The sequence below is a fragment of the Nipponia nippon genome, unplaced genomic scaffold, assembly GCF_047370975.1.
Source record: "Nipponia nippon isolate SJK-2023a ecotype South Korea unplaced genomic scaffold, ASM4737097v1 scaffold_10, whole genome shotgun sequence".
Classification (NCBI taxonomy): domain Eukaryota; kingdom Metazoa; phylum Chordata; class Aves; order Pelecaniformes; family Threskiornithidae; genus Nipponia; species Nipponia nippon.
In genome coordinates, this window is record NW_028262291.1 from 19,662,629 (window position 1) to 19,734,717 (window position 72,089).

Genomic DNA, 72,089 nt, shown 5'->3' on the forward strand with positions numbered 1-72,089 from the left:
GAAGCATACATTTAAAGCTTGAGTGAGGTTATTTAGCAGTTTAGATACTCTCCTTTTACAGCGACATCAACTTTTTTACAAGTCCTGCCAATGTGTAATACAGGTGTGTGCTTCATAGCCTCAACCATAACCCACTGTTACACCAGTTTACTGCAGCATGTACTGCTAATACACTTACTGTTGTTAAACACTATAGGAAGAAAGATTTTACATCAAGGTGTTGTTTTTTTGTTTTTTTTTTTTTTTTTTTTTTTTACAGCAGAGTATTTGTAACATGTGACCAAACACACCAACAAAAAAGCCATAAACAAAGTCACTGGGGGACCAGAGATCTGCAAGGCCAGGTACGACTCAATTGAACACAACTCACCAGTAGTTTGCAGAAAAGAATTTACCATTACACATCAATTGTTGTTCATAACAACCATTGCATGCAAGTATTCTTTACACCTCCATGCCCCCAGACAAAAAAGGACAGTTTGATTACTGTTCTAATCATTTATTTAATCTTAATACGTTCTTCTGATGAATATAGTCTAATATATAGTCTTCTATATGAAAATTCTCCACTTAATTTGACAGAACTTTGTTTTATACAAATAAGACAATCACCATAAATGTTACATACTGGAGTGTAGGTCAAGAATGAACATACGCTACCTGTTTTGCTATTCAGTTATTGTCACATGTCAATGCCTGAAAATACTGCACTTAAAAACAATAACACTGTTTACTGCAGAAATTACTTTGTCTGCTTGACAGGATACATCACTTTGGTAAGTTAACCATCATTCACAAAAAATAATCAAGTGTTTGTCCTTAATTTGTTCACTTTTCTGCTCATGACTTCATTGAGCTGACATTTAACACAAGTGTGAACAGTCATAAGCTTAACACAGTCACCACTGAAAAGACACTCTCCCTTACCCCCCTCCTTCCCACATTTTTAATGCACATTTTAGCACAGCTTGAACCAAAGCTAAGTGAACTAAAGTAGTGCAGTGTCTCAAGGTGTCCTTTAACAGAACATTTTCAGGGGGACAGGTTTTGGAAAAAATGAAATAGCAAAAACAGAGGAGGAGCTTCTAAGACTCCCTTTAGTTCAGCTCATCAGATTTTTAACGTAGCAGCCAACAGCATGGTTAAGATAGCAGGATTAATAAAGAGACACATGGCATCCAAAGGACAAAACATTAAGGTAGTCCATTAGTATTTTGCCAACTGCCCAACCTGACTGCAGGAACTGGTCACGAAGATTTTCAAAGATAATGTTTGTGATCAAAGAGTCTTGATTAGCTACTTGAAAGGCCATAAAGGGTCAATTGTTCAAGAGAACTTTTACAGAAAGACCAGGTCTATAGCCAAGTTTTCAGTCATAACATCAGTAGTTACCAGCCATTTCTGGAAAAACAAAAAAAAACATCTCCCAAAATCCACACACCACAGCCAAACCTTTGTTCCTCATTTTTCATTTGCACTCAAGTACAATCGCTAGCCTTCAACCAAACCAAATTATAATCACCCAGTTCCATCATTTTACTCAAAGCACTAAAGAAAAAAAAAGCAAGGCACACCCAATCATGTAGAAACCTGTTCCCTGCTGTGCACTGGCCAGCATGACAGGAGCCTCATTTAAATCTATTTTCAATGTCATCATTATCACTCAAAACCTTTATGTCATGGGCATACTTGGCTGTATGTGTTGTGAGACACCAGTCCCAGGCTTCCTTTAAAAAACCTTGAGGAAATCTTGATCTGAGGTTCACTTCTCATGTCAGCAGAAGCTGACTTTGTTCATCGTGACCTGTAATTCTCATTGACAACTGCCTGCAGTTTCTAACTGCACTACCTCACCTGCGTTGTTTCAGCAGCCTTTGTTGCATCTCAAGGCCTGAAGAGTGTGAGCCAAAGTTGTGTCCACTTACTTCTGCAGAGAGGCTGCAAAGAATTTGCTGATGTGGAAGAAGTTACAAATGCTTTGGTTGTGAAAACCACTATAAAAGCTGAACATTTTTGGGCCTTCTACTCTCAGTCGCAACACAAGTCTTTTACACCATGTTGGATATTTTTACCACCACTGACAGACATATCAGTTATTCAGCCTCTTGAGTTTTAACATTACCATACACTGGGGAAAAATATTGTTTAAAATTACATTTTCATCTAAAAAGAGTGCATGCCTTACAGCCCTTCAAGGGCCCATTTCTTCCCACTTCTCCTTTTTTACAATACCAGACTCCGCAGTTAGTTATATCACATCATTAGGACTATTACTTGCTAAGTCTGATGGGAAAGAGAAAAAAAAACATGTATTTCAGTTTGACTAACAATTAACAAGCATGTACTCATTCACCAAGTACCAGAGAAGCTCACCTCATTATTTGAGATAAGCAGAAGGATTAAGAATAGCTTTTGTATTCAATCCACTTTCCAAAGATCAGAAAACATTAAGATGTAAAGGATTACAAGATTAATACTTTAAGACTCTGGTCCTGTGGCATTTTTCAAATACAAAGATTGGTGACACTCAACATAAACATTCACTTGAATCAGATTCAAAACACATCTTGGAATCTGCCCTTCCATCCAGTACAAGACTTGTGGCAATGTTCAAATTTACAAAGTTTTGACTCTACATTATCTGACTTAACCTTACTGAGCAGCATTACATTGATTTCTTTCAGCTCAGAGCAGAGTGAGTACCTGTTAAAGGCACTAAAGCAGAATGTTACTAGCCATTTCCAGTTGAAATCCTTGGTTACGACATCTAAATCAATTTCCCTTTCGTAAGTTTAAAAGCCTGACCTCTGCAAAGAAAAAAAAAAGGGGCACAAGACAGCCCTCCTACCCTTTGTGTAACACACTAAAAGCCATTTTTAATGTAAAAAGTCACTTCCCTGTACTGTACATTTTATAGTCTTAATTTCAAAGAAGGGTCAAGTCCTATTAAGGCAGGGAGCTGGTATTGGTTAACATTGCAGTACTCAGACAGTGATGTACAAGACATTTATTTGCAGTATGATGACAGTGATATAAGTGGAAAAACCAAAACTGACATGGTTAATACTAAAACTGCTCTGACAGCAATTCACATAATCTCTGAGATACAGCTTCTTTGCTTGTTCGTAGTGTGAGCCTATACATCTGAAAAAGATGATAAAATATTATTTACTTTTTAAACACAGTTTGGCATTAAATGAATGCATAGTCAACTAGTGAAAACTACCAGTTACCTCTTACTCGTTTTGTTAGATTTGGTAGGAAAAGACCTCAAGTTAAAACATTCAGAGGCAGCCAGCCACTGAGTAATAACAGCTTTTTTCAAACCATAGGCTGGAGTACATCTTCAGACACTTGTTGAGAGTTACCATTGTTCTACTATTTTTAGGCTTTAGCAGCAAGGTGTTGTCTAAAATTTTTCTTTAAAAGGAGTAAAATGTTGTGGAAAAGTCTAAATAGACTCTCTACCACCACTTCTTCAGAAAATAGGAGACTTGCTACCCAAAACTTATTTTTAGTCCTCATTAACTTCGATAAAACCTCTATCAAAATACTAGAGGATAAATATTCTTAACATTATGTATGTTTGCTTATGTTTTCTCTTTTAGCTAATCATTCTTCTATTAAATTTGAAATGGCAAAGGGAATTATACTTAATCTTGTCCAAAGTGCATAAAACAGAAACATTAAGTATTTCTAGCCTTCAAGAGAAGATGAGACTCCATGGACAGTCTGGAATAATACAATGATCTCTTCCAACAGGAAAGAGAATTGCTATGAAGAAGCAGCTTACCAAACTGGGCCAGGACCAGCTGCTACAGTTTCATTTCTTGTTGGAGTCTGCAGTCACAATTAGCTATTGCAATAGTGATTTTACATAAATACCTTAGAGTTTCAGATGTACACAGATATTCAGCTCAAACAAGAATTTGTATTTAAGCTGTAGGTACTTAAACAGATACCTGTGCCTGGAGGTTGGGCTCAAGGCGCAGCAAGCATCCAATCTGAGTAGTTTTTGTATGTATGATACCAGCACCAACAAAGTTAGCAGGATTAGGATCTACCTCCTCAAGTAGGGCTGATCCAAAGCCAATTATCTATGAAAGAAACCCAGAATATTTAGATGTGGGGACAGCAGGACACCAATACCAAGTCTACTCAAGCACAGCCACCAGCAACTAGCAAAACAAGTAGGAGACTAATTTTTATTTGAAGTGTTCAAGACATTATAGAGTTATTCAGTACCAATTTTATTACAACAAATTTTTGAAGTGACAGTGACCCTGATAATGAGCTGTTGCTGGAAAAAAAAAAAAGGTTTCTCTCAAAAACAACTGAGAAATAAGTTAGATTCAACAAGTGTCTCCTGTTTTTGATAAAGCCATTCCTGTCTTAGGCTAGTCACTTCTGTTTTGCCTAAGGCAGCCAGTTCTACAAAAAGTCACTTGTTTTCTTTTCTAACTAGTAACTCTAGTACAAATTAAGGCTTGAAGTATCTTCCAATTCTGTTTTAAGCACTGAATTGGTGTTTTCTTAAATAGCTTCAAGTTCCCAGCTGCTATTGAAGACTATATCTAATTCAAGCCACACTGAGAAACAGTCCATTCAACCCAGCACTGCCAAGGGTCTGTTACACAACACGGACTTACGCTTTAACAGGATGATCCAAATGCCATACAGACCAAGATGAACAAAGTTTGCTTATACCACTATCCTTACACTATGAATTAAAAATACCACACTACCACCCACCTTTGCTTTTGTGATCTCTGCATCCATTGGGTGTTTTGCTTTAAAGATATTCTGTACTTCTTGTTTCGGACTGCAAGATAAGGCAAGATGAATACATGGTATAAGATGTGTATTACATACAGCATTGTTCAATAGCAACCAATTATATCGGAAGAGTTTATAACTCACAAGATTAAGTATGGGATGGGGCACTGCACCAGCTACATTCACAGTATACCCTTTTTCTTCCCTTGGCCCACCACAAGAGCCCCAAGCCCAAGTATAGACAAAGTCTTACTTGCTCAGTTGCTTCCAACGCTGAAAAAAGTCTTGAGAAGACATCTCTGTCGGCTGGAAAAATTTATTCAGTGTGATGGGTAATTTTACTGAAAGATTTTGAAATGTTCCACCATACCTGCATATGGAATTGAAAGAACATGGTGTATGCAGCACAGTGTCAGCAGTCTCTCAAATCAACAAAGCAACTGAGGATGAACACTAAGGTGCAATCGTTTATTATTAAAATCCATCAACTGCAGATAATGTTATTTCTAAGATACGGTTTTAATCCACTGTTAAATAAATTTATTTGCTCTGCTTAGATGGCATGTGAAGAGTGAATTGGTAGAACTTATAATAAGGATCTCTGTTTCAGCGTAGGTTGTTATCCTTCTAGATAGCACCCATCAAAGGAGTGAAAATATATCCCTATGAAAACATACCAGTAAGAACCAGTTTAGACTAGAACAACAGAATGTAGCCCAGAAATCAGGATTTCCCAAAGGCTGATGTTGAGTGGACATAACAAGATTCTATTTTTGGCTGCATGCATTTCCAGTCCAAGTTGTTTGCAGAAATGTTCTTGGTTTCCAGAAGGTAGACGTTACTGCGTATATTCTTAAGCGTATATTTCTTAAGCAAACAGAAAGGCTGCTGTTTTATATGGATAGCGGAAAGAGAAGTTATGAAGACGTTTTATCAGTAGCTGCTTCTTGATTAGTTTTTTTTATTTAAGCCACATTGTTCCAAGTGGATTCCTCACCTCGCCTAGTAGCTTAAAGCTTAGATTAATTTTTCAAGCAAGTCGTCTACCCAAGACAGCTTTATGTGTCCGTATTCTGCACTTCAGTCAGAGGACCAGGACAAATTTAACATCTTTCATCTAATAAATTCACTAGCATTTGAATCCTGTGTTTTACCTGAATTGAATGTTCAGGATTGGAGCTTCCATAAAGTCTGACACGCATTCAATGTTCACAACCTGTTGAACCTGTGCACCTCCATCTACTGTGGGGTCAACAGGTTTTGTCTGAAGATTCAGGCATAAGAAGTAGTTAAGGAAAGTGATCAATGAATTGATAACTTCTAAAAAAATAGCAAATCCTCCAACAAGCTACATGAGGAATCACCATCATGTCCACTCATTCTCTATATGCTACTGAATATTCAAAGTTCAATTCTTGTACAGGAAAAAAAAAAGGTTTCTCTTTTCTCCATACTAATACACCTAGAAGCAATAACCTCCACAATTCTCAGTTATTTAGATATTCTTAAAGAAATGCCCTCAAAAAGGTATGAAGGCACAGATTTCACAATAAAAGCCACTGGACTACCACATTTTGATATGAACATTACAGTAATGCTTTGAGTCAATCAAGCTTGATTACATAGTCTCCCAGATATCCCCAATTTGCAATACACCAAGCATTAAGGACAAACTGTAAATTAAGACCTTATTTGTAGAAGTATCATCATCTTTGCGTACATGTATTCTTCTACCTCCATGTCAAGTCTGAGGTTATCTGCTAATGCAGGACTTGAAGGACACCACATCTATAACCCTGCTACTTCATGACAGTGAAGAAAGCTACAGAGTTATATTACATATTTATTCAGTCTAATTTCTCCTTATTTCAACACTAAAATTTGTGTTTGTAACCAGAGGAGACAATCTTCCATCCCTGCTCAAGACTTTTTCTTTCTACAAGAACCTCAGAAAGTTATCAGCATGCTTTTTCTCATTTCTTCATGTTCAAGGACACCATGCCTTGATCCAACAGCTTTATTATAATTTTGTGTGGCATAAAACACAAAACCCAAGTAAGAACAGATACAAGCTACCACATTTAAGGATATTTGACTGTAGGTCATCTGAGCAGATTACTGTTGGAGTAAAATTCAAGAACTGTGTTGATGTCTTATTGCCATAGAATATGAACATACGTCCTAGAAAGAAAAGAATAAAAGACATCAGAATTTTTAGGTATGTCACATGTAATCATACTGAACTACTCGTACTTCAAGTATCTAACACATTGTCTTTCTACCTTTCTCTAAAACAACTTTTAAAAACATAGCGTAATTTACATGGTTTATCTTACCAAGATATTCACAGTTCAAAAAAAAAAAAAACCAGATTAAAATAAACCATCAGACCTCTCCCACAGTAGCTGTCACACAGTCAGTTAAATCATCAGTGGAAGCCTTTCAGTTTCCGGAGAACATTACTTTTTATGTAAGAAGCTATTACAGTACCAAAAGTGATGCAGAAGGGGAGAAGCAAGCAATCCTAGTGCTGGCCTGTGTTCAATTCCCAGCTCTTTCCTAGATGTTTTCAGTGTCTTGTGCCTTAATGTATTATGATAAACATGTCTGAAAAGTATTGTGTATCATATTATTACAATAAGCTATGGTGTAAGATATAAAAATTGAGGAGAATGGTCCTTTATAATCCTGGCTGTACCAGCCTTACAACTAGGCAGCAAGAGCTGGAGCTTACGGTACCACTTAACACTCCCATTTCATCTCAGCTACCAAAACAACCAAAAAGGTTAAGGAAACAAGAACCTACACAGAAGCCTGGGACACACAAACAGTGAAGATCCTAAGACAGGTTAGGCCTGAAATCGCATTTCCCTTTTAAGCAGCTGAAATAAGTCCTATCTGTAATATCGCACTGGCATTGGGGTTGATAATGCAGACAGCTAACCACTTGGCCTGAAAGATCTTACCCAGGTTCTGTCGAAACTCAGATTTCAATCCAATTTGTAGCAACTGATTTTCAAATAAGACTCCATTATTTTTACATACAAACCTAGGGGAAGAGAGGGAAAACATGTTTTAAATTGAGTCATATTAAACAATATTTAGAACCACAAAATTCAGGGTTTACACAGAGGATGAAGATTGTGGTTAACCTAGAGTGCATCAGTCAGGGAGAGGCCTTTGCAGAAGACTGCAGAGTTAGAAAAGACAATTTTACAACCAAAACCACCACTTGTAGGACACTAAAAGAACTGAAATTTTTATTTGATAGGATGTCTGAGAAACTACGAAGGAAGCCACAATATGCTATATACACACACAGGGTCTCTAAAGGACCAGGCAACAGATTAGGATTTTTCTTATTCATATTCTTGACAACTTCTGAAACTCATTAGGTTGGTGTAGATTTCAAAAGTTTGAAGCTTTGACTGTTTAAACCTGAAAGAAAAAAGAATCCCTTGTTTTATCAGTTCTGTATCACATAAGTCAACTGAGAGCTGTATTTTTTTTTTTTTTCCATTTTGAGAGAGGAAGCCCATTCTGCAGTGATTTCAGTCCTTTCTGTCACCCTTCACTTAAAATTAGAAGAGGTGGTCAGCAAACATCAGCCTTTTGCATACAAGGCACTTAAAACATACTTCCAAATGTCAGTACTTTTGTCAATTTACTTTTATGTTTTTCCTTTATTTATTAAGTTTTGCAACTATTCACATACAACTGGCATTGCCTCATTTTAGAGCAGTGTGTGATAGCACCGACTCATAAAGGCAACTCTAACCTGTGTATTCATGAGCTTGTCATAAAATCCACAGCATCTACAGAGGTGTTTTAGTCAAGTCTGACAGTACATGTTTTCCTAGTTTTGCTGGTATTAAGTTAATGCACAATATAGTTTTGCTTTATAACTATATTCTGGAAGTTGCCCAGCCTTGCAAGGTTTTAGTATTGCTTACTTGTGGAAAAGCTCATCAGCATCATGCACAGTATCAGCTGGTTCCTCAGAAACTACCTCAGATGAAGCCAGGTCAGGGCTAGTTCAGGCAGCACAAAGGAAGAAAGGCAGTAGCGACAGAGATAGGAGTTAGTAAAGACAGCTTAGTGCTTAGTTATTTCTTTTACCTCCTTCCTCAAAAATGGCACTGCTGAGTTAATGCACGAAAAATTTATTAGCTGCCCTAGCTCAGTACACCTAGAAAGGTTTTAGGCATTAGGCAATGTTTTCCCCCACTTCTCTCCCCCACCCCACCCCTCCCTGATTGTTAGGAACCAGCAATTCTTCCTGAAGACAGGAGACAGCTGAAGGGGTTCAGTAGCTTAAATCTGTATCTCAAAGAACAAAGTCCTTTTAGGTGTTTAATTGTGACAGCAAAAGAGTTTTAGTTCAAAACTCTAAATGTAGATGTACATTAACTACTACAAATGTGTGCTTTGAAGCAGAGGCCTCATCAACCTTAGTGGCACTCCTAACTACAGCTGCACAATCAGTTCTTAAAAACACACAAGTATTAAGTGTAGGCAAGAATATACAGGCACACAGAATGACTTACCCAAGTAACAGATTAGAAACAAAATTGACAACAGCACTAAAAAGAGGCAGGAAACGGTAAAAAGCAACTTCTCAGTATCATTAGAGAAGCATTTCATCATCTACAGACAGACCAAGGGGTTGGGCAATGCTACACTTTCTTCTGCAGAAAGAAAAAATCTTTTTTAGGTAACTTTTGCTTGTGAAGCTACTAGTATTGGTTTCTTTTTTCCCCCCTCTTTAAAAAAAAAAACAAAACTAATAAGCTTGTGTAGCTTCTTAAAGCATTGGTATTGTGTAGCATGATTAAATATCACTTATTGCCTTCCAAGAGAAACACAGGATCAAGTCTTAATCACCGCAAACTTGCAACAAGGCATTGCCTAGTATAAAAAATTTTGATGAAAGTCTCAATGATCCAGGCAGATTAGTTTCACTAATTATGTCTTTTATATTAAGATGCATTGCAAATTTGTCATGACATCATTCAATATTTGGTCCTTGACAAAAGTAACATGTTCTTTGGCCAATAAGACAGATTTTTAAAGACATTCTGTGATCTTATACTACTTGCTTCCAAAATTTTAGCCAAATAACATGTGAGTGTAGCCACAGTGGCTTCAATATTAAGGGATTAATAACATATTGCATCTACGCTACAGTTGGTAAAGTAATTAGGAAGATACTTGTATCAAATCCCGTTAAAAAAACACTTCTTGTTTTTTCCCTTTTTCACACTTGTTTGTCAGACAGTAGCAGAACAATTTAAGTATATCTTGAAATTCTGAGAACCAGTATCTCTGGAGAGAATCCATCTTACTGTTCCATTACCAACTTGCCACTGAAGTTGGCAAGACTTCAAGTTGAAGTGGAGAGACACAAGAATACTTTATGGAAATAAGATAAGAATAAATGTATTCATATCAGGCCAGATAACCCCCAAATTCAAGAGGGGTTTATTGAGATGCACAAGCAGCTTAGTTTAACAAAGAAGCAAAACCAGCATGAAAACTAGGCAATACTGTGTGGCTAATATCCTCAGATTGATTACTACAGACTCGGTTTTTCCATGAGCAGAAGTATTCAATAAAGGTAGCGCATCCAGCAGAAAGTTCACCTCTCTTGCTGCACAACTACCACCCAGGAATGCATTCAATAAGCTGGAACAAAACTGAAAGTTATTGTATGTATTTTTTTTTCCTCTAATACTGTTTTAGCAGACAAATTCTTCTTCAGATTCCTTACATGGTGACTTAATTACCTCGCAAAGTTGTCATCGGAACCAGGAGCAAGAGGTGCAACCGCAGAAGCTGAATCTGAAAATACATCCACCAGCAGGCTACCACTAGAGGACGGTGGGGGAGCCGAATTGGTGAGAGGTGCAGCACCCAGACCCAGCAGATCCGCAGATGGAGAAGGAGTAGACTAAGGAAAACAAGACACTTTGGTGTTACACTACAGCAAAACTAAAAACAAAGCTGTCTCTTTTGCATAGACAACTAAGCTATGGCAAAGTGCCTCTCCCCATCCCAAATTAAGCTTTGAATGGATGTAGGAGGCTTCATGAATGCAGTTATCACATTGCATCTCAACTTAAGGTCACTTGTAGATGTGGTTTTCTTTTTTTTTTTTCCTTTTAATTTCCTTTAAAGAGAGTTATGACCATCTAACCATTAAATAAAACAACGTTTTTCCCCCTCTCTTCTCCCCTCTTAGTTTCAAGGGAAATTAAGTACTGTAGGGAATAAAATTCAAATGTGTTGCTTTTCTTTCATGAAGAAGCCAGCAAGAAAGGCAGTGGCTTTTACACAAACCTAAATTAAAACATCACAGGAGCTTTAAAAATTGACTATCAGTTTAGTCCTAGGTTTTTGAAGCTTAGAAAACCTTAGAAACAATGTAAAACCTAACCAGCAAAAAAGCAGAGCCTGTAGCCAGTTGAAGCTGCAAACGCTAAAGGTAGAGGCAAGATCTTTAAAATTTTTTCCCCCCCCTCAAATAGAACAAATCAAGTAGCCAGGACAGAATCATGCAATAGAGGCTGCATATATGTGCCCAAGACACATGCAAAAACAAAGCATAGACTATTAAACAAAATGTTCACGTATTAGACATTAGCAACCTACAATATGCCAGATACACAGAAGATGAGTCATGATATGCATTTGGATTGAGTCTGAAATGTTGTTTTTGTAAGCCAACTCAAGTTATCATATACTCCAAAGACTGAATTTGATGCAGTATAATGAAAAATTCCCTGGCAAACAATTTTAAGAAGCCAATTGGTAAGAACTACTGAAAACATATTCTTGGTATCTAAGCCAGGGTCACACCAAAGCCGCTGATGAAGGTAACATAGCAGAGTTTTACATGACTGCAACCCATACAGCAAAGTTCATAAAGCATAGCAACAATTTTAACTGCCAGTCACCTCAGTCAATTTGGCAACTTTTCTGCTGGAAAGGTATTTCTGTCCATTCAAAGATGTCGCACTTGGAACATCTACTCTTACATACCGCAATGACTAAGAGTTAAAGGATTATGCTTTAACAAACTGGGCAGGAACTGTGCTACAATATTTCCTCCTCTTAGGTAATCTACTACATCTCAAATGTAATTACAAGTTATGGTAGTCATTAAAACCAGAAACAAGTATTACATTATGGGAACAATTCATCATCCCAGCTTTAACTGACAATAAAATGAGAAGTTTCAGCTCAGAAGAAACACAACTTTGGGCCTCATCTACCATAACTGAACTTAAATAGTACTGTCAAATAAACAGTAATAAGATTGTATTGATTTAAGGACATCCATGTTAAGTCAAGCGTTGTCCACGTGTAGTAAAAACAATAACCCAAAACAAGACAGAAGATACCTACCATGTTAGACAGAGCAGAAGAACAGCTGATACTTTAAAATTCAAGTTACTCCTTGTAAATGTTAATTTTAGCATCTCACCTTCACTGCAATTTCACTGACAAGGAAATTCCCATTTCTCAGTTTACAGCAATATTTTTCAGAGTAACAACATAAAAGGGATTTTTTCAGGCTGCAGACAGTTTGTCCCCATTTACGCAAGATTTCCAAAGGAAAACTGCATCCAAGCATGCAGTGGGGGGAAAGCAGCTGTATGTTCCCCTGTTACTTTGCAGCAAACACCCATAGTCTTAAGTTTGAGATAAGGAGTTTTAAATCCCTAAAAAGCCCCTTTACGGAAACCATTCTTTTTTCACTTGCACACCATCTAAATCAGTGAAATAGCAGCTTTTAGACTCACAACAGCACTGGCATTAACAGAGGCAGGTTCAGCGCTTCCATTCATATCAGAGCTCCTCTCCTTTTTGATCTCTTCCAGGTCAGTAACTGTGCCTGGGCCTTTCTTCTTCTTGAGTTTAGCCAAAATAGAAGATTCTCTCTCTGGAAAGGGAGGCATTTCTTCCAGCACTGTAGCCTTATCACAGGAAAAAAAAAATATGTGTATTAGTTAAACTTACAGAAAAAGCCAAACCAGCTTCTGAGTCTTCAAAGAGATATACCCTTATAGACTGCATGATGCAAAAGCAGAAGTAATTATCCACACAGAAAACAACTATGCAGTTTATTGTACAGTGATGGAGTAGACTTGCTTTTAAAAAAAATTATTTAAGACTTTCTGAAGTCATAGAATGCTTTAATAACCTTTAAAGGTCATCTAGTCCAACCCCCCTGCAATGGGCAGGGACATCTTCAACTAGATCAGGTTGATCAGAGCCCCATCCAGCCTGACCTTGAATGCTTCCAGAAATGGGGCATCTACCACCTCTCTGGGCAACCTCTTCCAATGTTTCACCACCCTCATCGTAAAAAATTTCTTCCTTATGTTTAGTCTAAATCTACCCTCCTTTAGTTTAAAACCATTACCCCTTGTCCTATCACAGCAGACCTTGCTAAAAAGACTATCCTCATCTTTCTTGTAAGCCCCCTGTAAGTATGGAAAGGCTGCAATAAGGTGTCCCCTCAGCTTTCTCTTCTCCAGCTTCAACAGCCCCAGCCCTTTCAGCCTGTCCTCATAGGAGAGGTGTTCCATCCCTCTGATCATTTTTGTGGCCCTCCTCTGGACCCACTCCAACAGGTCCATGTCCTTCCTGTACTGAGTACTCCAGAGCTGAACACAGTACTCCAGCTGGGGTCTCACCAGAGCAGAGGGGCAGAATCACCTCCCTCGACCTGCTGGCCACGCTTCTTTTGATGCGGCCCAGGATACAGTTGGCTTTCTGGGCTGCGAGAGCACATTGCCGGCTCAACCGCGCTCCCAAAAAACTTGTTTAAGAGAACAGGAGCATATCACTTCTCTGGTACAGTGTATTTATTAAAAAAAAAAAAAAAGATCATAGCAGACCTAACAGTCCTTAAATCAAGCAGACCTAGACTGAAACCACAGAAGATTACCCAAGGATCTAGTCAGACCTAAGCATTTATTAGCTGTCAAGACTAAGTGTGCCATGCTCTGGCCAGACCTGAGAGCATCAAGTTAAAACACTGAACTTCTGGAGACAAAAAAAATTCAGCACAATCACAAGTTTCCTGCCCACCATCAAGTCAGTCCTCAAAACAAAGCACTAGCCTTTTGGTATCAATACTGTAGGACCCTGTACTACACTAGCTTTCACTGGCTTCCCAGCTCCAGATGAGCATGCTTTAACGGTCATTTGTCCCACTAAAGCAATAACAAGTTTGATTTTAGCTCTAAATGAAAGATAACTGCAGCTGAATTAGGTAGAGTAAGAGAATCAGTACCCACATTGTGGATCCTTAATCATGCATTAAGATTTCTGAGCAACCAGGTAAGGTTTAGTGGAGATTGCTTGTTGACAGAAGACACAGCTAAAGAGTTCCGCATAATTAAAAAAAAAAAAATATTTGTACCTACCAATATATCAGTACTGGCAATAGTACTGAGCCTCAAATACTCAACAGCTCTCTGCTGCAGCTCAACATCAGCATTCTTTAGCTGACTGTCACTGCGCAATACATCTTGAATTGTAGTTTTGATTTCTGGAAACAGGTTCACAAACTTGATGTAGGTAGACAGAAGCAGAGCTCGGGTAGGAACACTACACAGATGAAACTTGGAATGTAGCAAGTTGAACTGGATAAGGGGACTTAAAAGATAGGAAGAAAAATAATTTGTTTAGTTTTTGTAGACATGATAATTCTTAATGCATTACTAGCAAGAGCTGAATCATTTGCTATCTGGCCTTTAGGAATATTAAATAGACATTAGATTCTTTACAGCAAGTGTTACTACTTCAATTCAGTATTTTAGAAAGTGTTTTACCTTGATCTTGGATCACCTGCTATCAGGTTTCCAAATTCTCCCAAGATGTAGCCACCTACTTTTACAAGATTCTCATGGCATGCTGGAGCTTGAAGGGCCTGTAACAACACATTAATAGTCATTGATCTGTAGCATATCAAAAAAGATCTTTTCTGTCACTTCCATGTCCGGCTTCCTAGTCTACTTTCCTGTAAGAGCAGACCATACATCTAGACACTATAGAGCACTTATGAGAAAAGCATGATAGGTGGTATGACTTCATAGAAGAATCTCTAACATAAGTATTACTTGCTTAAGAGCACTCTTAGGCCCATCTAGCAGCAGTGTGGACTTCTGGGGACAGACACAGATACTTAGGTTTCCCCTTACATCTTTAGTAGTATCAGAAGGATATTAACATACTTAATTTAAACCTTGTAAGAATGTACTGAAGTTGCCCAAGATAAAAATATTGTCTTTATTGATTATGAAGAAACAGATAGCAGGGATGAGTTCTGAAAGTCAGCTTAAACGTTCAGGAAAGGAAATTAGAAAAAAAGTGGAAAGCCCATATGAAGCAGCCAAACAAAGCAACAAGGCCAGACATTTGAAAGTGTTCTTCTTTAAGAGTTGAAATTCCAGTTTTATCAGATCCTGAACAGAAGGAATGGGTATATGCTTCCAGAAGTATCATAAAGTTATCATTTTGAGTGTTTTGGATTCCTGCATGCAGAAAACTAAAAAAAAAAAAGCCACCCTGTAAAAGGCTTCTATTTGTACTACATTTCAGTAATTTTGCAGGTAATATGATTTCCTTACTAAGCCATCCATTCAATGCCATCCACTGAAATAACAAAAAACCCAGCATAATCCACCTTGCCCTCTCTCACTAAAACCAGAACAGTACCAGGTGTATTCCACATTACTTAAGCCAGACAAGCTTCTCATCAACTTAATACGGTCTCTGGCTTTGAAAAATCTATGCTAGTTTTATGGAAACCTTCAGCAGCATTTTGTTGAAATATTCAGGATATTTTTTACTCCTCCCTAACATGGGGAAACACACACACATGCTACATCACGTGGTGTTTACTCAATTTCTACCTCACTTTGAAAGTGAATTGAAAACAGTTATTCTCACCTCAAAAACAGTCTTTGCTGCATACCCTTGAACATCATCCCTGTTGATGACAATCTGAATAACTCGATACCACACTTCTTCACTGACATAGTCACCAGCAATGCGAATCAGATTCAAGATTGTATCCACATACCAGGTATAATCCACTGCATACTTCTCAGCTAGAATTGCAACTTTCAGAACCTGAAGACACATAAGAGAATAAAGAAGGTTGGCTAGCTTCTACTATAAGCTGTGTATCAAGATTCACTTTCATATATACCTAGTGATACCCCATTGTAGCCCAGAAGCCTCAGTTTCAGATGTGGCAGCTTGCTTACTTGCTCCCACAGCTAAGGTGAAAGACGAACATTGAAATTCTGTGCCAGAACACACCAGTTGCCAGGTACATAATGCTTTCCCTATAATGCATTCAAATGTTGCATCTGTGGCTTTTCAACTGTCTACCTGAGTGATCAAGAGCAATTTATCGAATACTTTTTGTTTGCTATAAAAACACTAAGCCATCACCAAGACAGGATCAAGTAAGAAATCAGGGACCACTAAAAAGAAAAAAAAAAGTGGAAACTCAATCTAGCAGAGACAGATTGGAGTCACCAAAATATAGTACGACCTGAAAAAGTCAGCTAAGATTCCTATATCCTGAAGCAAGCAATCAGAATAGGAAGAAACCTCCACATAATTTATCAGTTGCATTTGTACTGACCTATTCTTTTAGGAGTAGTAAATTAACAGAATGAATTTCAGATTATCTGCCAAGTCAGGGTACATTGCCAACAGCAACAAGACAGTACAAGAGGTAAATCAACTAACAGTGTATTCTATGTTTAACTTCTCTGATCAAGAAACTTTAGCACCTAATTAAGCTAAATAATTACCATAAGTACAGGTTGTGGCTACCATTCTAAGAAGGTCATTAAGTGACTATTTCAACTTCTGCATTTTTTTCCTGCTTGGTGGAAGGAGACAGATATGCCTCTCAGCTGATAAGGCATTGGATTTGGAAATCCTTAGACTGAGAGAATGTTCTCATAGCATACACAGTATGAAGTTCTACTTACAAGTAAGTATTTATCACATTAATTTTTGAAGCTATTAAACAGTTGACTAGAATAGGACATAACCCTCAGATCTAGAGATTGTATTTGCTCAAGCATTGATAAAATTCACTTCATTTTCTATATGCAATGCTGTGAGACCAAGATTTGTTTTTAAAATTCCTAGTTTCCAACGTTTGGTTTTGTTTTTTTTTCCCCTCTTCCCTGTTAGTTTAACCTAAATGAAGAACATTCTTTGCTATTAGACTACAAACTTAAGAGGATTTTGGGTTTTGTTTTGGATTTTTTTTAAACAACTATGAAAAAGAATCTCCACCACAGACTATCCAGCATCCCAATCAATAAATGATACATATGGTGCCAAAGCTAGCTATGAAAAAATTAAGGCAATATCTCACAATTTCTTCTCTAATGGAATAATCAGCAGTCTCCAAGTAATTCAGCATTTCAGCCACAATCTGTTGGGCATTGCTTCGGTCACACATTGCGTACAGGAGATCTACAGCTCTTTGTCGTACACTTACATCTCTTTCAGTCTGCAAAAGGACACACAGCAAAAGGTCAAGATGGTTTCATCTTTATCTGGAAAGCACATGCAACTTACTGAAGAGATGAAACTTACTATAATCCATAGTAAAATTTAGAACAAATGCATTATTTTCATAATCTTTCAGATGCAGAATTAACTGAGATATACCCTTCACATAAGCTACGAGTTTCTCATGTTATTCTCACTTTCAGTCACCTAGCAAGAGGTAACTGGAGATTCAGACAGCTTCCTGCTTTTAGATAATATTACAAAAATTCAAATAATCAGATTTTGTTTCTGTAGTATATGCATTCAAATCTATGCAAGTGCTGAAAGGATGGAGGACTACCTTATTTCCCTAAGTAGAGTGAATGAGTTTGTGGTCCACTGTGCACTGGGTAACTGGCACCACTGGCCACAAATGCACTAATAACTGGCTGAAGTTGTCAAATTGTCACCAGGCCAATGGGTAATTAGCTACCTGCAGGTTTAGTGTTGGGATTGCCTTGTATTAACAGAAGCCCAGCTATAACAGATATGTACTTTAAAGTTAGACAAACATATTAATATGTTACAGCATGAGCTCGGAAGAAAACAATACATGTAAACACTGAAGTGTGCAAGTAAATTTACATGCAAATCAGTCTTCCTCTTTCAAACTTCTGCTTTTTCACATAAACATGGCCTGGGAATGTGTCTTTCTGGTTTCTTGACTTTCTGATTCTGCAGTGGAAGTTGACACGCTCTGCTGCTCCCCATAGGCTACTGCAGTGAAGGAACAATGCCTGATACCAGCAAGACAGTAATAAAACAAAGTCTTCTCAGCATTCTCCATTTTGAAATTCCCCATTTTGAAAGAATTATTCATCTTCAGTCTACAGCTTGAGGAGATACCAAAATGTTACAGGGGCCACAGCTACAAGTGTCAGATTTACTAGTAAGCTGCAGAAACAAACTGAAGCTGACCTCTGGCGTTGCCAGCACAAGAAGATTTTGCGTGATTAAGGAAAAAACCTAAAGCAGACTTCTGAGAATAACTCATTTGGTCCCCAAGTATTATTAGCTTAATTGGGGATGGGGGGCTTGGGGCAGTGGGGAAAGGACACTGAGACAGGGGAGAAGACAACACTCAAAACAGACTGCACACTTAAATATTTACCTTCAATGCATTGATAACTGTTTCTATGTGTGTTTTCACAGCCTCATGTGAAAATTCAGAGCTGGCAAGCGTGCACATGCTTTCCAGTGCTAGGTAACGCAAATTAGTTTCTCGGTGCTGCAAGAACTGACCTAGCTGGTTACAGGCACGGACTAGTAGATTTGGCTCACTGCACAGAACAGGAGAGAAAGTGAAAGGGTTAAAAGCAACAGGTTTGAGAACACCCAATACAGAATACTATTTCTGCAGTAGAAATTTCTTGATGTCTCAAAAGCATCTGCCAGAATGGCCTGCTGGTGAAATGAAAATTCAGATACTGTGAGCAAATAATCTCTGTTGGATTAGAGTGGTGGGGTCAATACAAAACACCAAAAAAAAAAAGCAGCAGCAAGAAACAAAGCAATTACAAAATATGCTGACAGCAACACAATTCATTAACATTGTTCAATTCCATTGCTGTGGCTGTGTTCCAGTCTAGCAGGCAACTTCATATTCTGTTCTCGCCCCCTTCTCCTCCCACTAAAATTCCATCTAGTGTTCAAGAGAAAGCCACAGCTTTTCACTTAAAATCCTCTCATAACAGAAGTATTCTCACAGCTCACCTGTCATGATGTATAATTAAGCTTATTGCCTCAAACAGCACAGCGTTCTTCGCATTTGAGTGTTGTACTTTTTTTGACTTTGGTGGCTCCTGCGCTTTGTTAAGAATAGTTTCCAGGCATTCCGTTAGACGACCACGTACCGCAGGGTCTTCTGGAGAAGAACAAGCCATTGGACAACTTCATTTTGCTCAACACCCTAATCCCTACCTTAGGCCTTCCGCCTTGCTAAATCTGAATAAACTGAAGTATTCTGATACATTAAAGACAGTTCACCCTCCCCCAATATGCAGCAGGCAAAAGAATTCTAAGCCACAGTTCTGTTTGAGCAAGAAGGAAAGACAAATGCAATCTGCACTGTAATATGTTTCAAGGCTTTAATATAGTTGATAACATTAAAGAATGTTTAAAATGGCAGTTGCAACTGGTTTTAAGATGCACCCTGGTGCATCTTTACTTTAAGCTGCTTGGCCTTTTGAATTATGTTGTGTTTAATTTTAACAAATCTGAAACACTCAATAGTACAGACTTCCATATCCTTGTCTTAAGACAATGGGCTTGTACTCGAAGTTATGGTAACACCACAGCACAGTAGCTCTTTGGAGATAGTGTACTGCATAGAAGAGATGACCACTGTTGTGATTTGTGCATTACCTGGAGGTGGATAGCACTGTAACAGCCTCAGAAGTTTCACAGATAACCAAGGAGCAGGAACAAAGTAGTATGTATAGTCCTGAAGATCTGTTGATGCAGAAGTTACAATCTGTAAAATAAGCAGACAGCATGTCAGCTACTGAAGTGATGCACAGTCATGGGGACCCAAAGAATACTGTAGGTCACCTTTGACAGAGGCTTACAAAACTACGTCACTAACAATGTTTAATTTAGTAGATTAATTAGGTGCAAGTTGTCATACTACGAGTATACCATTAGGTTCCCTAGTAATAGAAATTCAGTTTTACAGATACAGTAGTCAGAGAATCATAGTATCATTAAGGTTGGAAAAGACCCTTAAGATCATTGAGTCCAATCGTTAACCTACCACTGTCAAGTCCATCACTATACCATGTCCTTGAGCACCACGTCTATCTGTTCTTTAAATACCTCCAGGGATAGAGACTCAACCACTTCCCTGGGTAGCCTGTTCCAATGGTTGACCACCCTTTCGGTGAAGAAGTTTTTCCTAATATCTAACCTAAACTTCCCCTGGCACAGCTTGAGGCCGTTTCATCTCGTCCTATCACTTGTTACTAGGGAGAAGAGACCAAACCCCACCTTGCTACAACCTCCTAGTCTAGGAATTCTTCATTCTTAAGAAAAGCAAGTATGCTTTCAGGAAGAGAAGATGACCATCTTGTAACACCAAAACATTTAACTACAAGCTTGACTTTCTTTGGTTCAGCAATTCATAGGTTCAACTAACAGAAAGCCTAAATATAGTTCTGCTGATAGGTGAACTTGGAATTCAAGCACAAGATGCTATGACAGACTGAACTAAAGCAGAAGGACGAACTAACACCTTTAGTAATATTCATACTCCAGAGCAAAGACAGATAGCTTTCACAGAAGAGGTTTATATGCATAGTGAAATGTGATAAGGATTGAGTTTCAGAGGGAGTACCCTTCTTCATGGATCTCTTTTCCCCCTTTGATTCTAGGGTAAGCATGAGTTTGGTAGTAGCTTTGCTCACAGAAATTCTATCTAATTCTTGCTGCTCCATTACAGAACAGCTATGTACTTCCCTCAGCATTCCTTTGCTTTTAAGTATGAGACAAAATCTTTGTATTTGAAAAGAAATTAAATGTCTCTGAACTACAAGTAATTTTGGGTATAACACTGCATAAATTGGTCTAAAAATGCATGTGAAGTAGTATACTCCCATGTCTTTCATACCTTCCAAAAGACAAAACAAACAAACAAACCAGTAACATAAGTTTTCCAGCATGAAGATGCTAAACTTACAGAAATGTCTCTCCACTCCTCCCTGCACCCCCTGTCCCTGTTTAACTCCCTACACACATTTAAAGAATATCAAATGCTTATGATTATTAACCTAGCAGCAGCTCAAAAGAGGGAACAGGAAGAAGACTCATCTTGTAAGGAGCTTAAAGTTAAAAGTATGGGCTGTATTTTTGAGGGTTCTGTGCAGCAGTTTGCAGAATCAGTCTTTGATCCAACTACTCTTTGGTGTTATAGTAACATAAAATGAGGATTAAAAACTCAACTGCATCATGAGGATCCTTTCGAATACAAGTAGCAGAGAGAGAAAGACAACTTCTTGCTACATAGACTTGGAGCATAGCAAGGATTACACCAAGAAAGTCTGGGCAAGCTAATACAGTTTTCTGCCCTGGTAGGCAACAAATGTTAAAAAGATGAGCTGAACCAGGTATATGAAGTGAAACTGAATCATCTTCACTTTTAATGCCACACTAAACTAATCTGACCTAGAAAGCTGAATAAATAAGCAACAGTAAGCTAACCTGACCTAGAAAGCTGAGTAAATTAAGCAACAGTCAAGTATTATCAGGGTTATCACTGGACTCACTCTGCTTAATCTAGACACTGCCAAGGAGACTGAAGTTTTAAACTCTTCTGGGTTCTTCTGTGCCAAAGTGGTGATCAGACTTGTAGCTGCAGTAACCACACCCTAGAAAAAAAACCAAAGTCATACATTCAATTTTGTAACCGTTTAAGATGCTGTCCATTAACACCTTTCACTTCAAGTATTTCTTTTTTTTATGTACAACAAAACTAAGTTTATCTCCATGACAAAGCCCCACATTAAAAAGCGCTTTATTTGGCTAGCAGCTAGACTAATTACACATCTTCAAAATTCATCAGGAATTTCAACAACATGATACTGCCATGCTTGCAGAGCATTTATGCTATTTTTTTTTTATTACCTTTGTCTCATGTTTGGATAGTACATCTAAAAGAACAGAGCGCTATATTAAAATAAAGCCTGGATGCAAATTGTCTTACTACACAAGAGAAGTATGAGTAGAAGAAACAGGATGCAGCAGATCATCCAAGAAAGAATTCTGACAACCCAACATGAAGAGAGGGCTTTGTATAACACAAACATTTTATATTACTGCAGACTAAACCACTCTTACTACTGCTGAAGCACAGGTCTTAACAGCCTTACTTTCCTAAAGAAACTAGACAGGGGGAAAAAGTGTCTCTTATGTAGAACAGCGAAATAAGAATGACAACATGGACATGACACAACAAGGAAGTCCAAGCACTGACAAATCAGGCCTTGCATTTTTAGTGCAGGTCTAATCTTAAAAGGCCTAGGAAAATTAGTATTACACCTATGCAATATGACTTAGGATCACAAGGCACAAGATTAATTTATTTATAGCCAGAGCAAAAGAACTTATGCATACCATTCTTATATCTCCAAGAAAAAGGTAAACAAAGCTTTATTAAAAATTAATATATAAAGCAACTAAAAAAGGACAACTCGTTCCATTTGTTTCCCCAATCCTGAAGGAAAGAGCAACTCACTTGCTTGAAAGACTCAAGAAGAAATAAATTAATAGTGTATTTAACAGCAGAAGTGGCATCATTCTCTATACAGAGTGTTCCCAAAAAGCATAATGAAGCTGATTTACCAAGTGCTGGTCATTGAGGAGATGCACCACTCTAGACGTCCAGTCTCCCATGGGGACAAGGTCAGGAGAAGTTCTATATAAACGCAGCAAGCATAAGGCAGCACTCTGCTTCACGCTATCCATAGTATCTCTGCAAGACATAAATATGGATTTAAAACACAGTGGTTAAGTCACAGCAATACTTGCAGGCCATCATTATGCTAGTCTTTGCACTGACTCAGCATCCCTAGCCAGGCAGCATCTTTTCAATAGAAGCTGAAACAGAAGTTCACTAAGTTCTTCCTATGTTACAGTATTTGTTCTTCCTCATTTTGTCCAGTAAGTTTTAACTAGTCAAGTTTTCAACCACTACATATGTCTAGTAGCCTCTATAATGATTCTTTGCAACTTAGAGTGATATTTCACATCTTTTTATCAGAATTGAAAGTTCATTGTTAGACGAGCACAAGCTCATCTAAATCACGAGAACAAGCTTCTTCCAAACTGACTCAAGTCAAACAGTTAAGGTATAGTATATTATGCATACAACCAAAGTTGGATCTCCTGATAGGTCCTGCGTATCAGATACAAATCATTAACTACTCAACAGCTTCAGTACACCTACAGCTAGCACGCAAGTCAGCTAGCTATCACCAAGCATGCAACCCACAAATCTATTCACCTTGCCATCCATGCTGCTGGTACAGAAATGGACTATTTTAAGAGCAGCATGCTACTATTCTAGTTCAGTGAACTCCCTTTCACAAAGTAGTCAATTAAGCATTTTGTATGTTGCACAAACAACAGCTAAAAAAGTGTACAGAGCATTAGCACTGAAAGTTTTAAGAGGCAGTTTATACTGTACAATCTTGGCTAAAGGTTCAGAAACCTCCACATCCCCAGTAAAAGTTCAGTCCACCTATTCTTTATGAATTTACCAATCTTCCATGAGATCAAGCTGTACCTCGGTTAAAAAAAAAAAACAAACCAACCAACCTATTCTTCCTCTCCCTCCCTCCAATATATTTTCAAGCTAAGGGAGCTACCCTGAAGTTGCAAATATAACTGACAGTGCTCATTCTTCACAGGTCACTTATATAAAACATGTATGTGTAGATGTCGTATCTATATTCTCTTAGAAATGCAGAAGGAACGAGGCCCTGAAGACTGATCTAAGAACATAATCACAGCTCAAAGTCAAACAAGTCTGAACTGAAGGTGCTGTGCTCTGTCTGTGATTGATGACCCTAAGTGAAATTTTTGGAACTTAAGGTTATTGTATTAAAATGCATGACTCATCATTGCAGTGTTGTCTCCGCTATGCTACATGGAGAACAGCGCCTGGCAACGGCAGTGTAGGACAGGACAGCAACAAGCCTGACAGGGCCCCAGAACATGCCATCTCTAAACATGTACCCTTACACAGGGAATTCCATGTTTGAGATAGGTGGAGTTATGGGATAGATTCTCCCCCATCTTGTCCACCAGACCAGACCCATTCTGAACATCAGGTGCTAGCTGCTTATTCTTCTCTTTCTGGCCCATATTACATTCCAGCTCTGCAAAACAGTAACTGTTAAAGTGTGGCATTATAGAGACGCTATTTCAAGAGTTCAGGAGTATTTCCTAAGACTTTTGCCACAACTAGATATCACGTTATATCCTTCCTCTTGTCGCCAACTCAGACAGTGCACATAATAGACACAGTCAGAATTAGTGTTGCATAAGCAAGCACGTTTCCAACATTTGCAAGCTCCAGTGCTTGACATTTAGAGTATTAATACAGTTCTTATGCAACATGTTGCTTTTTTATATTAATGTAAGACATTTGTTTGTTATAAAACAAGATCCATGCATATTCCAAAATATTTCATATCCGTAAGAGTTTAAATGCACTCTTTACACTTGGACATTTTAAGTTTCAAAATAAATTAGCTCTGCAATCACAAGTTTCATTTTAGATTTACTTAACTACAGTTCCGGACATTTGCCAGGTCTGTTTAGAGACCTCTAGCAATACAAAGGGAAAGTTAGAAAGTTGGCAGTGACTATTTGCCATTTACAGTAATTGCTGTTTACATGGCTAGCAGAGGAAGCAAGAAAGCTCACACAACAGAATATTCTCACATTCTTTATGAAGTCAGGACCATTTAAATAAGAGCTTCAGTTTATAACAAAATTTGTAGTGTAAACATTTATTTAGGTTCATTTATTTCTTCTTTTCATCAGGAAAGATAAGGAAAGTAAAACATACTCATTTCAGGGGCATTCACTGCCACACATCTATGCAGAACAAACACTTGATCACAACAGAGCTGTAAAGGCCTATTCAAGATATTGGCATAATATTAATTTCCATGTTGTATTTCTGCACTTACACAAGCAACTCCATGCTCAGGTATATCACAGTATCTGCAGTTACTGGAAGTTGTCACTATTTGTACTGCAAGCTCAGGGCTGCATAGCTCTAAGCATGGATTAAACTGCTGCAATGGAACTGAGTTGCTGAAAAGGTTTATTGGTGGTATGTTTTAAGGAGGCATGTCATACCTACCCAGCTACAAGTATTTTTGGAATTTCTCCAGCAAATGCTTCTGCCATCTCCCGGCTACCCACATTAGCAATACAATGCAGAGCAAGCCCCATGAAGGTGGGGTTGCGGCTGGCCAGATCATTCTTAATTGCGTTGTTTATTAAGCGAATCAGCTCACTGTTAGAGTTCACCAGTACGGAGATGAAGAGATATCCCTGTGATTCAGAAAAAGGAAAATGAAAATTTATTTTAGCTGACTTAAATTATGTTTTCTGTTAATGCCACAAGTAATTCTTTGAGACATACAGTTCTCTTCCAATACCAAACATAGGGGCAGAAACAGATATTCAGATTGCAGAGCGAAGGCTAGAAAGATTAAGTGAAGCAAACAAAAATAAGTAAGTCTAGTGTTATCCTAATTTACCAGTTTTTAAGTGTTTCATCAGTCTATTTCAGCATATACTCAAAAGACCATTTTAGATGAATGGGAACAAATCAAGAATTTGGCTTTGATTCAGACACTAGTGAGTTACGTATACCTGATAAACACAACCTCACCCAGGAAGATATAAAAAGATATTCTGAAAGTTAAAAGGTTAGTTACTTTTTAACGCAACACTCAAGGCAGTTCCTTAACAAGAGTAATGATTTTACGCAGAGTGCACGTTTTTACCTTGTACAATAAGTACAAGATTCCCTGTGCACAAATGTGTTTAAATTTCAGAATCACTGATAGATCCAAAATAAGGCTTTAAGGGGTGTGTGTGTGAATGAAGCAGTCCTTTACAGACTATACAGCTGAGGCAGGATATTAGACAGAACAGCTTATCTTTTCTAGGGACCGAGTTACTCACAATTTGTTTCTCTGTATATCTGTTGGAACTGAGAAGGTTTACAGCCTCCATGTGACCAAAGTCAATGTCATGCCCCAGGAGAAAGATGAAAAGAAGTTTGCAGACATATTTTTTCTTACTGTAACCATCCAGAGCCTTGTCACCTGGAAAGCAAGGAAACAAAGAATAATTAAGCCTATGTTGTTCCTATATCTGGTGTTCCCCCCCGCCTCAGTTCCACTGAGGTACCTCATCATGTCTTACACTAAGATGACTTACAGTTGTACCTAGCAATTAAGACTGACATTTGATTCACTATGTAACACCCTACAGAAGAGGGACAAACTGAGGGCTCAGCTATTGCAGTACTTGAATTTCACAGATTTTAAATGTATTATTTCAGCTTTTTTTCACTCTACAGTGAGCATAATGCTAAATATATCCTCTTATCTCTGACTTAAAGGACTGAAAGTCTTTACATCATTTTGTGCTAAACACATGAAAGTTATCACAAACCATCATCAACAGATGTCAGACAATCAAACAACTCTTAAGTTTAAAAAAAAATTATTCCCAGTCATAGAACACTGGTAGCTTGTAGCTATTCCTAATAGTCCGAGACAGAAAAACACACAACTCTGAAAAAGCTGAGCTGTCACTGCATCAAGAAGACATTCATATGATAATAGTTTTAAATATTTATCTAAATCTGAAATTCATTTATAAGGAAAAAAACTCCAAAACCTGAAGATTTTAGTGTTAATGCCATTTACCATTATCTATATCCTAAAGGACAGTCATGAAATAATGCTATCATCTAGTCCCTGAATTATCCTGCTGTGTCCTTCAAGTATTTTGTTGCTGAGGCAGTGCATACGTGTTTACTCAATTTTGACTTTCCTGTTTCTGTTAAGAGCAGCTATGTCTTCCACACACATTCTCTTGTTAAACCAATTATCAAACCTTTATCAAAGTAAAAGGTCTTAACACACTTCCTGAAGTGCACCACAGTAGAGAACTCAGTAACAACAAAATAAAAACAGCAAGTCTTTTTAGAAAAATAGAATGATAGAGGTATATCCCAAAGCCTTGAAAAAACACGTGAAATTAGATTACCATGAGAGCTTTAAAGTGTTTGTAAAATAAAAGTATCACAAGTGTTTCAGTTTTAGAAGAAAAACGCACCCTAAACAGGTTTGGCCTTACGTTGCAGTATTGCTGTATTTTACAAGCTTGTAAAAGCTACATGAAACAGTACAGCAGCTTACAGCTCAGACAGACCACTTCTTTTCCTAAAGAAAACAGTTACACATAAACATACACTTTTTGCAGAAAATTCTGCCCCTACCCTAACTCAGGAGATAAAGGAGTACCCGCTAAATCAGGCAAGCCTGAATACTAGAGAGTTCAGTCAGGGTAGCAAAGTTTTGATAGATGCTGCTGCCTAAAAGGCTCCTTAGCCTCTGCATTCTGGGCCCAGAATAACTAGTCTGTCACATCAGCGTGTATTCCTTAGTGATGGGCAAGTTCAGCCAGAATAGCTCTGCATAAAGTAAAGCTTAAATATGGTATCTCTAACTCATTGCCCTTACCAAAAAAGCTCCAAGCTGCATTTTTTTTAAGAAAAAAAACCTTCAGATTTATGTAATAGGCAGCTAAATATATAATAAAGAATCGCAATAGTATAGAAGTTTCTCCTTCTTCCTTTTCCTTCACTGGTGCAGAAGCAGGTTAGATTTCCCATGACACATGCATCTACAGCTCCCATAGACTTCACACTACATTCACTGACTGTATAAGAACAACAGAAAACTTACCACTATAAACTAAACTTACAGTTGGTGAAGGAATGAACACTACCATCAATGTGTGAAGCCATGTAATGTTAGTGAACCAAGAGAAAGTATACTGGCACACTGAAGTAGACAATGATAAAAGATTATCTCTACAAGCTGCAACTATGCATTTTGGGGGGCTGCTTTCTGTTTTGACTCTAGAAGCTTCTTTTATTTAGTTTTATTTCAAGTGAGAAAAATTTAAGCACGACTGCCATTTTAATACAGACAATGATACCCTTCAAATCTGAGTCTTTAGACACCCGTTGATTTTTTTTTTTAAACTGGCCCAGACAGCATATCAGTTGCCAACAAAAAGCAGCTTTACCTTAAAGCTATTTTTTATGCTGAGCAAAGAAAAGTTGTCTTCAGCTCCGTACCACAGAAGCCAATACGTCTCATTTTACTTAGATACATGAAGCAGAGTTACTGAGGATACTCATAGCAGTGAAAACCTGCTATACTGGATCCTGTCAAGACCCTCTGACAACAGCCAGCTCTGCAGAAAGCTGCCTAAAGACATGTTTTCAAGTCACATTTACAGTTTGCTGCCATAAGGCTATTTTCCTGCTGAGTCAGCAAATGAATCCAGGGCAGTCTGCTTTACTAGACACCTGAATTCACATTAGAAGAACCAGGGCAAAACATCCAGACCCAGGGCAGGGGCAAGCTTGTGGGTGTTTTTTGTTGTTGGATTTTGGTTTTTCCTTCTTTGGAAGCAATATGGCCAGAGCGAAATGTAGGTATTCAGCCATGTCTGTCTATCTGCTGTGGCCTTCAAACTATGGCTTAAACAGCAAAGGAATAAAGTCTTCCATATTTATAACAGGGGAAATAAATACCTCCTGTTATACTATTTTCCCAATAAAATGGTACTCAGGAGCAGAAGCTTCCTTCCATCCCATCATGGTAGGGAGATGCAGATCAAAGAAACTTTCCTTCTTTAGGAGATGCAAGAAAAAAAATATTAGGAAAAGGCACAGTGACAGCTTTACTTTTTAAACATTTTTTTCAGCTGCTTAAGAAAAGTTTCTACAAGCTCTTAGGATTTGATTTGCAATTGGTCTTCTGCATGAGATCTGGAAGGAAAAGAAATAATCAGTGAATAAGCGAGGGGTGGCTTTATATTACCTAGCAGTAAGCACATGCCAGCTCATAACAAGCCAGCTGTTTCCAGGTGACTGATTAAAGGAACAGGTGATGTTGGATACCATTACCAGATACTATTTGATTCACAGAAGGGGACACTAAAACTGAATCCATTGTAGTCAGTGTTCCTCTAGGGGTAGAGATCTACATAATTGAGGACTTGCTATGGTACTTAATAGCTTTAATATCATTAGTTGCTTCTTTACACCAAAAGGCATCAGGAAGTAGCTTTCACATGAACTTTATCATAAGTGAAAAAACCCTAACCAGCCTCCAAGACTGCAGTTCCCAGGAGTCCAAGAGACTGAACTACAGCTGCCTGCTAGTGTGCAATCCATCAGCAATACACAAAAGCCACAAGTATAAGTTGTATCCTCTCATCTTCTCAAATGACTCTGGTGTTGACTTTGTGAGATGAGGAGGGAAGAGGGAATATAGAATACTGCAACCCAATTGCTTAATGAAGAATACAAGCAGATGAAAGTACCTATACTCTGAACCACATCGACTTTTACAACAAATCGCCATCGTTTGGCAATTCCCTTTTTCAGGTTTAGGACCCAGCTATTTAAAGCATTATATCCTTCCAAGATACCAGTATTTTAAGAGCTCAGATTAACAAGGTCCTTGGATCTTGGGGTATTTGAAACATTTTTGTTGGAAGCTATGCCATGCAATCAAGCTCAAAAATATAGCACCATCCTACTAACAAGGAAAAAACAGCTTCCTTCTCCATCACGTGCTATCAAAGAACAATATTGTAAAGTCATTACCTGAAACACTTTTTCTTAACACAGAAAAAATAGTTCACTGACTGCTTTCAAAAGCTTCTGTCCCTTGTATGCAGAACTGAAGGCAATCTGAAGGTTCTCAATAACAGGCAAACTTATAAACTAAGCCAAGTAACAGTTCCTAGAACTCTTCTTTAAAGCCTTATTAGTTCCCAGCAATAATAGAACATCATTGTCTTCTTTAAAATTCTATTATTTAATTAGCTGAGCAATTTGAAAAAAAGAGCATTGCAGTCAAAGGTCTCACTGTAGTTGTCTAACTCCAGATGTGTTTTGAAGTCTTTGATTCAGATTCTTATTGAAATTTCAAGTTTAACTATTCAAATCCTCTCCCTCCCATGTAGCATTTACAAAGAGTTATAAAGGTTCTATTTTAAACATTATTAACAAGTCTCATTGCTTAAGTATGTGCTAAAATAGTACATCTTCCCCCAGCCTCAAGCAAACATCCAACCAAGAGCAGAAGGAAATTTCACATGTTCTGTTATCTTTATTGCAATACACAATCATTTCTTTTAACTCAGCTCATTTTTAAATGCTTTTGGGAACATGTGCAAGTACTGCAAATCAAGTCAGCAGAAACAGGAAGGATTCAGAACACACGTCAGCAGGTTTTGAGCACAGTGGGCATTTCAAAGGCTACTTGCTTTCCCTGGAAACTTTTAGTCATTTTTCTAAGAAAGAAATTATTAACAGCTGATCAGCAAATAGTACTATTATTAAGAAAGAATTTACTTTACATTTCTGTGCATCACCTCTCTACCATTTCAACAGGGAAGTTTTGGTTTTCATTGCTCATAGATCTCTTTCACACAGCCTTCCAAAAAGAAAGAAATAAGGCACAAATGCATTATGAGGCCCTTTGGTTCCCAGGCAGCACCTTCTGTCTCTAATTTGGAATACGAGTTAAAAAACAGCGCTTGCTTTTAAATCTAACTCAGTATACTTAAAAAACAGCCTGCTGCACAGTTACAAAGCCTGCTATCAGCCAGAGGGGGCAAGAAAGCAGTTTAGTCCTGTGGGATGTTCATTGCAGGGGTAGAGGGTAAGGAAGCCTGACAAGTCCAGTCTCACTAGCACCCAGATGGTTGATTGCCATCTCAAAGACAAGACAATTTTAGTTTTTAAAACTGCAGTAATGGCTTATGCAAAACCAAATGGACAACACCCTTAAGTGTTTCTTTGCATTCAGTGTGCTTCCTTCCTAGGTTGAGGCTGACCTGTGTTCATGCTGTTCACAGCAATCCAGTGTTACACAGTATCAGACGGCCTACTACTACCTTAGAGGCTAAGAAAAATGAAGTTGCTTTTTATTAATGTATCTACACTTTTGAGACAAGATTTGTCTTTCTGTAAGACTGACAGTCCAAGCGCTCTAAATGAAAGGCTGAATATGTGTGGCAGACAACCCATGCAAATCCATAAGCTAGTATTTAGTTACCATACTACTACCACCAGAACAGAGTATTACTAGAGCAGCCCTACAGCTCTGGTGATATTTGAAGCCTGGTTTTACTTCCAACAATTCACTTTGTCAGTGAAGACACTTTATTATTTTACTGTCTGATTGTCTTCATACATCTCTTAGATGATCAGAAGACAACGTGACTAACCAGACCCATCTTAAATATAAAGACTACGCTTTCACAGACTGCCAGGAAAGCAATTACCTGTTTTAAACAAAAGCTGTGTAACAGTAATTTAGAGGCTTATCTTGAACTTCCTGCAAAGGGTTACTGTGTAGTTTGGGACAATAGAGAAGACTTGCTCGAATTTGGGAAAACAAGTGAGCTGAAGTGAAAAAAAAAAAAAAAGCAGAGATTATCAACTGACATTGGGGCACTTCTACACAAACCAAAACTAAGGTACACTAGCTCATCTGAAATCTAGCAGCCGCTCTTGTAACACAAACTCTATTAAGTAATCAGAACAAAACTAAAATCTAATGCCAGATCTGGAAAAAAGAACAAGCCTGAATCACGCAGAGAACAAAGTTCCTTTGACTGCAGAAACAGCATATAGATTTGTGGGCAATTTCATTAGTACACAAATTCTGCTCCAAGAGATCAAAATGCCACAACAAATTAATAAACCAGATATTTTTTTCCCCACTCATTTACAAAGCAATTACTACTCTCACAGCCAGACTTCTAGTTTGGCTCAAGCATGGGAGCAAAATCAGCTTACAGTCTGAATACATGAAACAAAAGGAACAGTATTTCTCCACACTTAACTCCTACACCTTCTGCTTTATTACACTGTGTAGTTTCACCTGTTCTTCTCTACATGCATCTTATCTCGGTTAATGCAGAAGCATTTAAAGCAACTGTCAAGGACACGCTGACCTCAGCAATGGAGCTTCCTAATGCTGAAACAAGAGACAAAGCCACCTTAAGTACAGAGATTCTAGATTCCTTCTGAGCTTGGAGCACAGAAGCCAGATCAGAACCCAAAGCCATGGCATACTTTCCATCAGTTCAAGAAAAGTATGGCTTTTCCAGAGATGTGCAGCCTCATCCCAGCCTATTAAGTACAAGGGTATTTTAAATAGCAGGTTACCCAAACATAAGGTGGGTAACAGGCTTGCCAGGTACTTGCATGATAGAACAAAAGCAGAAATACTTAGCCTCTGTCTGTAACAGTATAAGAATTTATCTTGCAAGTTACACGGGGTGAGGGTCTAGATACTGCAACAGAGTATGCTGAAGATTGTAAAGGTCCAGAGGAAGGAAAGGATACTTGTGGTATACCAGTTTCTTATGCTAGTCTCAAGCAAGAACATACCTGTGTCAAGAGGCACTACTGCCAGTCTTGCTTCTTACATTCAGACCTTTCCCTGGCTACAGCAATGCAGCCAGTCCAACAGCTGCATTTTCAGCCAGGTAATTAACCCAGGGCACCAGTATTCCCCATAATTACTTAGCAAGGGACTCCATCTTAAGTTCAGTCATACATTTGTCTTAAACCAAACTATTTAAAAACATTTTAAAAAGTTAGAGCTACATAAAAAGAAAATGGGTTAAACCGAATGATCTCCACATAAACCAAGAATAAAATGCATTATGAAGGTCTGTTTATTTTTATACAGCCCTTCTGCAAGGAAGAACCATGCAGCACAAAGCCTATGTAGAACTTCTGCAGCAGAAAGATACACAGCTATCACCTCCTCACACTCTCAGGGCCCTCAAGCAGTTACACAAGTTGTCCAAACTCAGCTTCTTCCAAATTGTGACATTTATGTCTAGTTTTTGTTCAGGCTACATCAAGTTACTGTCTGCAGTTAAGTTAGATTTTTTCACCTAAAATCCATACAAATTCAGTAATAAAGTAGCCATAATGAAGATCAGCTTATGGGAAGGTTTAGTCACCTTTCACTCAAGCTGCTGAATGAGCACACGCTGGTATTTGTTCAAAACTATTTAAACTGTGCTTAAAGGATGCTACACAAGGTCTGCAGGCTAAAGTTATTGCACTACTTTGCTGAAAGCACCTCTATTCTCCAATCATTGCCTGATTCATGGTTCTACACAGCCAAAGGTTTCTATGATCGTTTCTCCCCAGCATCATGATTAACCAGAAAAGAATTTACTGTGCATGTACGTCTAACTATTTTTGTATTTAAGCCATGAAACACCTTGCAAAACTGACGAACAGAACTGAATAGGTTTTTTAATGAACTGTGCCATCAGCGGCTCTTTAACCCGATTACTCAGTGATACAATGCAGCTACCAAACTACTTATGTTAATCAGAAAATGCTATTCTGACAGAATTCAGTTCACTTAGAGCTTCATTCCAGCCAAGTTTTCTTAAAGTTAGTAATACAGTGGCTTATACTGCTGCCTTTATAAAAAGACATTCACATAAAAGAATAGTGAAGACTAGCTCTATGATGTGTTAGGCAACCTTTTACTAGAGGCGGTATTAGCAACCTTCTGAATACATGCTCATAGACCTCTTCATAGGACAAGACTCAGGGTGACTGACACTGACAAAATACTGAATTGTGTGTCAGTGTTCATTCTGTGATCCTCACACAGGATTTACTGCACTTCACCAGTAAGTGCACTCAGGAGGCATAATTATTATTAGCACTAATTTTAAAGGCTGCATTGACTGCTGTGGTACCCAAACAATTCACAGATTCGCTTCTTTCACACTCAAGTTCACAGAAGAATGCAGGTTAGCGGGTGCAGATGGACCCAAATGGAATTTAACTTGTGTTACTCAAAACATTCAAGCCATCATTTTTTCTAGAATGCTTAGCTTTCATATGGCATAGAGGTTTGAATCTAGCTTCCCTGTTTCAGCTTGTAGATTAAAGCTCTTCATGTCAGGTGCAAACATAAGGTGTTGGGCTAGTAAGCAGCAAGTGAGATACAAACTGCTCCTATTTAAAGAGAATTATTTAATAGGATTTAACCACAGCCAAACAGTAAGAACTGGACTATATCCCTGCAAGTCAGCACTTAAACAGTCTTTACCAGTACAAACTTTTCTGCAATTCCTTATTGCATTCCTTTACAACAGCATATTCAGCTCTAGTGGTGAAGTGAGCATGTCTGACAGAGCCTCCTTCATGGTTCAAGCACACTGGAACATACAGTAGGCAGCAAGGTTCTACAGGAGCTTCAATAACTTTCTTTTTTTTTATGCCTTTTGAAGTTTTCAGACCTTCACTGCAAAGTCAAGACTTAAGTCTGGTGAAAGCTTCCAGTTTCATTAGTGAAAAAATGATCAGGTTTTGCAAACAAACTAAAAGCTTGCCCATCAACCAAATAAAGATTAAAAAAAAGGTGGTTTAGACTGAAGTTCACTTGTTGAAAGAACTAGATCTCTGTGCTAGCGTGACCACAAGGTTTCCCACTAGGCACTAACCTCTGGTTGTTCTTGATGACAGAAAGGCATCAGTGGAGTTAACTGTTAATATATCTACAGGGAAAGTGACACACTGCCTTCTAGAAAAACCTGTCCTGTCTAAACAATTAAGTGAGGAATTTTGGTGCCGAAATGAATTTTGGCAAGAGCTGGTAACCAATAATGCTGCCAGCTGACAGCAAGTTTTACAAACACAGACCAAGAGAAAACAAGCAGTCTTTGTGGCTGTATCTTCCAGATTCATCAACTCAGTGACATTAGTTGAAAGATAAAGTAACATGAGACTGTGACTAACTTCTTAAGTGTACAGAAACTTCTTAAACAGTTTTTAATTTAACTCAGTCTTTCTATCTGAAAGATATATTTGTCTAGTATAGATCTTGCTTGGAGATTAAACTGCTTTATTTAAAAGTTACAATGTTATGCTTAAATTTACCAGGTAATAACAAGATCATACAGCTAGAACTAAGAAAAATGGCTGTTAATCTTGTAAGCACGTTTCTAGTAGACCCTTGAACTATGCGCTAGTTGCTCTGTGTGCATGCATACTTCATACATGAAGGCAATATCTACTGGTCACTGTCTGGAAAATGTACACAAGTGGTCACTGTGACTGGAAAATGGACACACGTTTTAGACTTGGATTGGGTGATGGAGAATAGTCTGTAGAATAGACTATGCAAAGCCTGCTACTTCTGGCAAAAAACAGACCAATGTCAGTGTTAGATGGAAGCTTTGCAATGAAAAGGAATTGAAAAACAATGTGACAGCATAGGGAGGTGACTAAATGAAAGTTCCTTTTTCTGTTTACCCTAGAAAAATAGCCATTAAAATTTCCTCAGCTACCCTACAACTGAAGTTACCCATCTGGATAAAGCATGCTGAAATTTCTAAGAGAAAAATGTTAGCACAGAGGCATGTGATGGCTTCTAATTTAGAAGAATTTCTTAACTTTTCTTGAGTGTCTTGTACTGTGGTCAACTTTTCCCTTCCAAGCTGTTGTTGACACTCAAGTTTTTGCAGGTCTTTATAGGCCTTTAAGAGACATACCACTTAAAATGTAGCAACAGATCCCTGTGAAGCTCAGGAAAGTTATTTCAGGCTTTGTTAATGCATTGAGTACTCCAAATAGATACACTACTCTAAGTCAGGATAAATAATTAAGGTAAACAGGTTTAATCTGAATACAGCAAATTCTGAAGCCACATATATGACCTCCACACTGCAACGCCTTATCTAGCTACACACACAGCCCCGTATCTATTTAAACAGAATGTTTGCCACAGCCACTACTGGTAGAACTCTATTCAAAAGGATCTCAACTACTCCTCACAATCTTTAAAATTTGAAGCCACGTACACAACTTGAATACAGTTACAGCATGAGTTTTACCATGTGTTGTTTAAAAGTGAATTGCTGTCTCTTATAACACATAAGGGTGGAATTAGTCACTGCATATCCTTTGTTTCATATAAATAATTTGTATTCTTGTTGCTCATGGGAGTGGTCAAGATGTATGGCTTCATCAACTACGCATTTTTATCTTAATTCTGCTAGAAGAGAGCCTAACCCATTACTTCCCTAAAGGGATCGGGGGAGGGGGGAAGAGGAGGGAAGGAGGAGAAGTTTTACCGGAAATAATTACATCCACTCATGTTTCTTCAAACTAGTCCATGGCCTTCTGGAAGAAAACAGGCTGAGTAGTCACATGGTTAGGAAGCAAAGTATTAGAAAAACGTTTGTGAACAGTAACTCAACTCTTTGATATAGGAGGGAGTTTTCTTCTGTTATGGCCAATAATCACAGAAGTATCAGGAAGTTCTGTAGTTAGGAGCACATTTTCAATAGTTACTCTAATGGCCTGCTCTAGCATTTTGCTTGCATCAGCAGTTGACAAAAAAGTCTAAACATGTAAAAACAAACCCAAAACCCACAGAAGAATGCCGTATGAGGAAATACATATAGTTTAGTACGATCAAGTCACTTACCTTTAAATTTTGACCGAATGTTTGCTAGTTCTTTATTTATTCTCTTTATCTCCGCTTCTTTACTTTTGCCTGAAATCAAAAGAACACGCATCAGGATACAGTGCTTTGGACAGCCCTCTGCCACCCAAAGCTTCTTTCCACCCAACAATGCTGTGTGAACACACAAACATCAGGATGAATTGTAACTCTCCCTTTCCAGTATTAGGACTAGATGAAGGCAGACATCGCAGAGGTAACTTAAGCATTGCTTTATAGGGGAATTTGAGAGGCTAAAAGGGTCTCCCTGTTTCAAGAAGCTTTGCAGACTTTAGACAGTATCAGTCACATACAATTAATCTGACATGCCTTTATTACTGACTTTCACAAGTGCTTCAGTTTTTCTGTTCCTTAAACTGGCAAGAGAAAACTGAATTTTACTTCCAATTTGATTACTAGGTTGACAGTGCTCTGAAGGAAAGAGCATCCTAAGCACAATCTTAACACAAGCTGTTTGTTTATATTCCTCACCTAAGGACAAGCCAATTTACCATTTCTCTATTGAATGGTCATTCAGTTCAACAGCTTTAAAAGGAAAAGCAGTAAGCTTACAAGTAACCCAAAGGCTCAAAAGACCTCACACAGATAGGATACGTGCCCAAGTTCAGACTTTCAATATGCCCCATGAAAGTCACTTGAAAGACCAGAAATATTTAAAATTCACATTTTATTAGGTGACTTCACCACCTTAGGCTTCTCAGCACAGTTTATATTTCATATCAGCTTTTGATTCCAAGAATAGGTATTAGGATTTCTAGTGCCAATTCATGTTAAATATTCAGAGAAATAAGCTGCAGTTTAAATTCTGATAATGCAAGCTTATTCAAGTAATACTTGCGTTGTCCAAACCAGAGCAGCTTGTTACTCTTTAGCATTTTAGTTTTTGGTGATTGAGATACTCTAGAGGTCTGGATCCATTATCTCCCACATGAACGAGCGTGGTAGGGCAAAATATCCAACTTGGGCATTATATTCAGTTGCTTGAAGTTTCAGGGGAGCAAATGAAGTCCACTTCAGCAATGCAGAACTGGCCATCTAGTTGTGCTGGAAATTCAGACCTGTACCTACTCAAACTTTCAAGCAGTTTCCAAAACATCAACTAGCACCAGCAGAAAAAAAAAAAAAAAAAGACAGCTTCCTTTATTCTTCATCACATATATTTAGCTACAAGGTTATGAATAAAAGTTCCCTGGCCCTGTTTGAAAATGGTCCAACCTTATGAGTAGTGGAGATCAGATGCTCCGCTTTCACACCCCACTTTTCCCCACACCACTCTGCAGCCATGTTAGTGGAAGGAAGGTGTGTGACAAGGCTTGAAGAGCAGATCAGGACCAGTATTCCCAAGCACCTCCAATCTTACTCCTTTCTTCCATATAAGCAAAGCAACAACTCACAGCATTTAAACATCCTACCACATTTGCATGTCCAAACCTGCTGTGTCACCCAATGACTGTTAATCACCCCTTTACCATTCAAAGATGATCTGACAGCAGGCCAGATGAAAGGTGATTAAGTAACTCAAGGAAACAACTGCCTCAGGATAGGTTAATAGAGTATTTAAAGTATAAGGGAATCCCACACCAAATACAAGTTAATCCAGATTTTGTAATTTCTTGATTTAGACTCAAAAAAAAGAAACTGAAGTTATGCCCTTCCAAACCCAACTCTTGCATAAGATGCAGAAAACTGGTTTGTATTAATATGCCTATAATAATGGCCACAAAAGTACAGACACACAGCAAGACTAGCACACTGTACAAATGGAAACAAGTTAGGCCCAAAATAGAAACAACTACTTCAGTTTGCCTTGTCATTTTAACAAAATACCTACAGATTTGCTCAACATGGAATTTTTCCATTCTACTTTTGTAAGGGGCACTGCTCAAAACACTGAAGTGCAGGGTGCCTTGGCAGGCACTCCATATGGCAAAAAAAAACAAACCAAAACAAAACTTTGCCCATACCCAACCCTGAAAAACTACTTACTTGTACCTACTTGTTCACTTACTGCTTTTAAGAAGTTAAGCATCTTCAGAGCTCAAGAATTCACAATACCTGTTCTGAAACATAAATTGTAGTTGCTACCTGTATGCATCTTGGTTTTCAGATAAAGCAGGAGATATGTCCACAGTTCTAATTTGACCTAGAAACTCCAATTAACTTCTAGAATGACAAGGCTAGAGATCACAGTGTAGTTCCCTCAGTTTATAAGATGCATCTCTTGGGATCACAAAATTTAACCACTTTTCACTAATATACCATGTAACACATTGAGTTTTCTTCTGATTTAACTTGCCAACCTAAAGTAAGCTGGTTTTAAAGCAGTAACACTATTTACTGTATAAATAAGCAGCAGCCTGTACAGTCTAAGACTTGAAGTGTCTTCTACTACAGATTTTTAGATTTGTCTTAATTGGACTAGATTATTTGTCCTGTGCACATAGCAGAGGTACTCAAGTGTTCTTGTCTAAGATACTTGCCAGCATTAGGAATTCACTACTAGACTGAAGCAAGCCTTTTGTTCCTAGGTCCATACTCTACAAACAGAGGGCCACAGTAACATACGCCAAAAGGGTTTAAGTGGTTATGTAAATACACAACACTCCAATTTTGCTAAGCTATCATGTTAGCACTCTTGTTTTCAAGTCTTTAAAACTTATTTTCAGCAATTCACCTGCTCCAGATGAAAATTTTAATTTCTAAAACTATAAATTTCTTTTCCCCTTTACAAAATGAAGAGCACATCTCATTAAGTGTTACCACTGAGTCTGGAGATCTTGTACTTCATTTAGATTAACGGGGCAGAGAACATTGACCTCAGTCTGGCATATTGCTAACCTGGGTAGGCTATTTAGTTACCTAAGTTTGGAAGCTAGGTCCTTGCTCTATATCTGTAGGTTCTGTTTGTAAGGGAAGCCCATTGCAATATTTACTTTAAATTATTAGCAATTGATTCTCTAACCTCAACAAGCATGGCAATAAACACTGATGTTAAAAATGGAGGGAGGAAGGGGGAACAAGAGTAAATACATCTCAGCCAGTTTTTTTTAACCCAAGATGAAATCAAGGCTATAATTTTTTTTTTAAAAGCACCAAAACCTCTCAGCAAACCTTTTCATGCAGCATTATCTACCCATTATGCTTGCAGATTATCAGTTACTGCTAGAAACTGGGTTCTTTGTGTCCTAAGCAAGCAACAGAGCATTAAGGGAAGACTGACTAAAATACTTCAGGAATTTATTATTCAGCATCTTTGGTAGAAATGGATTGCAGCCTCAGCAACACAAAAATCAAAATCCCACCCCCTGTGCACACAGCTGTAGCAGTGAGTTGACAGGAACACCCATATTAAACAGCAAATTCACATCTGAAGGTTTATTCTCTCAAAGTTGAAAACTTGCATAGCAGATGAACAAAAGCCTGTTTTGAATAATTCCTTCAGGCTGTTCTGTTTTGAATGCAGTATATAATCTCATCTAGACCTTGAACAAACGTAAATAGCATAGCAACTAGCTGGTGATAAAAGTTTAACTCCATATATTGGAAATCAAGTTGAATAATTAAGTCATCTCCTTATTACTGATTACAGTCTGTATGCACCTGAAATTGCAGTTTTAGAGAGCAGCACTAGCACATTGGGTGTTAAATGTCACTGAGGACAGTCACATAACAATGCTTAGGAGAACTCATGAGTTAAAACAAAGCTAAAGTATCTAAAAACAAATTTCCTGAACTCCAGTAGTTATATTGCAAGGTAACCTTGTCCAAACTTAATTTATTGTTTACATTAGAGGATGACAAAGCAAAGCAAAACCTCACAGTGGCAGGGAGCTTCAGTTTGTTCCACATAGAAGGAAAAAGAAGATAAAAGTATCAAAAACCAAGGACCAATTTTTAGCTAGGTCTTCTGCCCCACTAAGTGGAGGGAAAGGGGAGGACAGGACAGGCAGGGGCTGTTAAAGAAAATGTGTTTGATTAACTGAGAAGTTTTCATCAAATTACTCAGCCATGGTAACACTCACTGAAGAATTTCTACATGCATATTTGATTTTTACCATCACTAGAAACGCTTAAGTAACCTTAAGGATGGTTAAAAAGGAAGGTAAGACCACTACTGATGACAGTTGAAGCAGTGCTGCACTGCAGAACTCGGAGGCTTGCAAAGGCAATTGCTCCACCTCACTTCCAGGCTGTTACACAGCTCCCGGTTTCAAGAAATTATCAGAGCTGTATTCCAACAAAACATGCTGTAGCCAAGCTATTAAACTTGGAGAGGCTTAATAAAGGTCATGTCATGTATACAAACCGGTGGGTAGGACAGTATTTAAGCCAGGGCACAAGATTACGTTCCACATCAGTTCAGGCCACATGCTTCTCACTTTCACTTATTCAGGCTTTTTCCAGTTTAGCAAGACTATGATTAAATATCCATAACAAGTTATTAAGGGAGGTGATTGCAAGCCACTAAGTTTTGGCTGGCTATTTTGCAGAAAAGACATACACTGTTTATAGCCTTACAGCCCTAGTATGACTGTTGTTAGTCTTCCCCAAGATGACTACCTGAGCAAGCAGATACCCAGCCACAACATTGTCCAAGGTGCTTATGAGCAATTACTTCATATTTGGCAGTTTGCCAGGCTTCAGACTCCACTGCACTGCCTACTGCCTTCATTAGGCAAGATAAATTTAGTGTGCAGTCCACTGTTATCTTTAATTACCATCTTCATTAACAAAGACTAGTGAACATCAAAAGTCATCCAGCTCTTCAGAGAACCAATTACTATTCTTAAATCTCCTAGTAATCCAGGCTACAGTCAGAGCTTCAGTATTGCATAAATAACACCTCCATATCTCAGTTCATTACAATCTACAGAAGAATGAGAAAACAGAAGTTACAGGAAAGGGATTTGTTGAGTCCGTTCATTTGAAGAGAACATTTGACATACCTTAATACTAACTTGGCTGCTTGTGGCTCACTTAGGCAGTGATCTGCTCCATCAGGATTAACTTGTTGCTATACTAACTGTAGACTGTCTAAGCCAAGTTTGAGGCACAAAGCACATCCATGCAGATTAACTAGAACTGCTACAAGTCCTTAACTTTCATACAAACCATTTAGAGTTCAGTATATTTCTGACCAAGTCTACACATTTGTTTCCCAAAGGAACAGAGAACCACTTGTTCCATACAAGTGTCTACACAAATACTGAGCAGAGTAGATTTCTGCAGGCAAGTTCTTGAGACAGGTGTATTTACAACATTTAAAGCAAAAAAACCTGCTTCACAAAAGTTTAGATACTCCCAGTACTCATCTGGCTCCAATCTGCTTATGGCAGCAGCCAGTGTAATTGAGCCCACCCAATAATTCATTTATTTTGAATTTATGCACAGGTCAGAACTGTTACATCGTGTTACCTCTTAACCTTACCTGTCCTGTGGCCATCTGACAATTCTATGATTATAGATATGCCATTATTAGTGTGAGGAACTATAAAGCATGTTGGGTAGGAGGCTCTATTGGCATAAGAAAAAGGTTGCCAGCATTCTGTCATGCTTCTTGAAAGCAAGCAGTAGTGTCGGTTACTATTTGTGGCACTACCATTTGTCTAACAGAATATGCTCCTCTGTTCACATTCAATTACTGAACAGGCCTTGAAGACAGGACAACTCTAGTTTTCTGTTTAGGAGAGCAGTAATACAAATACTGCCAAGGCTAAGAGCAGCAGCTTCTCCTCTGAACCCCATAATGGCTAGGAACATCTACTTGGGAAGAACACAGTTCTTACACAAGAGATAAATTCTCAATTTTAAAGATGTTGTTAGATGTTTTCCTTGAGAGCTGTGAGTCATTGTTTTCCAAACATAAGGATTTTTCTCTTTTATTATGTTTTCATTAGCCTCTACATTAGGGGCATCTAAACCAATTGGCAAGTTAGGTGGGAGGGACACCACAGTCAAACTGCTACTAGCTTTCCTTCAGCAAAATATGTTGATATGGTTTCATAATCAGTTTGATTCAAGGCTATAGCTTCGAAGACAACAACTCCAGACTGTTCCTTAGCACTGCTCTCCTCCTGGCATACACATTCCTGCTACTACCTTGTACTGCTGCAGGTCAGTTAGGGAGCCAAATACCCAAAAGTAAAATTGGTTTATTTAATATCCAAAGGGTAAGTCATATCAGCTTTACTACAAGTGATAATGCCAGCAGAAGACATGACCAGGTAGAAAGCAAGTTCACCACATTCACCATCCGAACACACTTTAGTTGGCATAAACCAATCAAATTATACACTTGCCTTTCCTATTGCTAAAACAGCTTACAAGCATGATGCTAAGACTACACCGCATTCTTAAATCCTGCTGTCAGGGGACAGAGAAAGAAAGTTATTGAAAGAGGGGGGCCCAAATCAAAACAAACACTATCATCTCTACAGTAAAAATGGTGCAAATACTTATAGGAAAATATTCACGTAAAAGTAATCAGTGCATCCATTCTTGCCTTTGTGAAAGAGCTTTTGTAGTACTTACATCTCATATCAGTAAATTAAACCACTACTTTTACCTGCCAGCAGGACAGATACTTATGTTACCGCTCTAGAGTATAGATTAGCCATTTGCTATGCAAATCATTAGCTTTATGAAGTAAAACACCAAATCCATCCTCCACCTCTCCCTAATCTCTCAGCTGGTAACTTAGCACAGCAGGGAAGAGGGCTAAAAGGGAGGCACGTTACGTAGCAATACCTTAGAGTGGTCTGTTTGCTGTACACCTGCCCTCACATTATGTGAGTTTGTCTGTGTAAATTCCTTCGTTTGGCTAAACTATGCCAAGTACTACAATAGAGGTACAAGTTCCAGGTCCACCTGAGTATGTCTGAAGGAGGATGCTGGTGCTATGGTTTACAAACTCACTGTGCAACTAACCCAAAGAGGCTATTATAAAATACCGTACCTTCACAAGATGTTAGCATGGCTTCAGTTTTGTTCAGAAGTTGACCAGTTCAAGGCTGCTTTTTGCTTAATGATGTATTAACATCCTGTTATGAATGAAAACATGAGTGCATGTTGTCCTTTCACAAGATATGTTTGATCAGAGGAAAGAAGTGCCTGTCTGTCATGTTGAAGACCATTAATGGCACAAAGGCCATTGAAGATTTTTGTGCCTTGGGACATCCTGTTATGATTAGGTATCTATTACTACAGACAGATCAGTGACCTACTGATCACATTTAAGAACTCTGTAGTGTACATTTTCTAATATTCTGCACAGTAAGTGAACTACTATCCACAGAACTGACTTCCTCCTTCAGTATGCTGCTAGAGATTTGCCCCTATACCAACACTTCTCATGAAACAGCAGGGAGTCACAGGCTTTACTGTAATCCAGTAATCCATTAACTCCTTGTCCTCGTAAGGGAAGGGAAATAAATGCGGAAGAGCACAGTGGCTTCCAAATCCTATCACAATTCAGATACCCTAATTGCAGCAATTTAATAATTTTAGGTGCCTACCATGGTTGGTTTTTTTCTTCTAACTAGGCACCACAAGTTAAGAAAAACACTACAGCTCAACCCGTGAAACAGTTTGAGGAGTAACGAGGTAATAGGGTCTAGCTTAAGACCAGATCTTTCCTCAAATGAACTGAAAGCTTACTGGAAGCTCATATCCAAGTGACTTTATGACATACAGAACATCTATTAGGCAGTTTAGTTGACAAAACAATGTTGACTCCTATCAAAAGAGAAGCTTTAAGCTAAGAAGATATGCAAAACCAGAAGTGCGAGGTTAGGCTACTACATAAAGCAGCTCTTCCTCCTTCCTTGACTGAGCACTATTTAAGTAGTCATTTCCTTGAACAGTATTTTCACACCATACAGTTACACTCCCTTCAACAGGGTAGGGCAATATTTGCACTGATTTAGTACAAGTCACTGTGGGCTCTCTTCTACCTTAGTTCACATTCAAATAATAGAAGAACAGTTTGAGGCTTATCCAAAGTCTCCTAGTTTAACTATTACTTCTAAACTACTATTTCAGGGACCTTAAACAATCCTATATGAGCTCTTAATTGATGCAGATATGCAATAGTCTCTGCCATAGTCCTTAACTTCCTCTTACCAGTCCTGATGGGCAGCCTTTATCCAAAGGATTGCAAATCCATCAGATGTTATATTTTCCAATGTCTCTAATGGAGAAGTTGGATGTCACATTAAAGATTCTAGCTCTTTACTACCTCTCATCTATTAATTATTGTCTTTGCCTACTCTCCCGTTTTCTCAGCCAAACATGTACAAATTCAACAAGTGTAAAACAAACAAAAAAAAAACTACAAAAAACCCCCAGCCCCTCAGAGTTCCATGAAATAATCACAAGAAAGCTAAGACAGAGAGGCCATGGGCAGAAAGCTAGCCTCATTTTACACATCCTCTTCAGATTAATCTCATGCTAATTGTGTTTTCCTTAAATCACTCTCCTGCAAATAGTAGCATGTGATGCAAGACTTACTGCTTATTATAGCTCTAAGCAGCATGCTCTTAGGATTTTTTCAGGCCAGAAACTGTCCATATTAGATGAGTGGCCATAGCCTGGCAAGAGAAATAGAGCAAATCAAGATGCCTTGCCTTCAGATTTCTTCAGAGAGATAAGTAATCTAAGAATACAAATAAAGAAGAGTCATTGACTGTCTACAGGAGTAACTCAAGTCCTACTTTAAAACTATACCCAATGCAAATAAGAACCTACACCTCAGGGGACCAATGCAGTAGCTTTAGCCTACACACTGAAAGCTGTATTACTGACACAGAGCACTAAAACAAGCTGTATGTGCCCAGCTCACTCTGTGAAGTTTGTTTCACTGTGTGGCTGTTCTCACAGAGAACAAATAACTCCATACATACCCACCTGGTCATTTAATTCATGTGCATTCCCCTCCCACATGCACAGGTAATGCATTCCATTATCTACCATCCAGTCAAACGGGTGATCATCGTATGATGAATTTAATTAACTAGCCTTTTTTAGTCCCCACTTGCTTGTCTGTAACCTGATGCACCAGTCCCAATTCAGTAAAGCAAAGCTACTGAAGTCAGACTTCAAGAGGCTTCAGCCTCTGGACACTATCCCTGCCCAGTAGAAAGAAAAATTAATACACTGAATTCTATGAGAAGTGACAGACCTTTGTTTAATATATCTGTTGGGTTTTATTTAAGGAAAAAATATAGCCCAAGGACAAAGGAACAGTATCTTGGAACAGAATGTATACAGAAACATTTGCAGAACAAACTAAAGGAATCCTTCCTCCCTCTGTCCAACTTTTAAAGTGACACTGAAAAGGTAAAACAGTTATCTAAACTAGTGAGGGAAATGAAGAACTGTATTGTCCTTCGAGCCTGTGGCAAAAGCAGCTTTTGCCTTTCTATAGACTCATTTCATCAACCCAAGAGTAGATTACTTCCTGATTTTACAGTGGAGGAGGGGGTTACAGGTGGTATACTTAACATTGCAACAGAAACTATTTCTACACTACTACCTCCAAAAGAAAGAAGCAAGCTTTCCTAGTTTTCAGGGTGAATAGCAGATAATGCTCTTCTTGCAAAAGAATAGGTTGAGTAACAAAAAACTTAAAAGTACTTCATTACCAGATAAGCATAAAGCTACTCTCAAAAAATGAAGACAGACTCCTGATGATGCATCTGTCAGCTAAGACAGCTGGAGAGTTTACAGGGCACTGTCTTACATAAGCCAAATCACTTCAGCAGCTCTGCAGTACATACACAAAAAAAGGATTTAACATACTTTTTAAGAATAAGTATTTCTTGCACAGTCCATATGCTTATAACACGTGCTGATCTTCTTATGTTTTAGTTCATGAGGCACTTCATTCAAGCAGTGACAAGGACCCTTCCTGACCTGAACTCCTAAGTCACCAAACTACAGGATTCAGAGCTCTCCAGCTCCACGACCACCACAATCTATTTTACAGCATAGCTGTTTTCTCAGTGGGCCACACTAAGTAAGTGCTAATTAACTGGGTTACCATAACCAAGTACTTTAGCTTTCAATCTACAGTTTTCTTGTCTCTCGTCTGATGTCTACGAAAGATAAGCTAAAAACCTATTTGCTGTACTATTTCATGTACGTTATAAAACAATCCAATAACTCAAGTTTCTAGAAAAGTCCATACATGTACTGGCAAGCTGTCAGGCACCTAAAAGGGTTATTTTCTTAAAACCTCTTTTTTTTCCTGCCATCTGCACTAGGACCTCTATATGCAAAATACAGAAGCTACAACAAGAAGCTGACCTGAAACAAAATTCTGGAGACCTATCAGGAACTATAGGATAATTGGTTTTCTTACACTATCAGATTTTGAAAATTCACTTGATATTTGCACGAATAAAGAACATTTCACTTTGAAAAAAAAATCATTCAATATTACAGTTTCACAGAGAGTAGACCAAAGTCAAAGAGTTTGGTCCTTTTGCCCCTTAAAATATTTCACAATTGCTGCTACAAGTAGTATGCTGACTTTTTTTTATTAAAAGCTCTACAGACTTTTGAGAAATCAGTGTACTTCAAGCAAACTTTTTAAAGTCACATAGAAAGTAATTCTTACATTTGAAGTCATATGTGGCACATAAGCATTTCACACATGGATTATCTATTAAACTTCTTGATCTAAGTGCCAAAAATATGCCTAACCAACCCAGAAGCAACAACCAACCTTTTATCTATTGAAGACAGACTGGCAGTGTGAGCTGTTCATTCACTCACAATCAACTAGAGTTGTAAGCACTGAAAATTGCTATCAAGTAAGACTTTTTTGAAGCCTGTAACAGACTGCTAAAAACAGATAGGCAAGACAAGCACCACTCCCAAATCAGTAATATAATAAACTTGTAAAAGAACGATGCATTATTTAGTGCTGCAGACTTTGTAGGCACAAATGCCCAAGAAATAAAACTTGATGTAAGAAGGTTAAGCATTTCCAAAAGTAGACAGTCTAAATTTACATAAGTATCCCGCTGAAGTTTAGGTTATTTTATTAGCTTGAAATCACATGTTGTGCATCCACCTGAGCACAGTTAGGACACAACAACTGTATTTTCACTTTTCAGCAACACCTATAATGCAGATTCCTTATCTGCGCAAAATCTTTCAGGAAAAAACACACACACCATGTTTCAACATTACTCAGTCTGGAAGGGCTGTAGGCAAACTAAAAATGTTAGGCCCTTATGGTAGTATTACAAAGAAATAAATGAGTCCAACAAAGCCAAAATTAAGACCAAAATTCAGAATGCCAGGAAGCATTTTGCAAATCAGTGCAACTGTCAGATATTTAGCCCAACTTTAAGACTAGAAACAGAGGTCAAGAGCTGCACTTGGTGTCCTTATCTCCCATTCCCTTGGCGGGGGGGAAGACCCTTGACGTCCTTCTTGGTGTCACTCCCCTCCTATCTCAGAACAGGAACATTTTCTTTGATTTACAAGTCAAAAGATTCTGTTCACCTAAACAGCTATTACTTTTTGTTCTTGACAAATATCTAGCTCCCCAATCTGAAAAGGGAAAAATGGAACTTAAGCCAATACCAGTGCCTACAAAGCAGAGCCTCTAGAGTGTTCTCAAGTAATTTTGGGAATCTTAGTCAGCGTATGGTCAGCTGGCAACACTCAGAGCTCCCTTAAAGGAAAAATATTCAAATGCCATTAGATACCTATTTGGAAGCTGCATCGATCACCTACTAGTGGGAACTACTAGCTCTTTCCCAGCTATTTGGAAGATGTACTTACTTTCTATGATGATGAGATAGATACAAAAGATGAGATGATACAAAAATGATACAAAGATGAGAAAGATACAAAAGTAATTACAGCTCCCAAATAGCTGTCTGGACAGGGACAAAACATTTGAGAAATACCAGTATTTGTTTAAACAGTAAAAGCATTAACGTTTTATTTGTTTCACAAGCAAGTTACATCTTTGTCACCCTTGCAGACACTGAGAACATGGGAGGTTTGTTGTCCAATCTGGAGAGGTGGTTGTTCCATCAGTTCCCACATTGCCTATGCACTGGCAAGCTTGCGGGGAAATCAGTAGCTAATTTGTTCTATCCAACTACCTTAAATCTTGTTATTCCACATCTCTAAACATAGGTTAGGAACCTAAGAGCTTGAATGTTTCTCTTGTATTCTCTTCTACTGAATTCCATTGAAAACAAGAGTGGACAAATGTGTTAACCAGCTGTAAGACATAAGAGATATTGAATCATAGAATCATTAAGGTTGGAAAAGACCCTTAAGATCATTGAATCCAACCGTTAACCTATCACTGCCAAGTCCACCACTAAACCATGTCCTGGAGCACCACGTCTAAGAATAAAATCATACTACTTCTAGCAAATGAATGAAAACAATCATTAAAAAAATAGTAGGTAGATACAACAACAAGTCTTAAATGCTATGACACCAGGTGAAACTGTGTTACACATGCAGCTTGCATAAAATACCAGGGCACTGGAAAATTTTCAGTAAATAGTTAGGCCAAACAGACAAAGCACAAGACCATTCATGTAATCTTGAACTGATACACATTTTATAAGCCGCCTTCTACACATACAAGAGTGAAGTCTGAAGAAGCCTAAGGACCTGCAAGTCTGTTCTGAAAAAAACATTGAGACAGCTTCTGCTGTAAGGAAGATTAACAACCTTGAATTTTACATTCAAAGCCCCTGTTTACGTGGCTAGAAGTCCAAATCACCTGAATTTAGTTTAAGGAAACTCTGCATTTAAATGGTTTTGTTTTATTGGTATAATGTTCTCCCCAGCTTTTTGTATTAGAAGTCATCAACATGAAGGGTTTTCCAAGCCAGTGTGGTTATCCCAATACAACCCTAGTTAGATCATCATAATTTGTATTAAAAAATTCTCCAAATCCACTTTCATCTGTTAGAGAGGAAAAACTTACTGACATTGCTTTTGAAGTAGCCTCAAGTAATCTACAGAGGCACACAGGTGGACAAAATAGAGCTGTTTCATCACACCAACCACAGTGACCTTAGCCCTTCCCCAGGCAATTCCTGCCACATCATGCACTTAGATCTCTAACTCGGATTAATATTAAACTGCTATCACATGCAATTCTCAGTCAAAAAGAAAAGCTGAACACTGAGGTGTGCCCCCAGATGTACACCTTCCCCCCCATCAAGCAGCACCAGATTCGTACTCCTCCTCTCTGCCCTGCATACTCACAGGCATGCACCCCCTTCTTCCCTCAGGGGGACATTTACTCGCACCCCTCTCCATCCTATTTTTAATTACACAGATCCTAAGAGGCGATTTCTGTCAAAGCAGAATTTTAAAGCCAATTTCAGCCAAGCTTAGGCATACCCACAGCAGGCCCTGCTCGCAGGCACCCCTACAGAGGCCTGCTTTCCATCAGTGACGTTTTTGAATTGAAAACCGTTCACGGATTTGGAAGGAGACCAGAAACGCCTCGCCCTGGCCCACCACAAACCCACCCGCACCCCGAACACACGCCGGCTTCGCTGCAGAGCCTTATAAACAACGACGACGGCGGGCACCGACCTCTCGGCACCCCCTTCCGCCGGGGCAGCGACCACAACGCCCAGCGCCCCTCCGCAACGGCGGGGGCGAGGGAAAGGGAGGGAGGGAGGAAAATACCCCGACCAACCCACCCAAAACGCACACACCAACCCAAACCCACAGCAAAAGGCCTTAGGCTGCTTCCCCGCCCCCGCCGCGCCACCTCCCCCGCCGCCCCCCAGGGCGCGTCGCCATTTCGTGAGGCTGGAGCGCTCCGAGCGGCCCGCTGCGGGGGGCAGGGAGAAGAGAAGAGCACTAGGGAGGGGACTGAGGGAAAGAAGCCCCGGCCCCACGGGGCAACGGCTGGGCCGGCCCAGCCCAGGCCCCAGCACCCCCGCGCCTCATCCGCCACTCACAGTTCCGGATATCGGAGATGAAGACCGCCAGGCCCCGCATCCCATCGCCCTTCGACACCGCAGGCATCGTGGCGCGCGATCACGGCCGCCCAGCGACACACCAAACCGCCAGAACTACCACCGCCGCCGCCCGCTCTCCCCGCGGCGCTCTTCAGGCCGCTGCCACCGCCGCCGCCTCTGCAGCGCGCAGGCGCCGCGACGGCTCCCGCGCCCCCGTGGGCGGCGGTCGCGCGAGGCTCTGGCGCCACCTGCCGCGCGGAGACGGGGGTGCTGTGGGCCGCGCCGGGCCTGCCCTGAGCGGCCGCGGCGGGCAGGGTCCCTGGCCTCTCCGCCGGCTCCTCGCACCGCGGGCCGGGTATCCCCGCAGGAGCCCGGGCGATCCTGCGGTCCCGGAGGGCTGGCTGCTGGGAGGCTGGGACCCGGAGATCGGCGGTGTCGCTGCTGGGACGCGATTACCAGTCACCGCCATCATGGCAAACGGGCCCAGGCCGACGCGAGGGGTGGGGGGCAGGCAGCCCTTCCCCGTGAGGGGTTGGCAGGGCGGCTTCAGCACGCTGGGTTTGCGGGTGAATCCACTGCGTACTCCCTGCTCAGGAACGGCCTAATCCCTTCCTCTTGCCGTGCCCCCAATGATCGAGTAGTTTTATGATTTCTGAAGGAGAAATACAAGGCTTTGCAGGTGCCTCAGAGGATGTAACTTCTGAGGGAGAAGGAGAGGGACGGCAGATCAGGAGACAAGAAAATTTCACTTCATCGGTAAGCTTTGAGCAGCCTCTTCATCTTCGATCTTATTTCTAAAATGTGGAGAGTGGGGTACAGACTCTCTATGGCACAGTAGGTATGATCATGCTTTCCACGGGGTGGACTGACGGAGGCCGTGCCTCAGTCCTCCAGCTCAAAAGTGGCCCCAAAACAGTGCATGGGATCTACTTCACGTACCCTGTGTAGTCACTGTGAACATTTTCAAGCCCAAGAGCTACTATATGCAAAGCCATCCTTTGTCACATACCCCTTGTGAGCCTGCCCTCAGTTGCATAAGTGAAGCAGTTGCTCTGGGTTACATGTGGCAATTCACACCCCTCTGACTCCCTGGGCATGCAGGCGTGCAGACCCAGGGCCGTGTGTTTCTCATGAAGGCTGTGAGCATGCAGAACGACACGCCATATCTACTGAGATTTAAAACATTTCAAGGTTAAACTGACTTAAACATGCCAAAGAGGTAGGACTGCGCAGAGCATTTAATCTTATCAGCTGAAAATAGACTCAAATGGTGTCAAAACTGGCCTAGTCTGCCTAACCAAAAGTATGCTGAGAGTTTCAGTCATAATGCAAGTGATTAGTATACTTCGTGGATTATAATGACCTGTAGAATCATGGGGTTTAGGACTACTGGAGATCAATCAGTCATTTCATCTGTTTTCCTGTATACTTCAAGCCATTTCATTTAACCTGTTGGTTTTTTTTTTTCCCCTGAATTGAGCTCAGTATCTAGCTTTCAGCTACAGCCTATGTTCCAGAAAGGCACTCAGTCTTGATCTGACACCATCAAATTCACTGTTTCCATGGATAGTTTGTTCCCATGGTTAATCCTCTTCATTTAGAGCTTGCATCTTATTTAAATTTATCAAGCTCCAGTGCCTTTAAGTTAATGACACATTTTTCTCTCATAAAGAACTACATAATACTTGATACTATCCCTCTGATAGTGGCTGTACACCTCAGGTCACCTGTCAAGTGTCTGTTCTGCATGTTTTCAGGATACATTGTTACATGAGTGCTTTATAGTTGTGTGAGTATCTATTAGAAGGACAAGATGACAGTACGTGGTAGTCACACATATATCCATTTCTCCCTGGATCCATTTTGTAGACCAAGTGCAACTACAGGCAGTCATGCACAACTAGTTTAATAGTCAACTCAGATTCTCTGCATCTGTAGACTTACATGAAGTAATCTCTCCTTTTTCATAGCTTTACAAACAGATTTTGATGCTTAACAATAACTTCCATTTACCTTTGAAGCTGAGAACTTAAGATGTCACTATGTAGGAGTTTCTGTTTCAGAAAAAAATATCTTTTTTGAGCCAGCCAAAATGTTGAACAATTTCTACTCTTAAGAGCACAGTGACACCTAAAGGCTAAGTACATCAGTCCTGTCTGGCTGTATTCCAGTCAATACTGCAGCTGCAACTCATGCAGGTACACTTAAACTACATTTTAAGTGGTGGCTTAAATACTGCTAGCAGAAGAGCTATGGCAGTACCGAGCTAAGCATGCGCTGCAAATTCTGCTTGAGAACTGGGGTAAATATTCAAGTAGTTAACCCATGTGGAGCTTTCTAGTTTTGTAACTACACTGCTAAATATTTCATTTGAAGTGGCTCGATGTGCAGTACAAATACCTGGTTATTTTATGTTAACCTCCTTTGACTGACTTTTGAGGCTTTGCTATATTCATCCTTGCTCCCTGTCTTCTTTTTGCCTCAACAAAGGCTTATGCAATTATGGTAAATGTGTAGGTATATGTCTGCCTTTACTGACTTGTAATTTAGAACTTATTAGCCCATTTCAGACAATTTTGGTACAGAGAAGGTACAAATTTTATGTGAATAGTCAGCTAGAGGAAAGAGAGCCTGTAATTGTCTCTAGATGCATCCTGACTGACAGAAACATTGTAACATGAGCTCAGCTGTTACTGTACAGCACAGAGTTCGCACTAGGCAGAGCCCTTAACAAACACAGTTAATAAATCTGGAAAACGCTTTGCTTTGAGCTTAACATCTATAAAACACCGGTCTGTGAAAAAACAGACTTAATTAGTTCCATCCATCCCAAGATGTGATTTTTTAAGAGATTTCTAATTACTGTAAAATCAGCATTAAAGGGGAAATAGTCTCAAGAAATGCTTTCCTATTACACGAAATGTTTTGCAGCACATTTGTTTCCCAACAAATCCACAATGTCTATCCCTTATTTCCCATATCATACATTAATTACACTGACCTTCATAAAATTATTACCATTAAATTGAATGGATTCAGCTGGTCAGTATCCATTTGTGGGAACTACAAAAAGGGAATTGTTCCTTTCCCTTTGTTACTTCTGTCAGATTTGTCCCTCACCCCATCAGTTATTGCTTTCTTCTGGTCCTCATTCATGGTCATTCTAACCATTACAAAAAGAGCTAAGGAGAAAACAGAATCGGTGGCTCCTCCACATGCATGCTCAATCGTGTTTCTCTACCTGACATCTAACATTCATTATCCATCAACAGAGAGCACAGGTTTATCAGCACTGTCTTCTGCCATGTCAGAGTACTAGATGTGCTGCTTTCAAGTTTAAGAAACACAAAGTTAGGATAATATCACTATCATGAAACCCTAAACTTCCAGAAATTTGGGACGGATCTGCCTAGATCTTTTCTTTCCAGTGAGCTCCTCAATGACCAGAAGGGGTTTACACTCAAAACACCAGGTTTATATTAAAATGTAGAATAGAATACTTAAGCTTTAAAATAAACTCTAAAACAGTAGATGAGATAAAATAAGGGTGAATAAAGGATTTACAAACAAGATCTCCTTTGCCACTTGCATGCTAGCAGAGTAATGTTAGCCAGCTGGGTGGCTTTGTGAGTTGCAATAAACTGTATAACTCCTTCTAGTTCATAGGAAGTTTTTTTCATTTAATCTCTGAGGTCCTTCTGCTGTTTCTCTTAGCTTTCTTTCTCCTTAACTACGGACTTCCACTCATTTCTTGCTGCAACACCATTTTTACTTTCTGAGTACGCACAGTTAATTGCCAGGAAAACAGCATACTTTTACTCTCCCTCAGGTGTCCTATCTTACTCAAGTACTGCTTTTTTAAAGGAATAATAGTGTACAGACTGAAAAGACAGAAATAAAACTGATCTATCTGGTCTATCACAGGCAACCATACCCCATTTTTAAACTTATTTATGCCTCTTTGAGCTGGCCACAAATGCGTAGGATCAAAGCAAAAGAATTATTGTCAGTAATAATAATCAGTAACTGCTAGAGTATGAGGAAAAAACAAACAGAAAACTGATCAATATTTTATGTAAAATACTCACCTTTGTAGCTCAGGGCCTTTTCATTTTTAGAAAAAATAAAAAGAAGCATGAGAGAGAATTCCAGGAAAAGCCAAGTGAAATTTAATGAGTTGCAATTAGTTACATAGGGGGAACTCAGGTGCTGATATGCCCAGCATTGTGGCACCCAGCCTTCAAGAACCTGGCTTAAGGAAAGGAATTCAAAGTGCCAAGTTCAGTTACTGAATTTGGTAAGTAGTGCATGGGGTAGACAGTGGGAGTTAAACAAGATACATTCATGATTCCCAGAATGGATATAGATTCTTGTCTCTTTGGAGAACATTGAAAAGGTAGAAGCATAAAGATCCCCTTATCTTTTGGTCTTGCTTAGTGGAATGTCAGCCTCTGGTGGGGACTGCCCAATATCCTGTATATGTCTTAAAAATTTAGGTGCATCCTTACATATAAGATTAGATCTGCGATTCCCTTACAGGTACCTATGGGTCTCCTCAAAGGCACCATGCACCCTGTCAACTACTTGCAGCAAACCTATGGATCAGTCCCACTAAAGCTACAAGAAAGAGAGTCAATAGAAGAATATGATGGGAATGCAACACAGGAAATGATAGATTTCATTACAGAGAGACTGGAAACAAAATTGATTTTTCATGCCCTCATGCCTTATCTCTGTGGTTCCTGCTATTTAGAAGTGGAACCTGGAAGCATTTAAAGTTTGTGAGAGATGAACAACATGTTATGAAACAACAATAAATCTGGTACCACATCAATTGTAAATTACTTTAGGTGCTGTGGTTATGCACCTTTTAAATTTGGGTCAGTTTATATATGAAAATGTACTGTGTTTCAAACATGCCTATCAAGCAGTCCTATAAGATGAAAAAAAATCACTACTTCTTGAGTGAAAGCTGAAGGATTCAGAGGTGTTTTGGTGACACTAAAAAAGTGGGACAAGACGTTCCTTTGTCCTGCTCTTTCATCTGTAAGTGTGTGGGTCCAAATGTGATAGTGAGTACCAGTTTCCTTTCTGAAATCCGTGCTAGAATTTAAATCTGGGTGATTCAGTGCACAGAGAAAGCGTTCATGTTCTTAGCACTTGCCAGAGAGACCATACATCCAGTTACTGGCAAGACTTTTGTTCAGAGGAAAAACGTTTCTGTTTTTCTTTTCAGTGCTAAAGAACGTTCACAAAGATCTTCATTACACAGGAGGGAATGAAAGAGTAGGACAGATCAGGAGAAAATAAGGTAACCTTCCAGTTCAGCTTCTGGGATGTCACACCAAGCTGTAACCAACACAGCAAGCAGGTCACAGAAAGGCTTCTGTTGGGAAGTGCGTTGCCAGCATATGCTAGGCTTGCCACTACATCACGACATAACACATCCATTTTTATCAAGTCTTTTGATATGGTATTTAGTCCTTGCAAGCAGCCCATGAAATAACAGTTATACCAAAACTTCTGCTGCAGTAAAAATAGTAGTAGCACAGCCGTGTTGTACATAAAAACACAAACTGTAGAAGGTCAAAACAGAAGATAATAAAAAGCTCAATTTAAAACATAAACTTTTATTTTGAAGCCTGTTAACGGCCATCTGAGATTTGACCCCTCCTTTCTGCACACCTGGAGTTAGCAATATTGCTTGCTGACTCTCTGCGGCCTTGTCTGTACTATCATTTTGTCTCCAGGCCAGCCCACATACTTTAGCCCAAACTCCCTACTTAGCTACACTATTTGCTACAGCTTGGAACAAACCAAGAGGTTCTCCATGGGAATTTACGGTTAGACCGCGACTAGCATTTGCTTTCTTCGGGTACCGACGAGCACCAATGCAACCCGCACCCAGGGACAGCCCAGCCGGCGCCCCTCCACCTGGGCTCGGCCGGGGCAGGCAGCTCCTCCCGCGCCTCTCGCCCCGCCCCGGGAAGCCGGCACCGAGCAGCAGCCCCTCCCTCCGGCTTGCAACCGCCAGTACTGCCTCGCCGCCATGTTGGCGCAACCCGCTCTTAACAGCCGCCCGGCGCGCTCTCCCCCCGCGCCGCCTCAGCGCTGCCCCGTCAGTTGGCGGGGCGGTGCCGTCCGCCCCTCCTTCCGAAGCGGACGGCGGGCGGTAGGTGGTGGCAGCGGGCGGCTGAGGGCTGTCTGGGGAGAAGGAAGGGGGCGGGTGGTAAGGCCGTGCTCCAGCCGTGCGGTGGCCCTCGGCCTGTACCGCACCCGGGGTGGGGGGATGACACGGCAGCTGAGGGTGTCCTGGGTGGCCCCACGGGGTACGAGCTCGGGGGTAGGCCGCGGTGGGGGCTTGCTCTGAAGGAGCCTGATGGCTTAGCAGGCTTGCAGGCTGCTGGCAGTCTCTGAGGCCTGCGTGGAAAGCTTTGATATCTCGAGAGTCAGACGAGTATGGGAGGCAATTCTTACTGTCAAAGTAGAGCACCTTACAAGAGGATAAGGAGTAATGTTTACACAGGTTAGAAATGGGTTTATTTTCACTCTTCACTCCTGAATCTAGCTTTTGTTGATTTAATTTAAAAACCCATCAATAATGTACATCCTGGGCTTCCTTTACTAAGTGATGCAGACTCCTGCAGCAGTAGTTAGAATCTAGTTTCTTCTTTAGAAATAAAATATAAACATTAACTCTGATTTCCAAATAGTTACTGTGCCAGCCTCCAACATTATTTAGTTTCTTTGGTTGCTTCTTTTGGACAGCCTAAATCTATGCCAGCTGTTCTGCCTTTTAAAAATAAAGGTGCATTTAAAACTAAAAGTGTGTTACCTCATGTGGAGATGCAGGTTAAACAACATTTGTGACCTGGCTTGGCGAGAAACCTGGGCTTCAGATCAGTTTGTCGAAAGATGTTTTAAACCTTAAATTGTCTATAGTATCAATTGAACAAGGACACAAACACAGTCAATCTTCAATTTTGCTTGCGTTTTGCAGTGATACAGGAAATAAACAAGAGTACCAAGCTCATACAGTTCTGTTCAGTTTAGTTAGTTTGGGGAGAATTAAAAAATGATGAAGGAAGATTTGCAGAAGTAAAACTTGATGGGGATCTAGTTTTGTAAAGCTTGCAAAATTCGTGTTTATAGTCTCCATAAAAAGCGTTTAAAGTTTGACATTCATCTTCATGTAGTAGAGCTATGGTGTCTACTTAATTTTCACTAAACTGATGTTGTTAAAGAACAAATTATTAAAGTAAGGTTCCAACCAAGAGTCGCTATTGGACTGTCACTGGTAGAAACCATTTTGCCACAGGCTCAGTGCTTCCTGTAGATGTAGGAGTGGATGTTGACTTAACAATAATTGGCAGAGGGATATGATCACATCAAGGAAATAAGGACGTTTTCATGTCTAATTAGAGTTCAGTGGTGGCTTTTTAAACTTCTGTTTTTCAGCTGTTAAATATTAACTTCTCTTCAGGGAAGTGGATGCTGTTGCTAATTGTTTCTGAAAGTGAAATCAAACACCTCCAAATCAATATATACCAGCTTCTGGAGGAATTGATATCCTGTCCAAATAGTTAAGACTTGTATTGACTATTCAGGCTCTCAGTTGTTCCTCTCTGCAGTAGTCTATAGATCCTGCCAAGCTAGATGGAACAGAGTAGATGCTATCAAGAGCAACCTGCTTTGTCTAATTTTTTAGGATGTGGAAAACAAGGGGGTTACCAGTGACCTTGAAGTCAAAGCAGAAGCATAACACCTTAACTATTATAGTGAATTTCAAATGGTATAGCAATTTAGCTTTTACCCCACCTTCTGGATCTGAGAAGGATTAGAAGGCTTTCTGCTTTTATTTTGTAGTCTTTATAAGACTTGACTAAAGCCTTCCAATCATTTTGTACATGAGGTTGTTGATACCCTATGTTCTTTGGTGCTAATGACATTGGTTTTTTTCAAGCACTTCTGCTGCCATCATCTTTCTGCTTTGTTCCCTAATCATGTACTCATCCTCTCTGTTTTCCTGCAGAATCCCTAACTCCTGCAATAACTATCTCTGCTTTTTAAAACCTCACTGCTAAGCCAGCCACATCCAAATATGCTTAAGTTTATTGGGTTGTTGATCTTATCTCTGCATTACCCGTGTGGGCCTCAAATAGCTGCTGTTTCATTGAATACCCTTCCATTAAACCTTTAAGGTTCCTTCTGCCACCATGTTACTGCCACAGTACTCTTTTAGAGTACTCAGTCTGCTGTTGTGGGATCCATCACCTGATGTTTCGTACAGAAACAAAATACTCAAACTTTGAGCAGCACCTGTTATCAGTGCCAACAGAACAAGTCTTGTAAATATGACTTGAAGAAATGAACTCCAAAGTCTTTAAAGTGAGTGGCAGAAATGTTAATTTTTCAGAGTAATACAGGAAGCACGAGAATTTTTTAAGTTTGACAAAACTTCAGAAAATTATGAGAAAGGTAACCTTTTTTCTTCTCCATTAGCATCTCATAATTATGAGAAGCAGCCTGACACGTATCTAGACCCACTAGTTTATTATAGATGAAAGCTAGTCCCAGTTTGATACTTAGGACTTCCAGAATTAGTAACAGGTTGCTTTTCTTCATTCTAGTATTTTACCTCCTTCCACCTTGGTTCCCCTGATGCTAAATATTTTTTCTCTGTTTTCTTCTTATCCACTTCTGGGAACTAGGCTGGAAAACCAGTGTGACCCATGAATGGGTGAGGTTGAATAACAAGCTCTGCCTGTATTTGAAAATTTTTTTTTGTAAAGTCTTTCCTCTGACAGAACTAAGGTGTGATAGATAAATAGCACTGAAGGGAGCTGTTCTCTGTTAATTCTCAATTCTTTTATCTGGAGCTGGGACAAATGGTCAAAGTCATTCTTCTAGACTAAAAGGACCCCTGTTTTTTTTTCAGTTTTGTGTGTATCACTGATTTGGCAAGGAATTGAAAGCAACGTTCTCACCTGTTAGAGTAAAGGCACTTAGCTATAAGCATATAGCTATAATTCTTTCTAGCTCTTAATTAATTTGTGACTTGCTGACTGGGTTAGGCAGGAGCAGAAACAGATGTTATCTCTTATTTGCTATAGAAAAGGTAAAGTGGTACTATAATTGTTCTGGGCATCAGGCATTTATCTCAGTTTCAGCTGTAAACCGTTATACTTCTTTAGGGATTCTTTAAAAGGGAAGCTGCAAGTGTCCAACCCACTCTCTGTGATAATCCTACTAAAACAAGGGACAAAAAAAGATATTCGATCCGAGGAATCTCTAAAGATACTCCGCTATTTTGCTGCTAGAGCAAAAGCAGTATTAAAACAGTACTGCCTTAATAAGTCTGATTCTAGAGGGCAGAAGATAAGACAATTGCTTGACTTTTCTTAGACAAGAAAAAGGAATTAAACTGTTACATTCTTCTGTTCACAGAGACTTGAACCCTTACGTTTTCAGGGCAGGGGAAACTTGACATGGGGAAAAACACCATGAGGCTTCTCTGTATTTCATTTTCTCTTACCATGATTTGCTGGCTAGCTGAAGGTACCCTGTCAAAAACAGACGCAAAGAAAGGTGCTACGAAAAAACTGGAAGAAAAGGTAGGAGAAATAACTGAAACACTCATCTAACATGTGCAGTGAACTAATTGAACTTTGGTAATTGGACTTTCATTCTGTCAAAACAGTGTTAAACGCAACCATGCATTTCTGTTGAAGCTTATGCTCACAAATAAGACTACCTGAAACTGTCCTTTCCTTCAGCTTTTATGAGTGTCACAACTGGGTCACTTCTTGAGACTTCTGGAGCTTTATTCCCCATGCAAGCTGCAGAAGCAGGAAATTTTTGCCCTCTCTTGCATAGCTGAAGGAGACATACTTGCATCCCTTTGGAAAGGGGGGTGGGGACCAGTAGTTTGGGCCAAGAGTGCTAGGTCATTTACTGGTGGAAGGGAAGGTGTTCTCAGCCTCGCCAGTGGGTAGGCTGTATCCTGATAGAAGAGTTTGAAGAGCATTCTAACCTGCCTTTGCAGGCAGAAATGATTGAGTCCCATAGCAATCTGAGCAAGCGGAGCCAACATGCTGAAGTCTCTCTTAACTTGCTGAGCATGTTCTTGTTTTCTGCCCATTTTCTTTCAAAACTGCAAGAAGGCACAGCAGTGCAAGAGAAAGGGTGTGTATGGAGAGGAAGTATATTTACCAGTGCATACACCAAATACATGTACTTAGTTTTGCTGAGCATATTAGGTAAAAAAGTAGATATGTTCAAAATCTTCTCCCTTAAATTAGAAGTATAGTTAATCCTTCATTAAGCAGATACGTTTCTTATTGTTTGTATTGCTTGTTCAACATCTACTAGGAAGAAAATCTAGTCTGCAGGTAGTGAGGATAATACAAAGTTTTAAGACAGGAATTATCGCTAAAGTCCTTACACTGAATGAATAATAGTTTCTGCGTACTTGCCACGCACACTTCATTAGACCTTCTCGCTCTGTTTCTGTCCGCTAAAACTATTTGTGCTGTTTTAGTTGAAGCAGGTCTTCCTTAAAGAAAGGTGTTCAGAACCTTGGCCTTCAGTAACCACAATGCAGCATACTCAGTCTAAAATATATCCAGTTTAAAAGTCATCTTAAAAATTCTTGGTTAAGAACTCCTAACCCTTTTTTATCATTTTGGGAGTAACATGCCAGAAAGCGTTGACTGGAGAGTAGAGCACCATCAGCTGTGGTGAATGATGTTCTTCAATCTTTTCACTTCTTGATTTTTTTTTTTTGTTTATATGCTTTTTGCCTTGCAAACAAAGTAAGTTTACTGATGATGACAGATCATTTCTGAGCACTTTCCTGTTGCAGTTTTAAATCAAACTGCTCTGCATCATTTAAAAGGAGTGCTCAGAGTTTAATTATGATTTTTTTTTTCCTCTTTTTGGAGTCTGTTGCTATTGAAAGTGGCTGCTTCGTATAGTTGGTTCTAAAAACTGTCTTCTCCCCCCAGATGCTCCATTCTGATAAAAATGTGCAGGACCGGGGACTGGTAGTTGTGGATCCAAAGGCAAAAGATATTATACTGGAACACAGAAGTTATTGCTCCAAGAAGATCAAGGAAAGACATTTCTCGGGAGATGTTCTGGGATATATTACTCCCGTAAGTTAATAAAATGAATAAAATTGGTGCTTTGAATGAATATGCGGCAGACTGTCCTAGTCTGCATGCAATCTTGCATCCCTGCTTTAAAAGCATTTTTATAATAATGGGAAATTCTAATCAAATATCCAGAGGATTATTTGAGAGCTGGCTTGGGATTCAAGTGGTCTCAAACCTTTGTTATCCCATCCATCTCTTGGAGGATATCTAGATCATAATGTTTTTCTTCTCACTGGTAAAACAGAGATGATAGTATTCTCCTGTCCTTGATGAGCCGTGTGAAGTTGCTGTAAAGTCAGAACGGGAGGGCTACTAAGTGTCCTTATACCATGCAGCTACCAACTTGAACCTTCTAAATAAACAGTAAAAATTTTATGCTGCTGTCAAACTGATCTCTTTTGCTATACAGTCTTGCTATTATTCAGAGCGTCCTTTCTTGAATAATAAATGTTTCTTCCTTTTGTTTAGAGGATGCTTTTGACTTGTTTCAGTCTTACACTGCTCAAAAGAGAAATAGGTGCCCTATAAATTTTCACTTTTCTCAAGTTCTCTTGAACATAAATGCAGAGTCTGTAAATTCAAAACTGTGTTGGAATCTACATGCAAATTCCTGTAGTTCAGGTGAATTTGCACAATCTTCAGATTGCCTTTCATGTAGCTATCAGAGTTTCCAGAATACTTTTTTATTTAAATAAAAATTTAAATAAAAATAGTATCCCAGAAGGTTTCCTCAAACTAACAAATGGGGATCTAGCAAATGATTGCATTTATGTTAAAGAATTTGTATTGGTCGAAAGTAAAGTGAACTGTGTATCTTGCTTTTGAACCTATCACTTTTTTTTTTTTTTCTCTCCTAAGTGGAACAGCCATGGCTATGACATTGCTAAAATATTTGGAAACAAATTTACACTAATCTCGCCGGTCTGGTTACAAGTGAAAAGGAGAGGGAAGGAAAGGTTCCAGTTCACTGGGCTCCATGATGCTGATAAAGGTGTTATTTTCTTTTTCTTTGGATATGCATTGCGAGTAAGATTACTGGTCTTGTTGCAGATTAGGTAGCTTTGGCAATATATGCATGTGGGTTTTTCTGGTGCTGCCTCATGGTGAAGTACTTTCATCTGTTCCATTTTTTGGGTAGTTTTCTTCAGAGTGAACTTCCTTCTGTCCCCACCTGCTTCCACATGTATACATAGTTTATCTGTCCAAAGAATAAGTAGAAAGATTGGCTCTTCCATCAGGCTGTCTACAAAGCCCCTCTTAAAAAAAGGAAGGGACAAAGAATCTGTACAGGCAGAAATAGTCTTTGGGTTTTGCACTGTGCAGTTGTTTACCTGTTGTGTTGTTTTTTTTTCCCCCCCTTTGCAAAAATGTTTGGGTGAATTTGTTTTGGGAATGGAAGATAAATTTAATCTGAAGAGAATTTTTTCTTTCACTGTCAAGAAACTGGCAGCAAGTTCAAATTTCAGCCAGTATGTTCTTAAATAATAACTAAGTAGTTTATGGTTTTGAACTTGATTGAATGTGAAATCTCATTTGAAACAGCTATAATTCTTACCACGTTGGTGCCCACTAACGAATTCATTTTAGTGCAATGACTGCCAAGAGAAGTGGAAAGGACACTTGAAAGTACCATCTTTAAAAAAAAAAAAAAAATTCCTCCCAGGTGATGCTTGGTGACTACATAAGTGTTCTGAGTAGGCAGTAAGGTAGTTTCCATGATAAGGCAGAACTGTAAGCAACGGGGAGGGGTTGGATAGGGGCTATTGTAAGATTGTAGTGAATGTTAGTTATGCTGTTGTGGAGGTGAATAGCTTCAAATTCTGTGCATCAGAGGATGTTTTGTCTGTGTTGGTTATGAACTAGTAGACTGTGGCAGGAAGATAGATATAATGAAACAATGCTATGTTATTTGAAGAATGCTTGAAAATATGTTGTCATTGTCAACATCATTTATATTTTAACAGTTCTCTACTTGATACTGTTTGACAGGCTGGATGAAAGATGTCAGAAAAACCTCCAAAACCATCAAAATAGGTGAGCCTCTGTTTTATGTTTGTTTGGTTTTTATCTTCTTTAACTGCTAGCAGACCAAAAGAAGGCTTTGTTCCAGGTGTATATGGGAGAAAGGGAGGTTACCCAAGCATAGTTGTATGAAGGAAGAAGTCTGAGAAGAAAAATAAAAGCAGTTAACTATAGATAGTTAAGTAACTGAAGTGTTGATCCTGTTGGTGCCCTAACGTTTTGCCTTAACTTCTTGTCTGTAGATAAACCCTGGGTCACCGGGCCCTCTCTGGAGAGGTACTTTGTATGTAACACTACATGTTTACCTGGGGGAGCAGTCTTCAAACTTGTTGCTCAGGAGTTCTGCTTAGTTAAAAAGGAAAAAAAAAAATATCCAAATCTGAGTCAGTCAAACTTTCCTGCATGATAGTAAAGTCCTCCTTTGGCTCTTTTCCCCTTGAAGCTGGGAACTCAAGGGATGTGCCACAGAGTGTGTCTTTATGGGAAATGGCAAAGATTGCTATACAGATAATACTGTGCTAGACTCCTTATGCCTGTCTGTAGCAAGAATTCTGTGGAGCTGTGAAACCTTTCTTGATTGAGAAGGGAGTATGAAACTTGACATGCATTAGAAAAATTGAATGCTCAGTCAGATATTTTAAATTACTTCAGCTGCCAGATGATAAAGCCTTTGAAATCTCTCTAGACTCTTCTAAAATGGTCTTTTACATCCTTGGTAGTTAAAGTTGTTGGCTTTTCCAGTGTGCATGATTGTCAACTGTTCTAACAGTTTTTCTGACTCTTGTCTGACTGTTTTTAATGTTTTGTGTTGTTAAAAAAAGAAATTATGAGCTCAAGTGCCCATGTCTTCCAAAATAAAAATTCGTCATGGGGTCTTGAGATGAGTAGAAAAATGAAGTGATATAGGGCTGTGTACAAAAGAGTAAATTGGAGTTTGAGGTGAACTTTTCTATCTTGTTCTTGTGGTAGAAGAGATGCACAATTTACAGAAAGATTGCTGTTTCATGTTGGTGTTCTGTTAAGACTCTACTTGGCGCCCTAAATGGTATTTCAATTAAGATAGTTCAATCAAGTGAAGGTCTCTTTTTTTTAAAACTTGCATCAGTGCTGACCTTTAACTAAACATAAAATGAAGAAGAATGTTCTACAGTGTCAGTTTATCTGTGCTACTAAAGTTGGTCAGAGTAAAAGAGCAATGATCTTAGTCATGGGATATGTTGTTTAGTGGCCTCTCTGCTTGTATCTGCTGTATTCTGTTTCTGCAGAAATATTCCAATGTAGACAATAAATTCTTAATTTTCACTACTGATTGACAACTTTACTTGATAGTGCCTCGAATTTTGTTTGATGGCTGGACTTACGAGGACTTCGAGAGTGTTTTTGGCAGTGAGGATGAGATAGAGGAGCTTTCCAAGAACATGGTTCTCCTAGCCAAGGTAAAAAGACTTTTTGCTGATGCTTATAAAATAGTGTGAGATGATATTTGGTTCCTTTTGTAATGGGTGTTTTCTCATTTCCAGTAGTTTTATATTCTACAAAATAAAATTCTACTCAAAACAATAATGAGGCAGGATTCTTAATAGTGTGTCCTAGTATGTGTCCAAGTCCTATAAATATGAAGTATTATCAACACTTAAATGCAGTTAACTACAAGTCTAAAGTGACACTACATAAATCTGATCAACATAACCTTGTTAAGTTATTGTTGGCAGCTACACTGGTGACTTCTGCCTGCCATAAATTGTGATTGATAAAACCTGTTCCAAACAGCTGACAGGCTGAATGTTACTGAGGTGATAGGGGATACCTGATAAACTTCTCATGGAGGTTGCCTAGTGAGCAGACTGCTTTCTTTTAAATTGCTATTAAAAAAATGAATCTATTAAGCAGGGGCTAAACTGGTTAGTGGGATTTTTTGGTAGGCAGAAAAAGGGTTACAGGTGCAATGAGTGGTGTTTTCTGTGTTACAGGAGTATAATCAGGCTCAGTGTGCTGGAGCTAATGAGCCACTTTTAATACCAAGAATAGTTCACTGGATATCTGTTTGCTGTACAGTTTTGCTCACGTCTGATAAACCAGTTTCCTTAAAATGTTAAGAGGCTGGGGAGAGGAGAAGAGTATTTCTTATTAAGGAATGGTTACTGTTTGCGAAGGTTTTCTGGGCGGGCCCTTAGGTAATGGCTTTGGAGCTATGCATGTGTAGGACTAGACAGGTTGCACCCAAAAGACATTCAACTTTAGTGGTTGATTCATGACAGCTTAATTACTCTCAGAATAAGTTTTCTCACTTACTACATGATGTAAAGAAATCTTAATGTGCTCTAGAGGAAGATGGATGTAGAGGTAAACTGAAGAGTTTCTTAAAATTTGTAACGGATACATCAATTTTAGGTCCTCAGTAACAGTTGGCCTCTTAAGGAAAGGGTGCTCAAGTACAACAGTATCCTTGCTCATGCTAAACATAAATTATCACAAGTGAGATTAATTGTGGGCTATGTTTGGAATCATGCCTATGCCAAGTTAGCATTTGCATCTTTAGACTCAAGAGCTCATGACTTTTTTCCCAATATACATGTAAACATGTGTCAAATGATTTGCCAAACAACCGTCTTTCATTAATGGCTGAATTTTCCCAATCCGATACTGGTTTATCCTGTAAGAGTAGAAGTCATGGATAACTGAGATTTTTCAACTTTTGCATGTTTGTTAAATAATTTGTGCTTCTTTTTGACTTCTTCATGAAATGCTGTGTTAAAGATGAAGCTGATATAAGAATAAAAAGCATGTTCAATCTGTAATAATACAAGAAAAACAACAGTAATTGTGTGCTTTGATACTGTGTTATAATCTCTGATACAAGCATAACGAATAAGCGTGGTGATTAACTGTATATTGTTGTTGATTCCCTTTATTTAGAATGAAAATTTTGATGGTTTTGTAGTTGAAGTTTGGAGTCAGCTGGGAAATCAAAAGCAAACGTGAGTATAACTCTCTAGGATACAATTCCTAAAAATCAACTCTTTTAAAGCATCTCTTTAATTTGTCCATGTTGATTTGAATTTGCCATTATAAATAAACACACTTCATTCTAGGACAGCTGAAGATTGTTCCACTTGTCTTAGAATGAAGTAGAAGAGTCTACTCCACTCTACGTGAGCTCAAAGATTACATAATAATCTTCATAGCGGACCTAGCAGACCACATTAGCCTTTCATACTTAAGTTCTTGCATGCTTACTCAGATGTTGCCACTGGGCTTTATTATAACATTAATTGGTTTGGGTTACTGGGTGAAGCTTGGAAGTGTGGGATGCTTTCAAGACCAACAAATTTGAGTTGATTAGGAAACCTTCCAAACCTTTATATAGAGATCTTTTAGACATACTGAAACCAAAAATCCCTGACCTGAAGCAAATCTAGGGAGAAACTGACTTCCAGTTCTTGCAAGCACAGTATATTTTAAACTTTGGAGTAGTTGATCTACCTTTTCGTAGCTCCACTATGACGTTTCAGTGAGTCTGCATTTATTGTAGCTGCTAAAACTAAAGGCCTTATCCATATTAAGGTGTTTCCTGACATATTCTAATTTATTTTCCTTGAGCAAAAGCCCCTTGGCTTAACACCTTGGACAGAGTCAAGGTAAGGCAAGCTCCAGACTGCTGCTTCAGGAGGAAAAGGCAGAACGTGCGGTGAAATGAATGATTCAGTGCAGCAATCTAAAGATTTTTGTGTTAGTTCCCTCAGGAAATTCAGGCATCCATTCCCTAAACTGCAGTATTACTACCAGCTCTCAATTGCCTAGAATGTCTGAGGGAAAGTAGCTTAAAAGTAAGCTCCACAGAATGCAGACTTAATTATGGAAGACTTTCACCTTTCAAAAATGGTTACTTCAGGTTATTCTGTTTAGGGCAAATGTTACTGACTTATGGCATGTAATAGTTGCTTCTGGAACTGAGTGTGCTGGTAATGGAGGCCTACCTTTTCCCTGTAAAACCAACACTTGGGAACAAAGAACTGAAACTGCAGAATCTTTGTAGCCTTGTCAGGGGCTCCACAATCTGCACTGGAACGAATAATGCTTAAGCTAGATGCTCTTGCTCATAATTATGTAATTTGCCAGATTGTTCCTAAGAGTTGATCTCTATGCTGAGCTCTGAACCTATTGCAATGTCTTAAATCACCTTGTTGGCTGTCTTATTAAGCAACTAGTAACTGCCAGCCAGAAGTTGGGTGTAGTGGTGGGTTTATCTACTGTGCTTACTGTATTTCAGTAAAATTGATGCTTTTCCTATTAGTAAAAGACTAATAATACAGACTATTACTGTAATTTTAAGACTCACTGAAGACCAATTTAAGAGCACTAGCATCAAAGTGCTGCATTGCAAATGACACACATGAACAAAGCATCCTTTTTTATTAGCTCCGGGTTGAGTTTGCTTGTGACATGGTAAAAATGTTACTCTTTGCCAGGAGTAATGCTGGTTCAAAACAGCATTGCTTGTTCCATCTTGTGTGATTAGAACTGTTTGTACTAGAGGAGGTACTGCTCTGTAGTTGCTCTAGCCTTCAGTGCCTGAGTGTTATTTGGGTGAAGTATAGAAGCACCACTTACATATTCACTGTCTGTTACTAACAGGCAGGAGTGGGAAGTATTTTCCGTAACTTCAGAGAAGGAAAGCGTTATTCTCATAGAGTAGAATGGTAACTGCCTCCTTGGCTCCAAGTCAGTAATGTTTGATCATATGTGGCCGCATGTGAACAAGACTTTAGGAATATCCTTACTAAAAATGTGAAAGATGATGTTTGGCAGAAAAACATGAATAGAAACAAAAGTTATGAACTGCAGGTTTTCTTTCTCTTCAAGAGCAATTTTGATTTAAGTGCTTCATTGTAAACTCATCTGTGTGGTGTTTTTTTTTTTCCTCCCTTTATTGCTACTCCCTTAGAAATGCTTAGGGTGTTACAGTTGCAAAATAGCCAGACCAGTGTCTTAATTTTGAGATTAAGTCAGTTTGTCTGTCACTTGCTCTAAAACTGAATGGCTTGGTGTCATGGTTTAACCCTGGCCAGCAACTAAGCACCACACAGCCACTCACTCACTCCCCTCTAGTGGGATGGGGGAGAGAACTGGAAGAGTAAAAGTGAGAAAACTCATGGGTTGAGATAAAGGCAGTTTAATAGGTAAAGCAAAAGCTGCGCAGGCAAGCAAAGCAAAACGAGGAATTCATTCACTACTTCCCATCAGCAGGCAGGTGTTCAGCCATCTCCAGGAAAGCAGGGCTCCATCGCACCTAACAGTTACTTGGGAAGGCAAACGCCATCACTCTGAATGTGCCCCCCTCTTCCTTCTTCTTCCCCCAGCTTTATATGCTGAGCATGATGTCATATGGTATGGGATGTCCCTTCGTTCAGTTTGGGTCAGCCCCCCTGGCTGTGCCCCCTCCCAACTTCTTGTGCACCTGGCAGAGCATGGGAAGCTGAAAAGTCCTTGAGTAGTATAAACACTACTTAGCAACAACTAAAACATCAGTGTGTTATCAACATTATTCTCATACTAAATCCAAAACACAGCACTACACCAGCTACTAAGAAGAAAATTTACTCTATCCCAGATGAAACCAGGACACATGGGTATCCAGTGCCCCAGGGGTTTTCCCTATCAATGTGTTTTGAACAGGTGCTTTGAACAGATTGTAAGGGGCAGAATTAGGTGAACTTAGCACCTTGCCAAGCCAGTATTTTTATTGCACACTGAGTGCTGTTACTTTGGGATCTGTTAATTCCCTTTTGAATAGCAGAGCAGAGTTATTCCTGATAAATGGGTAAGCATGAATGGTCTTTTGCATCGTTTGTCCCTGCCAGAAAAGAATTGGAGCAGCCCATGACCTTTTTAGCCCACAGAGTGGCAGTATTGTAACATGATTCATACCTGATCTTCCTTGTCAGATTGTGTCATTCGAAAGTGACAAACATCAGTAGTAAAGCATGTTCTTAACCTTGGAAGGGTGGGGGTCAGTTGACAGGTAGGTGTCAACACAGAGATGACCCCTAATCTTTCGGAGATGTGAAGTGTTCATAGAACAGCAATTGTGTATGCTCTGTATAAAGCATCTGTACTAACTATTAGGTACATAGTGTAGGCTTTCCTGATTCAGATCCTTCAAGGTCAAACATTTGAAAGTAGCTTAACCTACTTCTACGTAAAGGAACAAAAGATCATAATGATGCTCCTAGGAACAGATAGTTTGCCTTCAAATTACTTTCAGAGCTGTCTGACAATACAAGGAGACCTGCCTAGCTAATACATTATTTACACTGTTTAGTGTGAACATGTTTTAGTTTAAAAAGAAAATAAAAATCGGACTTTTTTTCCCTGAAATACAAGGAGTAGTCTCGCACAAGCAGTTAGCAACAGGTTATTGAGACTCAACACAGGTGCATAAAAATATCTGGGGATATCCTGCAGCTGCCAGCTTGCCTTATGAAATGGCAGAGTGGTGGTGTGGATCTAAGTAAAAAATCTTTCACTTAGAATCATTGTAGTTTTCATTTTTCAAAACCTAAAGTAAGTGGATACTTAAGCTATTAAATTAATAAATAATAAAATGGCACTCAATTATTCTAGTGCTCCTTTTGTCTATCTGTGTTGAGGGGAAAGCTGTGGAAATGATTCCTGTTATTTTTTTAATAGTGTTATGGAAAAGATCTATGATCCCATACAGTGTGCTACCTTAGCGGTGCAGGAACACTTAATATAGCACATATTTCTTTATCAGACTTAAAATGTCTAGAGAGTGGGATTTGCTTATGGAACATTTGTGGTTGATATGGTGTTTCAGCTATGAAATCAGCATCCGCTCTCTAAAGACAACGTGCAGTGATACTTCTTAGCACAGTGCATCAATATTTCTTGAGGCAGGTAAGTCTGCAAAAGAATCTGAAAACCTGCAAATTAGTGTCCTAACTCATTAATAAATTGGGTTATGATTTAAGTGCTACATATATTGGAAAGCTGGAGTGATTGCAGCTGAACCTCTCTTCTCAGTAGACCTCAGCTGAGCAAGTGTCCCCATGAGATACCTTTTTTTCAATAGCTGAACATGAATTTTGATTGGATTAGAGAGGCATGATGACACCTTCATAACACATGCTGTCCCCATTGTCTTGATGTTGAGGCTTGAAACACTGAATTGTCTAAAGACCTTGTGACAATTAAATTTTGTAAGTATCCCTATATAACAGGGTAACAGTGTTAGCTCTGTGCAAAGCTTCTGTAACCTGTAAATCCTGTGACCAGCCTCTTTTAGAACCTGTGATCACTGAGCATTTTTAAAATGAGTCAAATTTAGATGTGTCTCTGTCACACTTTGCATGTTTCCAGAAAATCTTGATTTTTTGGGTACTCACTTCAACATTAAAAATGAATGAAAATTCTTCCTGCAAGGCCTGAGGAGTTATCTAAAAAGAGCTTTCTGTTTCCTGTTTATCCTAGCTGGCATTACAGGTAAGGTGAAATGTTGCTAAGAAGTTTTGTTGCTGGCATCCACTAAGACATGAAATTCTGTGGTTTCAGGCTTACCATGTATCTTCTGGTTTTCATTTTAAGCAGAACTAACTTAATCTGGTTTTGTTTGTTTTCAAGATAAAAAAATGTTCTGATCATTCTGGTTTGGGGTTAGAATTGCTCTGTAATGCTCAGCAGACTAAAGTCTTAAATTATATCAATCCTTTATGCTGCTTTCTTTTGCATATTCATTTAAATGTCAATTTTACTGGCAGTATAAATTTTGTATAAGAGAATTATGTGCCTAAATATAGCTGCCTGGTTTCACGTTAGATGTCCTAAGCAGCCAAGTCTCTGGCTCTTCATGTAGGGTCCTAGATGCCTTGAGTCCTACACAGCAATCCTGTATGCATGCTTTGTATACCTTTTGATGTATAAAATGGCATTAGGTTCTTATATTTAGATGCCGAAATGACACCTGTTCTATCTGAAGAACCTGAATTGTTTTGATATGTGTGTGAGGACCTAAGTTCTAGTAGATTTATACTGACCAGTTCAGGCTCCTGTAGATGTCTAATACAGATACTTCGAAGTACCCTGTATAGCACTGGTACCTACTTCTTTCCTATGATTTCTGGGAATAGAATTATTGCTATACAAATCACAGTGATGTCAAATCTAATGTGAGATGAAAGACTGCATCTAACTGATGC

At 39.1% G+C, this 72,089-nt stretch overlaps 2 protein-coding genes across 10 annotated transcripts in view; one reads left to right on the forward strand and one right to left on the reverse strand.

Moving 5' to 3' along the window:
* Positions 1-2,992: 2,992 nt before the first annotated feature.
* On the reverse strand, positions 2,993-50,891 carry AP2A2 (adaptor related protein complex 2 subunit alpha 2). Of its 4 annotated transcripts, none has more exons than XM_087745811.1 (23): positions 50,696-50,891; positions 36,696-36,764; positions 26,077-26,219; positions 25,244-25,437; positions 22,711-22,840; positions 21,636-21,737; positions 19,741-19,849; positions 19,090-19,237; positions 18,488-18,656; positions 17,198-17,335; positions 15,742-15,924; positions 14,622-14,719; positions 14,214-14,445; positions 12,582-12,755; positions 10,563-10,726; positions 8,730-8,807; positions 7,743-7,825; positions 6,868-6,957; positions 5,931-6,054; positions 5,030-5,146; positions 4,753-4,822; positions 3,963-4,097; positions 2,993-3,144 (listed from the first exon to the last, which is right to left on the reverse strand). In XM_087745811.1, the coding sequence occupies exons 1-23, from the start codon at positions 50,760-50,762 to the stop codon at positions 3,067-3,069; spliced, it is 2,895 nt and encodes a 964-aa protein (XP_087601937.1). In that variant the 5' UTR covers positions 50,763-50,891; the 3' UTR covers positions 2,993-3,066. The 4 variants fall into 4 exon arrangements, with proteins under 4 accessions (XP_087601937.1, XP_087601936.1, XP_087601940.1 ...); XM_087745810.1 differs by having other exon boundaries at positions 19,090-19,240; XM_087745814.1 differs by lacking the exon at positions 8,730-8,807.
* Positions 50,892-56,735: 5,844 nt separating this feature from the next.
* Positions 56,736-72,089, forward strand: part of CHID1 (chitinase domain containing 1) — a 149,694-nt gene continuing 134,340 nt past the window's right edge. For all 6 annotated transcript variants that reach the window (XR_015701872.1, XR_015701871.1, XM_009470335.2 and 3 more), the window contains exons 1-7: positions 56,736-56,867; positions 60,143-60,309; positions 61,702-61,851; positions 62,710-62,842; positions 63,841-63,885; positions 65,203-65,309; positions 66,790-66,851. Coding sequence is in view for 4 of the 6 variants with exons in the window: in XM_009470335.2 (XP_009468610.1) it covers positions 60,184-60,309; positions 61,702-61,851; positions 62,710-62,842; positions 63,841-63,885; positions 65,203-65,309; positions 66,790-66,851 (623 nt within the window). In the remaining 2 variants the exon portion in view is untranslated. The remainder of the gene's footprint in view (positions 56,868-60,142; positions 60,310-61,701; positions 61,852-62,709; positions 62,843-63,840; positions 63,886-65,202; positions 65,310-66,789; positions 66,852-72,089) is intronic.

Coding starts and splice junctions, on each gene's coding strand:
- AP2A2 (XM_087745810.1), bottom strand. CDS start 50,762: ATGCCTGCGGTGTCGAAGGGCGATGGGATGCGGGGCCTGGCGGTCTTC. Junction 26,220..36,695: donor CATTCGGTCAAAATTTAAAG/GTAAGTGACTTG, acceptor CTTGCTTTCCAG/GTGACAAGGCTCTGGATGGT. Junction 22,841..25,243: donor CCAAAAATACTTGTAGCTGG/GTAGGTATGACA, acceptor TATGTCTTGCAG/AGATACTATGGATAGCGTGA.